Consider the following 72,089-nt stretch of genomic DNA (forward strand, 5'->3'; position numbering starts at 1 on the left):
TATCCTAATAGTTGAACCAACCATATCCTTCCACTTTGCATAGCTATTATGATTTCTAAATTTGCAGTCAAAAGGGTCATGATAGATAATGGATCGACTTCAAATCTATGTACTATAAAATTCATCAAACAAGTAGGATACACTAAGCACATATCCTTAATGATGTCATTACCATCAAAGCATATGACAACTTGAAGCACACCATTAAATGAACCATCTTGCTACCTATTAGGGTTGGTGAGCTACTGAAGAAATAGTTTGTCACATAGTTGATCTTAACCTTCTGTACAACATCCTCCTTGGTTGACCATGGATTCATGCCATAAAAGTTGTTCCATCCACATATCATTAGTGCATCAAGTTTCCATGTAATGGCACTGAGATAACCATCCATGTAGATCCTAAACCATTTGCTTATTGCAATGTAGTCAAAGTTTCATACACTAACCATTGTCCTCGAATTAGAATCAGCCACACCATGGCTAGTTCCTTTGGAAACTACCATGATCTAGATGCCAATTTAACTTCCACCCTTTCCATGGTTAAGATGAACTATCAAGGTTGTGGAGAATATAGTCTTACAATTGATTTTTTTGTTGGTGCTTTACCACTTGATACACATACTCAAGGACACCTGACACATCAGGGACCAAGGCTAGATTAAACCCCTTAACTCAGACAACTAGGCCCTACCACATTTATTGCCAAAGGTATCCTCGATGGAGAAGAAAATGCTCTAGACATTAGTACATGTCTATACAAAGAGCCACCTCCAAAAAGTGAAGAAATTATCAAACACATCAAACAAAAATACCCCTGTTCACATCACCTTGCTACTGGGCAATGGGATTATCAAGGAGGTGGCCTAAGTTATTTGGAGTTAGGTATTAAGCAGCCTGTTGAAGCATACAAAGAATAGAAAAAGAAAGGCTTAGGTTACCAACTTCTTGTCACTAGGGGCACCACAAAAGAAGGCCATGCCTTCACAATATCCATAATAGTCTCATTGAGATTGAAGACATTCCTAAGGAAGTAGAAAACAAAGCCTATGATGATATCTTCCTTGATGAAATTATCCTTAAAGCTTTCATGCTCTACCAATTATCCCTAAATCTTATCCTAAATCTCATAGACCTACCACTCACTCATCCTAAACTCATTGATTGGGACCAACCAAGTGTTCTCCATGTTAATGAAGTCTCCACAGAGCACACACTCCTTCAATTCATGGGGGCAGAAACACCACATAAATGGCTACCACTGCCATCAACATATGTCTATAAATTGGATCCAACAGGTTACTTTGGGGAGGAGGAAATCTTTAGTCACAAAATTGAACTAAAAAATGAAATAAAAAAAGAAAAAATAAAAGCAAATCCATCTTCTAGTGAAAACTCCCTTGGAGCACCATTAGATGACCCAAAAAGTAAAAGAAAATAAAGGATGCATCCGATCTAAAAACCTCTTGGAAGCATTCAAAGATGGAGATTTCATCCTTCCCCCATAGGATCACATGCTTGTCATTTCGTCAATCTTATCTAACTGACATACCATAGATCACATGCATTGTAAAATCTATACCATCTAAACAGACATAACTTCTCATTGAGGTCCTCCATGAAAATGTTGGTCGCTTTGCATGGTCCTATTAAGACATGTCAGGGTTGGACCCCAAACTTGTGGTACACCATTTGGTCATGGATCTAAAGGCTAAACTTGTCAAACAAAAGCTTCATAAGATGCACCCCAAAGTTTCTTTACTGGTTAAAGCAGAGTTAGAAAAATTGCTAGAGGCAAAGATCATTTTCTTGATTGACTATTCAGAATGGATCTCCAACATGGTACCTATCACAAAGCCTTCGGGTGATTTTAGGATTTGCACAGACTAGGGATCTTAGCAAGGCTTGTCCAAAGGATGACTTCCCATTACCAAACATAGACATGATTGTTCATCTCACCACATGCCATGAGCTCTTATCACTCATGGATAGTTTCTTCAGATATAATTAGATTCAGATAGCAGAGGGAAACCAACATAAGACAACATTTACCACCCCTTGGGGGACATTCTATTTCAACATGATGCCATTTGGATTAAAGAACACTGAGCAAATATATCAGCATGCCATGACAATCATCTTCCATGACCTCATCCATAAAACTCTTGAGGATTACATGGATGATATTTTAGTCAAATATCTTAATGCCCTTGATTACTTGTCTCATCTCAAGGAAGTGTTTGATTGATTGACTAAATATTGTCTCATGCTCAATCCTAAGAAATGTGTCTTCAACGCTACCTCATGAAATCTTCTAGGTTTCATTGTATCACAACATGGTATTGAGATTGATCCTAAGAAGCTCAAGGCCATCATGGATATGACTCCTCCTAAAAAACTCAATCAACTTTTCTCTCTTCAGGGGAAACTACAATCAATCAGACGATTCATCTCCCAACTCGCTGACAAGTGCCAACCGTTCACACATTTACTCAAAAAAGATAAGAATTTTAGGTGTGACTCCATTTGCCAACACAACTTTGAACTAATCAAGAAGTATTTGGCTAATCCACCTATATTGGTTCCTCTAGTTGCTGACCCTCCACAAATCTTATACATCACAACTACCCCAATAGCACTAGGTGCACTTGCACAATTTTATGATATACACAAAGAAATGGCTATTTACTACATCAATCATACTCTAGTTGGATATGAGCTCAATTACACACCAATGGAAAAAGCTTGCTTAGTCATGGTATTTTCCACTTAGAAGTTGCGTCACTATATGTTAAGCCACATTGTGCAACTAATATCCAAAATTGATCCATTAAAGTATATGTTGTCACGCATAGTGCTCACAGGGTGCTTGGCTAAATGGGTTATGCTTCTTGGTGAATTCGATATTCAGTATGTTGACTGGAAGGCTATCAAAGGCCAGGCTATAGTAGATCAGTTGGCAGATGCACCTTTCATTGTAGATCACCCTCTCATTATGGAATTTCTAGATGAGTACCTTTTCTTAATAGAAGAACAAACATCCTAGAAGTTATACTTTGATGGATCTTACACATCCCACGACTCTAGATCTAGCATACTCCTGGTCACACCTCGAGGAGATTACATTCCTAAATCTTTTAAACTATAGTTCCAGTATACCAACAACATCTCAGAGTATGAGGCCTTTATTGCAAGGCTTAGAATAGTAGTTGAGTGGAACATCACAGAGCTATAGGTCTTCGCAGATTCACAACTTATCATCAAGTAGGTACTCTGAGTAGCAGACTAAAGATGACAAGTTGCATCCTTACAAGGATTTGGTAGCTTAGCTGAAGGAACATTTTACTTAGATTCAGTTCATACAGATACCTAGATTGCAAAACAAAGCCATGGATGCCATGGCCACTATTGGCTCACTTCTGGAGATCCCTCGAGAGGTTACGTAGTATGAATTCTTAGTAGAGCAACTACACGAGCCCGCATACAAGAATGATGAATCAACACAGGTATGCATTTTGGTTGGTCCTCAATCCCCATGGTACCACAAAATTCACACTTACCTAAAAAATGGTATCATATCTCCCCATCTCACATGAACCCAATGCCAAAACCTTATTCTTAGAGTATCTTGTTATACTATCATAGCTCAAACCCTATATCCTAATGGCTATCATGATACTCTCTCTCAATGTTTAGAACAAAACAAGGTTGCAATGGCTCTCAAAGAGGTGCATGCCAGACTTTGTGGTGCTCACACAAGTGGAATAGTTCTAGCTAAGAAAATAATTTGAGTTGGATATTATTGGCCTACTCTAGAGCATGATGCACACGACTTTGTGAAAAGGTGCCTACCCTGTCAACAACATGCTAACCTAATCCAAGCCTTAGCTCAAGATTTGTAGCCTATTGCATTGCCAAAACCATTTCCATGTTGGGGGTTTGACGTTGTTTTTGTTATAGCACCTCTTTCTTCAGAAGGGCACAAGTGGATAATCACCACCATTGATTATTTCACTAAGTGGGTAGAGGCAATCCCTCTTGTTACTACCACAGGAGTTCAAGTATCTAAATTTATCCTCTATCATATCATATGTCACTTTGGCATCCCAGGTACCATTTTTACAGACCATGAAGGTAATTTTGAAAATCTCAATATGGAGGAATTGTGCACTTCCCTTCATATCCATCACCATTTTTCTAGCCCATACTTCCCACAAGGTAACGGTCAGGCAGAGGCAACTAATAAAACCCTATTCAAAATCCTAAAGAAAGTTGTCAATGATTCTGGTTGTGATTGGCATTTATGAATAAAGCTTGCCCTATGGGCCTACTGTACCTCATTCCATACATCCACAGGCACAACCCCATACTCCCAGGTCTATGGTGCTGAAGTAGTACTACCTATTAAGGTTGAACTCCCATCCTTGTGCATTTCTTTGCAGAGCCAGATATTAGATGAGGATTATCAAGTGGCTAGACTTACATAGTTAGATTTACTTGATGAAAAAAGGAAACATGCCTATGACCACCTCATGGTCTACCATAATTTCCTCAAGCAAAACTTCAATAGGAAGGTCCATCTATGCCAATTTCAAGAAGGAGACATGGTCGTCAAAGAAAACATGAAAGTCCAAGTAGACTGAGAAAAGAAAGGCAAGTTCGAGCCCACATGGCTTGGTCCTTATGTGGTCATAACCTCTTTCAGTTCTCGGGCATATCAGCTATCCACACTTGAAGGTGAAGTCCTGAATGATCCCACCAACATCATTCATCTAAGAAATTATATGCCTAAAAATCATCGGTGTATCCTACTCCCTCAAAAAAATAAAAAAGTGTCCAATGGTGAAAAATTGGCAATTCAAGCACCTTGGATAGGTACCCTAGTGAAAACCTAGCAATTAGGTGCTAGGTATGCTTAGCCTTTTTATTATCTATCAATAACCTACATCTCCTCCCTCATCCCCTCACACCTCATTGCCCATCTTCCCATTTTTCAAAGTGTTCCAAGAATTCCATCCTCATACTCCATGACATCACAACATTTCTTTTCTATGTCCATTGGTTTGGAAAGCCTCCATAGATCATGTATTCTACCATGGTTAGCGTATTTGTCCCATCCTTGTACCTTACCACATGTACCATATCAGATGTAGTTTTATCCTTGTACCCTACCATGTGTATGTTATTTTATTCTTTTGTATCATGTCTATGTATCATACCCTTGTAACAACAACAATATTTTATGTATCATAGTCTTGTAACAATAGCAATATTCTATGTACCATACGCTTGTAACAAAAACAAACTTTATATATCATACCCATGTAACAACAAATGTAATGCATCGATGCTATCTTCATATCCTAAGCTTTTCCCCATCATACACGCACCCACTACTATATTCTATCATAAGTTGCTGAGTCATCCTTCCCTTGTATAGTCCTTATACATTTTTGAGTATTATAGTGAAACCCCACATCACTAGTCAATTGTCTATAAGAGGTTCGGTTGCCAATTTTGTCCTCATCCCAAACATATTGTCTCTAGGTCTTTACAAGATGCATCCTTCCTTGTACTTTACCTTAGCTTGTCAGTATCTAGTCATCCCAATCTCTTTGGAAAAAAGTTAATGTATCATGGATTTATTCTTTTTTTTTTATGTTGGATTTTTTGTGTATTTTATCCAAGTAGGTCATTTCTAGGAGATTTAGTTATTCCCTCCTCATGGTCACCATGGCCTTTTTATATCATAGTGTGCTTTGATTGGGGAAACTTGAAAGCATGGCTTTGACCAAGGTCTTTTTCTGCCTGTGAGTCAGTCAAATATCACCCTTGCATATTCTAAACATGTTTTCATTCATGATCACATGATGAAGTTGGGAAATATCATTTTCTTGTGGATCACCCAACATAGTTTCCATGCTAATTTCTTCGGGATTCATGTGTGATGTTGGGGCAGTCCTTGCGTGCTTGTTCAAGTTAGTCCTATGTAATATTGGGGAAAAGGCCTTGATGTTCCAAGTAACCTTGGCATGCCCCCGATATTCCTATATCAAATAAAGTTCTCACACTACATGGTAGTACTTCTTTATGAAGTACCCCATCCTCAAGATTCTAGTATATCCCCCCACTCTCACCATTTTGTCCGATGCAAAAAATTCTTGTTTATACCATCCTTACACATATCTACTCTAACCTCCTCCTACACCTTCTCTTCCTACATCACACCCACCCTCTATACCCCCACTCCCTCACAAGCTATTATGTACCATGTTCTCCCTTTCCCTATCATCCCAACCTCCCACCCAATCCCATCCCCCTATACCTTCTACACACATGTTTAAAGGTTGTCCATATTGTTCCTCCCACCTAACCACGATCATGACCAATCAATGATATGTTGCAGCCTCCTCTTGCACCCCACATATGTTTCCCTATCACCCTACTTACCTTTCATATTGTCCTTACTTATCTTCCCTACATTCCCTTAAATCCCCTCTCCAATTTTTTCTTGCCGAGGCCACATTCTTTCTTCACATCACCCATCTTTTTCACCCTTTTTCACCCCCTTGAATCCTTTCATCATGAAAATCTCTTGATTAATTTCCCTTATCCTCAAACCTTCAGCTTATCTTCATTATCATACTCTTCCAAATCATAATCCCTAGGCTACAGTTTCACCATCACCCATTGCATCTCTATCTTATTTCACCATCTTAGGATTAAAATCATATCTCCTATATCTTACCCTTATAGCTAGAGTTCTTTTGAAATCATTTTCAATCCTCATACTCTAAAGTACATCTATCATCAATTGAGTTTGTTTATCATATTCCATCTTTATAGTTTTTAAATTTTATTTTCCCATCATAGATTGTGTCTACTTTTCATATCCACCATCATAGCATTACATTTATTTGCCGTATTGTATCATCATAGATTGTGTTCATTTATCCTTATCATAGTTTGGATTTATCTTATCATATTTCCCTATCATTAATTCAATTCATACATCATATGTTGGATGGATTTATCATATTTCATCATCCTAATATTTAGATTCGCTTATCATATGTTATTATCAATAACCCTTTAGTTCATTTATCATATTTTCTCATCACAGTTAACATTCTTTTTAATTATGCTCCATCATCATGAAACTCACATTCATTTTATCATAGTTTGAGTTCATTTTTAGTCACTATCATAGTTTATGTTCTTTTTATCATCTTTTATCATAGTTTAAAAGTTTATTTTTTAGCATAATCATCATCATAAGGATGCATCCACTTTTATCCCATTTTTTATCATTTTCCTTTCTCAGGTCATGTGTGTATTATTATTTTATATTATAAACATTCATTTTTCAAATAGTCAACATGCATCACATCCATCTCTTAGGTTCATCTTTTTATTAGTTATTAGAAACATCATCATAAATGCAATTTTTAAATTTTTTTTAAAAAAAAAGAGCATATCACATCCTACATCACCAAGATATCAGTACTATCCAATCAAATCACATCATAAGCATCACATCCTGCATCACAAACATATCAGTCCTATCCAAATCAAAACACATCATAAACATCACATTCTGCATCACAAACATATCAGTACTATCCATTTAAAGCACAACATAAACATCACATCCTGCATCACAAACATATCAGTACTATCCAATCAAATCATATCATAAACAACATATCCTACATCACAAACTCTCTGTAACATCATACATCTCATAAACATCACATCTTGCATAAAATCAAATTGGTCTCTCGTCAGCATCTAATCATTTATAGGCATCCACCTCGTACACAAAATCATGCCATCCTAAATCCATACATCCATATTCCCCCAAAGAATGAGCTGATCTATATATATTTATCTCTTAGCCACAAAGAATAAAGAATAAATCCCCTTCATACAAAAATGCCGAAGTTTATCATAGTCCATGTTGTGGTGTCCACAACACATGCCCCATTCCTCACTAGGAATGGTGACCCCTTACCTTTTTTTTCAAACACCTAGACTCACAGTTCGAGAGTCGGGAGAAAATTGTTAGAATTAAACTATTAGAGTTGTCAAAAAATTTAAAAACACAAAAAATTAGAAAATTTGGAAAAAAAAAAGATTTTTTTTTTGGGAAAATTAGAAAAAATTATTATAAAAAACTCCCAACGTGCATGCGCATGCGTGGGGGCCGAACACGCATCACATGCCGATACGTGCACCAAGGCACACAGGGGTTATAAAACCCCAAGTTTTTCCAACACTTTGCATTTTTTTTGAAGAGTTCATCAATGCTATCAAGGTAAGAGCAACACCCACCGCGCGCCCATGGTGGTATTAACATAGGTAGTGCTGACTTGCGCGCTTGCACCCACGGTGACGCTTAATCAAACCCTCACCCATGGCGATATTAACATAGGCAATGCTCACTTGCATGCCCCGCTCGCAACAATGCTAGAAACACATGCATATAGTGGTGCTTAACCAAACACTCACCTACAGTGGCATTAACAAAGGCAGTGCTCACTTGCACGCTTGCTCCCGTGGTGGCGCTAGCAGCGTGCGCCAGTGGTGGCACTTAACCAAACACTTGTCCATCATGGAATTAAAAAAGGTAGTGCACACTTGCACGCCCACACCCATGGCAACACTTAATCAAACACTTGCCTGCAGTGGCATTAACATAGGCAACGCTCACTTTCGCGCTTGCGCCTGCAGTGGTGCTAGCATCGCGCGCCCGTGGTAGCACCAAAACTCCACCCCACCCATGGTGGTGCAAATATTGTGCAATGATGGTGGTGCCAATGAAAACACCTGTGAAGCCCACACTCGTAGCCTCCCATCACCATGCATCATGTGACCCTTGGGCCACAACGCGCCTTCCAAAACAACTCCCCCTTGCCCCCCTCATACATTTTTAAAAATTGTTTTAGTTTTAATTTTAAAAAATATATATTAAAAAAAATAACAATAATAATAATAAAATAATAAATAATAAAATAAAATAAAATAAGAAAATAATCAAAATGCCCAAATGGGGCATTTTTTTTTCTTTTTGGTTATTTCAATTTATAGTTGGTTTCTATGTTTTATCTTTTGATTAATAAATGTTTTTTTCTCATGACGCACAGGTGATTAAATGGTGTCCACAGCCAGAGTAGCACCCAAACCTATCATGTTCAAGTTCCAAGGTGTACCCTCAAAGTTGAGATTCCATGATGACCACATAGAAATCCAAGATACTGACCTCAAACACATGGATCTAGGAGATTTTCTCAGAATTTGCAACAAACCAACAAAAAGATCAGCCTTGGTACCCATGTTGATCCATTCTAGATTGGTAAATGCAATGTCTCACCTTGTGTTAGTTCAATAAGCTGAACTAATCATGGCCCTGTCACAACATTTTGTTCCCGATGAAAGAGTGGTTAAGAGCGTCACATGGGATGTTGTGTTGGATCTTCAACCCGACAACATTGAAAGGGTCTTTCATCTTCCTAGAGCAGACTAGTTCATCTGAATTTCCTATAAAATAGTTGAAAGATGGTATAGGGAACATCAACAAGAGGAAATTGACATCATACATTCTTCATACCTCATTGAGAAGCTTCTGAGGTGAATGATAACAGGCAAAGTGGATATGACCCAAGGATACATGAAGGAGGATATTGGGTACTCTATTATTCTCCTAAGCAGAGTCATGGGCTTACCCATAGTGGGCCACCTCAGTACTTTCATGGTCAACTTCATTGAGACCATCAGATAGGCAAATATACCATTGGATTGGGCTACCACACTAAGTAAGAACTTGTGTGAGCAACTAAGGATGATGAAGGACAAGAAGAAGTTTTACATGACTTCTTACATGGTGTACCTACTTGCAGAAAGGGTAATGAACTATCCCAATTTGTACAGTAGATGCAATATGCAGGACCCCAATGCCTGGCCATACATAGTCTATCCTCAGCTAGTTAAGAAGAAGCTATTAGGGCAGAGAAAAGAATATAGAATTGTGAATGATGCGTTCATCTTTGTGATCATTTGATTCATTGAGGGAGACTATGGGAAGAGATTATCTAATGAAGCCAAAGCACAAATTGCAGCTCTCGGAGCCTACTTCATCTAGTTCAAAATGTTCACTTATCTACAGGTAGCTAGTGCATCCATCAATCCTAAAAAGCTCCCTAGATATCCTAGTGACAAACTGGTACTACTAGAGATTTCCTAGCAAATTGAGTTGGCCTATGAGAAAATAAAGAGACAACGAAGACCTTGTTGGGCATGGCCATTGGTCATTGGACCTTATCATGTGAAGAGGAAATAGGATATTTCGTCCTTTGAATGGGAGTGAGAGAACTATCCTCTTGAAGAATACAACTCTCCCCGGCCATATTTTGACAATGTTAGGAAAGTGGAGAGTTTGGTAGGAAAAGACTTCCATCATGAGGATGTTGTTGAAGATCACTGGATGAATGCCACAAATGACTACGATGTCTGCATTAGGGACTATTGTAGGATGACTTTGTATCTAGCAAAAAAGGCTCTCTAGTTGAACATCACAGATGAGATAAAGCAGCAGGATTCTAAGGAGTTACTAGACCCCCTATTCAACGGTGACAAAATTGGTGAAAGGCCTATTTTGAACGTAGAGGTTGACAGGGAAGAAGGGGATGATATTAATCATTGAGTAGGGAATGTTATCTAAATGATGAAGGATTGGATCAAGAAATCTTTTCCACTTGATCCAATTCTTGACACAATGATCTTCCACGCACATGCTCGCCTAGAAAGAGGTAGAGGAAGGAAAGTAACAATTCCTACCTTTGCAACTTAGTCTCCTATCAGGCTATAAACAATGTACTAGCTTGATCGCTTGGTTGGATATTATCACCCTCCTAAAAGGAAGGGAAAGAACAAAATAAAGACAACCTCTCCTCAGAGGATTCAATCAGAACAGGTGCTTCCCCAGTAGCAGGAATAGAGTCCACAAGGGTCTCAAGATACTGGAGCTACCCAAGTCCAGGATGAACCACAGTTGCCTCCTATTGTGTCTAGCCAACCAGAAGAGGGAGAGATTCCACAAGTCTCCATTCCTCCTACACAGGAAGAGCTAGCTTCTCCTTCTACCTCCAATAAATAGAAGAAAATGATTAAGATTTAGATGAAGAAAAGGCAAAGGATCAGTAGAAGATTAGTGCCTAATCCATCTATTCCTGAAAGTATTCTAGAAGGATATGAAGAGGAGCAAGAAGAAGAATCAGAAGAGGAAGAGGAACAAGTGCCCCTATAGGGAAGAACTCGGCTAGCTAGAGCTATAGAGTTACAAAGGAGAAAGAGTGCCACAGGTTCCCCGTCATCCACTCAAGCAGAACCATTAGAGCTCTCTTCATTGGAAGATGAAGTACAGTAGTGGGTAGATGAGTAGAGTGAAGAGAGTGATGATGTTTTCTCAATATCAAATTTTGATTTCATGCCCGTAGGTACAGAGTTGATCAGAGATAAGATCAGGGACAACCCTACAGGTGAAATTCAATAGGAAGACTACACGCAGATGTCGCCAGATACATAGGGTCCAGATCTTACTCCTCCATCTCCACCATGAGTTACAGTGGTAGAACAGGGCTCAGTGACCCCTCCATCATAGAGTTCAGAGGAAGAGCATATTTAGAAGGAACCAATATCTGAGGAGAGACCAGAACAAATGGTGACTAATGAAGTGTGAGAAGGACAAATGGTGGAATATTCTCAACCACTTTCCCATGACATCGAGGTTTGGGCTACAGGGTCTATTAAGATTGAGGCTACAGAAGGGGAGCCCTCACAAAAGGATACAACTCCCAACAAGAGTGACAAAGGGAAGGAAGTTGCAGAACATAATCCTTCATCATCAAGAGCTAGGTCCTCAATAGGACATATTCCTAGATGGATTCAAAAGGAAATAATGAGGAGTACTGAGCCTCAATTTTGTGCTTTAGAGGAAGACATTTGTGACATTGTAGAGATCTTGAACAAACCTGAATCTCCATCACATGAGGCAGCACCATTGGCATTTGTCACCACCATACAAAACTAGGATTTATTTGCATAAGTGGCTCTCCCTCCTGAAGGTACAGATGCGAAAGGCCTTGTTCTCAAAGATTATGAATTAAAGGATGTTATGTTGGGAAGGCCTACATGGGATTTAGCCCAACAAATGATGACTATGGGAGTCAAAGAGGTACTCAAGTACATAGAACAAGAGGATATTAAACTCCATACACTTCGAAGGCAAGTTGAGATCCTAAAGGGATATCTAGCTAAGGTCATTGGTCCTCTTGATCCTGAACACCCTAAACATACTTTGAACACTATACTTAGAGAAGGGGGAGGTGTACAATTAGACCCATTTTTGAAGGCTTGTCAACAATGACGAGAAATTTTTGAGGAGAAAGGTATTACCATTATCATAAGAAATTTGAAGTTATTGCATGCTACACATGAGAACATAAATAAGATTGTAGCAATTTTGAAGCAGGACTTCAGTATCATGGATGAGGTACATACCTGGAGTAAGGATTTGCAAACTCTACAAGCCATAAAGGGGCAAAGATATCAGGTTTTGATATACAGGAGAAGAATTAGACATGATTGATGATTGGATAAAGAAAATAGTGGATAGCAATAAAGTAATGGAGACATCACATGAGGAGATCCATCGGCTCAAAGACCAAACCCGAGAGCAAATTTTGGAAGCACAAAGACACTACAGTGATGCATTCTTGGATATTTTTGAAGATGAGGAATGAGAAAGGTTGTTACCTATAGAGATAGTAGTGAAAAATTTTAGGAGGATTTTTGTGGAGGTTGCTGATGATGAAGACATCCGAAAAGCCTTCAAGACAGAAGAAGCCCTGTTAGAGTTAGATACCAAACTCAGAGATTTTGCAGAGACTCAAATTGAGGTGGACAACTACAAATAGAAGGTCAAGGATAAATATAAGGCTTTAGATCTTCCAGATGTGGCTAAGATTACTGAGATGATAGAGAAATTCAAGGGCAACCATCCAAACATAGCTTTGCGATGAAGAAGAACAAAACATAGATGCCAGAATTTCAATTTTGACACTTGGTAAAATTTTGAGATTTTGACCCAGTCGAGTTCCGTAGGTGTGTAGGTATGCAGGTCCGCAGCTCCACAATTCAAAGGTGCGCTGACAGTTAATTGCTTCTTCCAAAAATAGCACTTTCCATGCAATGCAAATGTATTCTGATGGTAGTTTAACTTTGACACATGCCAAGTGAAGGACCAACTTCTATTTTTGGCACCTCCAAATGCTCCTACTTCGACTGAAGGCTTCTTCCTACTTTCTCTCCCATGCTTTCTTTGTTTTTGACATGTAAAGGGCTCATGCATCCAATTCATGAATAAAATATGGACGGAGTCGCTCTAAACACCAAATTAATTGTTAGTTTGTATATATTTAGTTTGTTTTAATGTTTTAAAAGCATTTTATTGCATGAAGATATCTCTCACTCTCAACTCAAATTGAGGAGACAATTTCTTATAAATACCCCACTATAAAATGTAACAAGGGCCGCCATTATTATGCAATAAAATTATTCTTTTGGTGCTCGCATTTGGAGTGTAGTCATTCTTGCTTGAATGTGTCATTGTTTTGTGAATTTTGTTCATGAGATTGTGATTGAGCCAAAGGTTTATTGCGTTGTTTCTGGTTGTGCGATCTTTTAGTTCTAGTGTTTGCTACAAATTTACAAATTTTGCTGACATATTGAGCTTGAGAAGAGATCATCAAATTGTGCCTGCATAGCCTTTTGTCTCACATGAGCACACTTTTTGTGGCCTTGTGATTTGATGAAAGGTGAAATATCATATGATTGTTAAAGTTTCTCACCGACGATTGCATCAGTGGATTCTAGGAAGCATTGCTCCTATTTTCATTGGTTTCCTACCGATTTCTTTGAAAGTTTAACTCATAGCGTGTTGTTTTTTGTAGCTTATGTCCATTTAGGATTTCAATTTAAATTTATTTCAATTCCATGTTATTTGATTTCAATTTTGTTATTTTCTTTGCTAACCCCTTGTTAGAATAGGAACTCATTTTAGTTGCACTGTTAGAATTGCATTCATTAAAAAATTAGAAAATAAAAAAATATTGTTCTTTTGTGTGTTATTTTGAGATAGAAAATAGATTTACTTCATTCCAAGATCATAATAGAACTAGCAAAGGCCTCCTCATAAACAATCACATTTATCTTTAACTGAGCGGATTTTAGTACGTCGCAAGACAAATACTGAACCTTGGAGTTGATCCCAAAAGATTAGCTTTTCAAGAGAGGAATTGTGCAATGGATTCTTGTCATTGGCCTCGTGTAAAACAATCGCCCAATAGTCCAGATATCTAGTATCTATATCATACAAAAAATCATAAATACATCAGGTCTATACCTACAAAAATACATCCAACGGTAGATCCAAAAATAATATATCAAAACCAACATATAATTGATCTCCCTCATCTACCACCTCCTCATCATGGGACTCATAGGTGTCCCTCTCTACCCCTAGCGCTACTAGTGGTGGAGGTGGTGGCCTCATCCGTACTCCTCCTGTACCTGAGCTCTCTGCCTCATCCTCCTCCCACTCATCCCCCTTTCTCACCTCTAGCTCTGCCCTGTCCTATACATTGAGACCCACCTACCCTCTGCGAGCCCCCAATGCTCCATCCACTCTCCACCCCCCCCTTTGCATACCACTGTGGGTCCTAACTGTACCTAACCTTGTCAGTTGTCTATAGTACTCTATTTGGTCTACTAGAACTGTTGCATGATACCTCCCCCATAAAATCCTACCCTCTCCTTCAACTCTTCCACCTCCCCCTGCAACCTCCTTAGCTCATCCATCCCTCCACCCACTGCCATATGTGCCCTTAGGGTTACCAACTCCACCACCAACCTATCCCTCTCCACCTGGATGGTGTCTATCAGTGCCTGTAATGCCTATCTCTCCAAAGTCACTACCTCCAACCTCCCCTCCAACCACCTGCCCTCCACCTGTAGTGTCCTCACCTTTATCCCTGCCTTGTCCACTTGTCCCTATGCCACATCTTGCTCATAACACAGTTGATCACACTATATCATGAGCTGATCTCTCTCCTATTGGGTGTCTCATAGCAATTGGCTAGTAGCCTCTTGTATTTTCTATAGGGATGCGTATCAGCTAGCCAGTCCATCATCCCCTCCCCCTGACGATGAGCTCCCTCCACCACTCCCTCCTCCCCCTACTGGCCCCTATGGCCTCTGCTCCTCCTCCCCCTGTAGTCTCCTCTCCATCATTGGCCTCTCCTCTACCCATCTCCGGTTGTGCCTCTCTCTCCTCCTCTTGCCTCTCCTCTCTCCTCTATCTCTGCTTCGCTGGCCCCTCCTCCTATACCATAGCCTCTTCCTGCTATTGTAGTCCTCTCGCTATATATCAACCATGTCTGGCTACTTGAGCTATCTCTCCTACCACCACTGCAACTCTTGTCACCTATGTTGGGCCTACTAGCCTTATCCACTTGAACTGATCTTGGTACTCCTGTGTAGAGCCTGCATCTACTGCTCTGCTGAACCAATCCCATATCGTGGTGCTACCTCTCACCAGGCTTGTAATAACCCCTCTCTCTAGAGCGCTAGCCCAAACATTGATATTAGCTCACATGTGACTCGTTGTACCAATTCAACTCCCCTAGAGCCAATTGCACCCATCCAAAATATCGCAATGCCCTATCTGGCCAATACTACTCTGCTATATACTCCCACCACCCAAAAATGAAACATGGTGATATGGTGTATGGGAGATGTTGTCCCTCCTCTGCCCATGGCCCCAAACCCATATATGGTCTCCATACCACTACCATGATCTCATCTAATTGGACTCGCTAGTAGTCCACCTCCTCTATATGATGGTATGTTAAAGGCTCCCCTTAGCTATAAGCCACTAGCTCCTCTACCTGCCTATCTCTCCATCCAATCGATATGAATGCCACGATATGCTCCCATGCCCATACCTGTAGCAATGTTAGGAACCCTATGCTCCTCCCCTATTTTCCTACCCCTTGATACATTATCTGGTGCAGATCTTGATACAGCTCTGCTAATATCAATGAACCCTAGGCCGCAGGGACTCCAGCATCCATTATCTGCATAATGGTTAGAATCAATGCCAATGTAACTTCTATCCCACCTGTATCTAGGGAAATGTACCTTGATACTAGCTCGCATACATAAAAATATATCCACCTCTTCGCGGCTACTCGATCTAAATGCTCATCTAATGAAAACTGCCCCCCCTAGATCCAGTATGCTACTCCTAGCCCCACTAGACCCTATATTGCTACCTCTTCGGTCATCTCTCTTGTTGCCATCACTGGCGTCCCTCGCACTAGCAATCTAAATATCCTATATACATCCTCCAATGTCATGGTCATCTCCCCTATCAGCAAGTGGAATGTGCCTGTCTTGCTATACCACCGCTCACACAAGGCCATCACCATCGCCATATACGTATGTGTATGGGGAAATCTCGCCAAGTACCTTAGGCCAATGTCATCAATCCTCTTCCAGTCTACCTTTATAAGTTGCTCTTCGGCCCGTAGCATGGCTACCCGTTGCTCACGTGACACCAAAGTGTCCAAAAACCACTGCACACAAACCAATCACATGTTAGTTTTCCTTTTCATATTTGCATTACCTAACTTCTACCCCCCACCCACCATCCCTCTACCAAATCCCTCCTTTGCTTGTGTACTTTTCCCTTTTTTTTCTTTTTTCTTGCATTCCTGCCATCACATTCCTATGAACCCTTGAAACTCGCAATCCTTCTGACACGAGTTCTTGTGGGATCACTCTTTGACACTTTGACCCCTCAAACCCTAACTTGTATTCCCACAGGCGTGTTCCTATGTGATCTAAAACCTAGCAATCCCGCTGACTCTGCTTATTGCAGGATTGCGCTTGAACTTTACCCTCTTGATCAACCCCTATCTTGTTCCCATAGTGACCCTACCCATTGTTGTGAAATCATGTTTCTGCTATGTGAAGCGAGTTTATTCTCGCGAGATTGCTTTCCCACTACCCTACCTTTAATCCCTAAAGCTCTGAATGCCCAAATTTGAGATCTCACGAAAAGTGTTTTGTTAGCCTTTTTTACCCTTCTCCCTAGCCTTTCTTGTGGGATTGCGATCCCACCGATCCTTGTAGCGATCCCGTTGGACCCGTGTTCATGGGATTGTGTTTTCTACATTATGGGAATGCTAAAAGTGCTATAAAATAAAAACATAAAAAATGTTTTTCAACCCTACCGATCGATCTAGTGTCTGCTGCACTTATACTCATTGTACCACATTTTCCCGATGCTCTGGTCGTCCAAGTGCAACCATCGTATCATCCCAATCAGAGCTCCTAGTAGCAATATCTCATTGTCTGTTTGAAAGCAAATAACCCTTTCTAGCCCTCCTCTAGCCCCTTATAGCCCTCCTTTGGTGTCCTCTTTTCCTCTATGACTCCTACAACAACATCTTTTTCCCTCAACCTTTTTTATTTTTTCCATTTTATTAAATCATTTTCACTCTATTTTAATCCATCCGTGTCCTTCTACTCGCCCTGACTTACTACAACTTTTCAAGAAGTTGTCAAGCCTCATGTTCTTTCCCCGCTACCTTCGTAAGGAGGCATCACATAGTCCATTCTCTCCTCTTCTACTCAAAACTAGGGTAATCATGTTGCTTTAAAAGTCTTCTTCACGTCATTTATATTCAAACTTCTTTGAAATAATTTTGTTCCAACACTATGTCAAAGAGAGGCAAAATGTAGACACCTAAATTTGATTACATCACTAAGTAATCTTATTTAGTCATCTCCTAGGACATTATTAATTAAATATTTATTATTTAATTAATTAATCATTATATCGTAGTTAATGAATTAATTTAATTAACTGTAGTCCAATTGATAAAATTGAATGATAACCTAAAATCAATTTATCAATTAAATCCCTATTCCTCTATTAAATTATATAAAACCTCAAACCTATTTAATTTAATCCTAAATCTCCCATTTTATTAAATAAATCATTTAATAAAATATCCAAACCCCTGAAAACATCCCTAAACCCAACCTTTACCCCTAATCCAATCCATTCACCCATACTAACCTCACTTAGCCACCTAACTAAACCATCCCATCAAAGCTAACTCACTTGCCCCCTAACCCCCTTTCTAAGCTAAGTCTAATCCCCCTCCTAAACATGTGCACAATTTTAAGCAAGGGTTAAGACTTGCTAACCCAAGCCAAAGTCAAAAATTCTCCCTTATCCTCTTCCATCCTTATCCAAGAGCATTTATGCCTCTTACATGTTATTAAAAGCCTCTTACATCCCTCTTACACACTCATCTTCCCTCATTACTTCCTTTGACCAACCATTTTCCCATCCCCTCACACTCATCCTTCTTGTGACAAGTGTCACTCCCCTATTGGCTCCAAACAAGCATAATCCATGTGCTTCCCTTTCAAAGCATCTTAGCCCTCCCCCACCATTCTTCCATCCTTGCATCCTGACCATCCATCTCTGTACCCCTTGGCCTATAAATAAAGCCCTTCCCTCTCACAATCCATAATCCACTTTTTATGCAAACTTATAATGCCTCATTGACCACTACATCATAGCCATTTTGTATCATCACCATGCTGAAATACATCCACACCTCCATTGTTAAAACCTTCACCCATCTACACCCTTGGTAAAAACACCTATCCATTGGAAGCTGTAGCACAACGTGAGGATACATCCCCTCGATATCCATTAGGGACATAGCTTCTTCATCGTAGGTTATGCCTAAGGAGCTTATCATTCTTGGTTTGCCTTCCTTTTGGTGATAGCCTCGTCCTATCATAAGTGTTAGCTTATTTAGTTTTGTGAATGCTTTATTAATTAGTATTCCTTTCTTACACTTCTAGGCTAGGTGATACAGTATCATTTATATTAGTGTAGTTATTTATATTGATCTCTTTTGTCGAGTGAATATGTGAGGAGTGATTTTGTATGCGTATTTATATGTTAACCTATCATGCTTGGACACATGAAGCATACATTAAAGGAGCTTTATGTTTCAAAGAAATTAATGGAGACTATACGAGTTTATTGTAATGCCTTTTTTTCTTAATAGCATATTGTGTGTGGATTCTTTTAGAGGATATGATTTATCCTCTCAAGGGCTTTCCCATAAAAAAAAAATTATTACTAACAGGCCTAGAATTTGACGGTCGCCCTTGCCTGTCATATGATTTTTTAATGACGACTAAATTTTTTTCTTGCCTTTCATTTTACATTTTAAGGAAAAAATCGATTGTCAATTTTTTGAGTTTTAAGATAATTTAAAAGATCATTTTAAATTTAAATATTTTATAAATGAGAATAATAAATATTAATTAATAATATGTGCAAAATTCTTAATGAATAACTTAAAATTATAAATTAGTAATATATACAAAAATCTCAAATAGAAGAAGTTTCTAAATTAGTAATATAAAAATACATAAAAATAAGTTTTTAAAATTTATTATATTCTTATTTCAACAAAGATTTTGAATTAATATAAATACATAATCATCAAAATAGAAATATATCTAAATAAAAACAAACAAAAAATAGAAACATATATAAAATTTAAAATGATACATATTTATCATGCATATATATTATACATATTATACAATCATATTTTTGTATATTATTAAATAATATACAATGTTGCGTATAACAAGTATTGACAATTTACTAATAAATTTATTTGTATTAATGTATCAGACTTAAGTCTTATATTATACTTAATCACTGTTCAAGATTAGAATATAATAATGGACTAAATATGGTATAAAATGTTTCTTGTGCTATAATATCCTAGAAGTTGATATTCAAAATTATCTTGCTATACAATAACTTGAAGGCTTATTATATTTCTGTGTTCCTTGTATTGTAAAGCAGAGGAGATTGAAATATATATGTGGGCGGTATATAGAGAAGTCACGACTGATAGCAGTGACTCATATTTGAGTCACGTCTATTAGGTGTAACTATTAATTTATGACATAACTTAGCGCAGTTGATATTAGTGATACATACGCCTGATAACATATGCAAATGCCCAATAACATATATCGAGATTAATACAAACTGACGCTCAATAATGATAAGTCAAATTTATATTTAATATTGATGTGAACCTCTAATCTAATGTGAATAGATATATAATCGAGACTTATGTCTTTAGTTTATATTTAGAATAACAGTGTGTATATATATATATATATATATATAGAAAATGACATAAGTATAATTATAAGAGTTATGAATAACTCTCCAACTAATCTATACATTAACACTCCCTCTTAGATTAGTAGGGTAAACATGTATAAGAGGTCTTTGATCAGAAGAATTCTTTTATCCAATGTCAAATATAAAACATTGTAACATGTGAGAGTTTGGCCTATCAAAATATTAATTTTATGATATTCACCAATCTCTAAAAAGCAATGGCCTATCAGAAACATCAACTTATTGATGATCACCAAATGCTTAGTGTGGTAATGGCCTATCAAAATATCAGGGCATGATATACACCAAGTACCAAAAATATATCTATACAAACAACTTGGAGATGATCAAATTAATGACATCAACTGCCTAGTTGTTGATTTACAAGATAAAGCCCTTACATGAAACACTTTCAAAAATGAATCATGCTACAAGTTATTGTAAGGGTGTCACTTTACAACAACTTCTCCTGATACAAGTGAAATCCCTTTTGAAGTCGTCACTTCTTAAGGATTAACACAGGTTTTTATTTATTTTAAATTTACAATATTAAAAAAAAAAAGTACAATAATCAATTTCTCTGAGACATGTCCTCAGATTTTACAATCATACCAAGTTCTTTGCAAAAAAGTTCCACCTTTGGCTTAGCAAGTGGTTTGGTAAGAATGTTTGCAATTTGATCCTCTGTACTTATATATTCCAACTTGATTACATCCTTCTCAACCATGTCTCGAACATAGTGGTAAGGTATCTCGATGTGTTTTGATCTGTTATGAAACACAAGATTAAGAGATATCTTGATGCAGCTCTGGTTGTCACAATAAATAGTAGTAGGTGGAAGTGGCTTCCCAAATAATCCAAATAGAAGTTTCCTCAACCATACAACTTCTCTTGCTCCCATAGATGCAGCTATGTACTCGGCTTCTATAGAACTCTGTGCTACTGAAGATTGCTTCCAACTAAACCAAGATATCATTGCTGAGCCCAAAGTAAAACAACATCCTGAAGTGCTCTTACGATTCTTTGAATTTTCTACCCAATTAGAATCCGTATATCCCTTCAAATTTAATTCAATTTTAGAGTATTTGAGACCATATCCAATAGTACCACTGAGATATCTAAGAATGTGCTTTGCTGCCACCAAATGAGTTTGTTTAGGTTTGCACATGAACTGACTAAGAACATTTACAACATAATAAATGTCAGGTATTGTGTTCACCAAATACATTAAAGAACCAATTATCTGTTTATATAGAGTAGGATCTGTTGGGTGATGCGACGCGCTCCCCTGCCCACAGGTGGTTAATTATGTGGTGTTCCATGTTCACTAACAGTCATGGCTTTTGGTGCAATGGTAAATGGGCCCTACAATTGGTATCAGAGCTTGGTTTTGGCTTGGTTATGGGTTCAAATCTCCCCGGTGCCTTCCCGACCCGCGTAAGCACCTGGTATGCGCGTCGAGGGGGAGATTGTTGGGTGATGCGACGCGCTCCCCTACCCACAGGTGGTTAATTATGTGGTGTTCCATGTTCACTAACAGTCATGGCTTTTGGTGCAACGGTAAATGGGCCCTACAGGATCAACACTTTCAAAATCTTTAGTTGCTTCTTTTAGTTTCAGGAGATTTGTTTCCATAGCAGTTTTCATTGCCTTGCTATCCAGCATGCCAAATTTGTTAAGTAGATCCAGAGTGTACTTGCCTTGATTTAGGAAGATCCCTTTTGAATGCTGCCATACTTCTACTCCTAAGAAATAGTGTAGTATTCCTAGATCTTTCATTTCAAATTCAGATATGAGAGCTTGTTTACATTTTTCGATTAGATGATCTTCTCCTATAATCAAAAGATCATCAACATATAAAACCACGATTAACATATTTCCCTATATTACTTTGTAATATAAATTTGGATCTACAATGTTTTTAGAGAAGTCAAGTTTAGTTAGATTCTGATCTATCCATTCATACCAAGCTCGGGGAGCTTGTTTCTATCCATATAAAGCCTTTTTCAGTTTGCATACATGAGTTTGTTTATTGTATACTCCAAATCCTTCTAGTTGTTCAAGATAAACTTCCTCTTCTATAACACCATTCAAAAATGTAGTCTTTACATCCATTTGATGAATTTCCCATCCCTTGGATGTAGCAATGGCTAAAATAGTTCTGACTGGGGTATATCTGGCTACTGGAGAAAAAGTTTCATCATAGTCTATTCCTTCCTTTTGAGAGAATCCTCTAGCAACAAACTTTGCTTTGTATTTTTCAATACTTCCATCTGCAACATGTTTAGTTTTAAATAGCCATTTGGAGGAGACAACTGATTTATTTTTCGGTCTAGGAACAATATCCCAAACATCATTCTTAAGTATAGAGTTATATTCTTCTTTCATGGCATCTTTCCAATGTTGATGTTTTATGGTTTCTTTTACATTAGACGGTTCAAATTTGGAGATTTTAGTCATTAATGCAATGTAACTTGAGTATATATTAGGACATTTCCTCTCCTTAATGAAATCTGAAGGAATGGAATTATTTTCTTCAATTAGCTTTCTAGCCCATAAAGGTCTTTTCTTTTCCTTGGAGGTGTGAGTAATGTCCATAGGTTCAATTTTTTTATCTTCCTCCATTAGAGACTCCCTCTCATTATCAGGGTTTTGTTCTTCTAGAGTTTCTTTTGAATTTGATTCATCTTTTGATCTTTTGTAGGCCAAATCTTCATCAAATATTACATCTTGACTTAGTTCAATATTCCTTTGTCCAGGGATATAGATGCGATATGCTTTTGAGGTTTCACTATAACCTACAAAGATTCCTTTCTTTCCTGAGGGCTTTAATTTGGTTCTCTTTTCTTTAGGAATATGTACATAGACAGGACAACAAAAATTCTTAAGTGTTTAAGATCAGGTTTCTTCCCGGTAAATACTTGTTTAGGGGTCTTAAATTCAAGATAAGAGTGGGGACATCTATTTTGAAGGTAGACAACAATATTTGAAGCTTCACCCCAAAGAAAAGTTTCAAGACTTTGATCATGAAGCATTGCTTTAGCAGAATGAACTATAGATCTATTTTTTCTCTTAGCTATTCCATTTTGTTGCGGATTGTAAGGAACAAAACACTCCCTCTTGATCCCAACAATTTTACAATAATCTATAAAGATATCAGAAATGTGCTCTTTACCATTGTCTGTTCTTAATACTTTTATTTTGTTTCCAGAAAGGTTTTCTACAATGGCTTTAAACTCTTTAAATTAGGAAAGGATTTCCTTAGATTCTTTACTTTTAAGAAAATAGATCCATGTCTTCCTAGAGAAATCATCCACAAATATGATGTAGTATAGAGACCCTCCTAGAGATGGAACTGACATATGACCACATAAGTCTGAATGAATAAGTTCTAGAATTTCTTTGGATTTGTTTTGACTATTATGGAATGTAGTTTTGATATTCTTCTCTAGAGCACAACCTTTACAAATTCCTTCATGATATGGATTAAGCTTAGATATACCTGTTACCATTTTTCCTATAGAAGATAATCCTCAAAAATGAAGATGACCTAATCTCCTGTCCCAGATTTCATTTTCTTTGAAGGAATCATGAATTAGAGCTGAATGAGAGACAGAGTTAATCTGATAAAGACATCCATGTCTTGAGCCAATTTTGTATGCTTTTTTTATCTTAGAGTTCTTAGGCCAAGCTAAAACCTTTCCTTCCATAAATGTAATCCTGAGTCCTTCATCTTCAAGAGTTGAGATAGAAAGCAAGTTTCTTTTTTATGCTAGGTACATATAGTACCTTAGTAAGTTCAATTGTTTTCCTTGATTTCAGATGAATGGTACATGTTCCTATTCCCATTATGGGGTAGCTTGTATTATTTCCAATGGTTACTTCATCAACATAGTCTTCTTGTAGAGAGTCTAATTGGCCTTTAAAACTTGTGATATGTCGAGAGGATCCACTATCAATTACCCAAGTGCTTGATCTGGTTGGTGCTTCACTGGAGAGTGCTAAATAGAAGGCACTATGTTCAGAATTTCCATTAGAGTTTTGAGTGGTTGCAAATGAGGCTTGAGTCTTAACTCTATCAGGACATCTAGATGCTGGATGTCCAAATTTATCACACCTATAATACTGCATTTTGGAGAAATCAGTGTGCTTTTCCTTCCTTTGAATTTTCTTTTCTTCTTTTTTACTTGAGTGGATAGAGCGTGTACTTCTTCTTTTGAAGAGGAAACATTTTGACCTCGAGCTACTTGCATACACTCTTCTTGTATATAGTCAGCTTTTAGTCTTTCAAATATAGGTAACTTAGACTGAGAGCATACCCCTTGTTTGAAGATATCCCATGATGATGGAAGACCTTTTAGAGCCATTATTGTTAACTCCTTTCCATCACAGATGTGTCCTATGGAAGAAAGTTGATTTTGAAGATCGGTTATTCTCATAAAGTAAGAGGAAATTTTCTCTCCTTTATTCATTTTAATATTTGACATTCTATCCTTTAATGTAATGATCTGAATAGTATTGTTTATCTCAAACATATTTTCAAGAGCATTGTACATTTCATGTGCAGTGTCTAGTTCTGAGATTACAAGGAGTAGATGAGTTTTAACACCGTCCACAATAATTTTCATACCTTTATTGTTATCGCTTTCCCAGTTTTCTATTTCATCATTTCCTTTAAGTGATGGGTTAGATTTATCAATAAACTTATTTAAACCATGTTCTTTAAGTATAAGTTTCAGACGTAGCTTCCACCCTGCAAAATCTAAATCACCTTCTAGCCTGTCTTCAAGTCTCATACCATTCACCATTTTATTAATAATATCTGATGCTTCTATAACCTAGAAAATTATAGTCTGATATCAGGATACTTCTTTTAAGCCTGCTCTGATACCATGTTAATGTATCAAACTTAAGTCTTATATTATTCTTAATCACTATTCAAGATCAGAATATGATAATGGACTGAATATGTTATAAAATGTTTCCTATGCTATAATATCTTGGAAGTCGATATTCAGAATTCTCCTGCTATACAATAACTTGAAGATTTATTATATTTCTATGTTCCTTGTATTGTAAAGTAGAGGGGATCGAAATATATATGTGGGTGCTATATAGAGAAGTCACGACTGATAGCCGTGACTCATATTTGAGTCACGTCTATCAGGCGTAACTATTAATTTATGACATAACTTAGCGCAGTTGATATTAGTGATACATATGCTTGATAACATATGCAAACGCCCGATAACATATATCGAGATTAATAAAAACTGACGCCCGATAATGATAAGTCAAATTTATATTTAATATTGATGTGAACCTCTAATCTAATGTGAATAGATATATAATCGAAACTTATGTCTTTGGTTTATATTTAGAATAACAGTATATATATATATATATATATATATATATATATAATGACATAAGTATAATTATAAGAGTTATGAATAACTCTCCAATTAATCTATACATTAACAATTTGTCATATTGACTGTTCTCTAAAATTGTAGGCTATCAGCCTGTCATATATGGTTAAAAAGTGCAAAAACAACCAATATGGCCATCAAATTCCAGGCTTGATTCCTAATACTAAGAACATGTACAATTTTCAAAAGAACAATTAAATAACGATATGATTCCTTACCTTTTATTGATTTTGTCTATTTTTAGTCTATCTAAATTATCTAGATTCTTTGAAATTTGTGTTCCATGAGTCTATTTAAAATAACTAAAACTACTATATAATCAATTATTATTTTAATATTTTAATAGCTTTATTTTAAATAATATGGTTGAACTAAAATAAAATAACCCTTACTTAAATAAAACAAGTTAAACTACATTAATTTTTAAATACATTCATTTCAATTCTATAATACATCTATGTAAAAAATAATTATTATTTTGAAAACCATATACCATTCAAAACAAGACATCAAATTACACAATTATTAATAAATAAAAAATATATCCAATAATTCATCCTATCAACATTAAGATGTAATTCCTACTATAATATTTTCAGGATTGGCGTGAAGTGAGCTGATCATTCACTGACCAACCGAAAAAATATGGTTGGAAACAAGAATCAGTAGCGACTATCTTTCAAAGAGTAGATATACATAGGCACCCCTAATGGATAAAATGACCTTTCGTGAATTTGAAAGGCCGCTTATTCCAGCTTTCATTCTCTTATCTCAGCCACGTGAAAAGCACTGTTTTTTTTATTGTCATTGAATCTACGAAGATTGCCACCACCTCTTTCAAATCTGAGAAAATGGATGAGCAATAAATAATCGTATCAGGTAGCAAAATATATGATTGAAAGAAAGTTCACTCTGGGTTTATATTGTCTGATACACTGGCTAATGGTTACCACTGTTTTTCATTCCACAACATATAGCTGTTCTGTTCAAAATTCAGAAGCAATGGATGAAAAGGATGCTGAAGGTGAGAAACTATCAGAAATGGAAATTGGGTTAAAAATGCCTCTTCTCAGAAGACGAGAAGCTGGAATTGGATTGATTCCAAATTCTACTTCTCAGATGGCTCTTGTGGGTTCTCAAGTTTCTCCATTGGAGAGCTTAGATTATGAGTAAGAATTAAAACACCATGATCTTCTAAATCCTTTCACCCATTTGCTTTTTAGATGCCATTAAACATGTTTACTTTAGGCTCTATTTCATTCAATTGGTTTAAGATCTGTATGTACAAGTTAATGATTGCACTTAATATAAAGATTAAGAGGAAACACGTTTCAAATTTTACTCTAAAGTTCATTTCTCTGTTTCGTTGCCATTGAGGATGTGGATTAGAATGATAGATTTTATATTGGTTTTGATTATTGTTTGCATTGTGAATATGATTGCAGAGTGCTAGAAAATGATCTTTTCAAGCAGGACTGGAGATCAAGGACAAAGGTTGAAATATTTCAATATATAGTCCTCAAATGGACGATGGTCTTTTTGGTTGGTTTGCTCGTTGGGCTTATTGCAGCCTTTATCAATCTAGCTGTAGAGAACATTGCAGGGATGAAGCTACTTATTACTTCTAAGCTGGTGTTGCAACAAAGGTAAATAACTTCATATTAAAAATCCACTGAACTGCTTAGGTTCCATTAGTCTCAACACAGCGGTAATAAGGATTGTCACGTTGATTAATGGTACTATTGTCAAATTCAATGAAGCATTGCATAGTTTGACTATGAAACGCAACGTTTTGTGAAGGGCAGGTATCTGTTAGCATTTTCGATATTAACTGGTACGAATCTAGTGCTGGTTTTATGTGCGGCAGGGCTTACTGCTTATGTTGCACCAACAGCAGCAGGGGCGGGTGTGCCAGAGATTAAGGCTTATCTCAATGGTGTGGATCTCCCAGGATTCCTGGGTCTTAGTACACTTTTTGTTAAGGTAACTTAAATGGCTAATCATGAAATTGGAAATGATTCCTGAGTTGTGTCTATTAGCTAGAAATTTGTAAAGTGGAATACAGTCCATCACAAATAAATGATCTAATGGAGCTGTACCTCAATCTACGAATGAGCCTTTTTTCTTTAAAATTGAGCATAGATTAGAAAGCCACATCATTTGTATAGATTTTAAGAGTAGAATGAATGACACCATTAGTGGGGGGTTACTTGAATTTACTTCAATTCATTCTTTTGAGGGTTTTGGGGGATATTTAAGTTGTGGCTTGGTAAAAGCTTTATCCAATGGAACTGTCCAAAAATCTATAAATGTGGCTTTTGGATGTAGATCATAAGACTAGATCATGTGCGCAAGTTTTCTCAAATCGATGTGGGAATTTTCGAAGGCTGGGTAGATTGTTTTTGGATTGAACTCAAAGAAAGGTGCCTGATGAAATGGTTACTGTAATTTACTTCAATAAATTCTTTTGAGGGATAATTTAACTGTTTAAACTGCGGCCATGTAAAAGATTTATCTAATGGAACTGTCTATGGATCTAAAAAAATTATAGATGTGATTTTTGAAAGTCATAAGACTACATCAAATTGTCTCAAATATGCACCATTGACGTGGGCTATTTTTAAGAATAGGTTAGTTTCTTCTGAGTTGAGCTCAGCAGGGTGGTAAAGGAGACTGTCTCTGATCAAAAGTTTATCATTGAAGGGAATTGATGTATGTCATATTGGTGATATGAGCAGGTGTTTGGTAGTATTTGTGCCACGTCTGCAGGATTGGATTTGGGAAAGGAAGGGCCTCTGATCCACACTGGGTCTTGCATAGCATTCCTGATGGGACAGGGGGGTTCAAGACGTTATCACCTCACATGGAGATGGCTGAGGTTCTTCAAAAATGATAGAGACAGAAGAGATCTTATAACATGTGGCGCTGCTGCAGGTGTGGCTGCAGCCTTCCGTGCACCCATTGGTGGTGTGCTCTTTGCGCTCGAGGAAATAGCAACATGGTGTGTAAGAACTCCATTTCAGATCGTTTTTGTGCATTTTCTGTAACTGATTAGAGAGTGTAACATCAAAATTTAGTTGCTTTATAATTTGATCAAGAGGAGAAATCCAGTGGGCAATACACTAAATTGTAGAATTCAAGAAGCAATTGAGAGGGAAATACGCTAAATTGTATAATTCCATATGGTCTAGGTCTGATGAGCAATCCAGGAGGCAATACACTAAGCCAAGTTACTTACGCCTTGTCACATTATTCAATGTGTTATGAACTATTGCAAATCTCTATACATGCCTTATTTCCAGAGCCCAAATGTGTTATGAGCATATTTCAAGTTACAAACGCACTTCTTAATCGTGCTACTGAATCTATCCAATCCATGTTATTTTGCAGTTTTGAAGGTTTTCAACATGACAAAATAAGTGAGAGCAGTAGAATAAGTGATTTAACTTCTCATGATACATTGAATCCAGGAATTGTTGTTCCCAGAATTTTCTAGGAATTTGCATTGTGCAATCGTAGGGATCTCTGAGGTGTTATAGAACCTAAATTGAAATAAATGAGAGCAGTAGAATATGTATATGTGACTGAACTCCTCCTCTCGATACATTGAATCCTGGAATGTTGTTCCTAGATTGTTCTGGGAATTTGCATTGTGCAATCGCAGGGATCTCTGAGGTGTCAGCATAGAACCTGAATTGATGGGTGTCAAAAAGTTTTCTAACTGTAGATACAAGCATATTTTGAAAAGAAAGGAATGATATCTGACAATTTTTTTCTGCATCCCTTTGCAGGTGGCGAAGTGCTCTTCTTTGGAGGACATTTTTCACAACTGCAGTGGTTGCTGTAGTTCTACGAGCATTCATTGATTATTGCGGAAGCGGAAACTGTGGGCTTTTTGGAGGTGGGGGACTGATAATGTTTGACGTGAGCTCAGTGACAATAACATATAGACCTATTGATCTACTTCCAGTAGTGATACTGGGGGTCGTTGGAGGAGTAGTGGGAGCAGTATACAACTACCTTCTCGAGCACACCCTTAGAATATATGCCTTAATCAATCAGTAAGTTCTCCCAGGCACAAAAACAATACTTTGTATTAAATTGTGGCGAAGGCAATGAAAATTTGTATGTTCCCCTGTTCTCCGTTTTTCTCTGTGGCATCCTTCCCTCTGAATAATACATGTGGATTTCTTTACTTTCTTCTTTGAGGTTGTAGCCTGTAGATCCTATGCAATCAAGAAGCTTCCTTTAGCTAATAGAAGGAATTAGACTGTTATCAAATAGTACTGTTTACCACAATACCTATTAAGTGTACATAAACCTGATTTAGGAATTGCAAAGTCTTTTAACATAATCAGATTTCCACAATCCATTTCAATGCACAAATTGGTTTCTGGATTTGATTTTGTGTGTTTTTTTTATCATCAACATTTCTGATCACATGCTGTGATCCATCATCAGGATGAGAGAGCCAAGGATATGAAAAGAAAGAAATATCCATCATGCATGTGAGCCTCCCGATGATGGATATTTCTTTCTTTTCATATCCTTGGCTCTCTCATCCTGATGATGGATCACAGCATGTGATCCGAAATGTTGATGATAAAAAAACAGACACACAGTCAAATCCAGATATTTCTTTCTTTTCATATCGTTGGCTCTCTCATCATGATGATGGATCACAGTGTATGATCCGAAAGATTGATGATAAAAAAAATACACAATTGAATCCAGAAACCAATTTGTGCATACCAAAGCCTTGTTAATTTTTTGCAGAACACAGCAATGGCTGACATGGTTGTATGTTACTGACACAGGAGAGGGCCAGTATCCAAAATACTTCTTTCATGCGCGGTGGCACTGTATACGTCCTGTTGCATATTCGGACTTCCGTGGCTTGTAGCATGTACACCTTGTCCAGAAGAAAAGATGCTCAACCATGAATGTCCCAATGTTCGCAGAACAGGGAACTTCAAGCAATTCCATTGCCCTGCAGGCCACTACAATGACCTTGCAACTCTTCTTTTCAACACAAATGACGCTGCTGTTAGAAATATATTCAGCTCTGGCACTGGAAATGAGTTTCATTTGACATCACTGATGATCTACTTTGTTGCAATTTTCATATTGGGACTAGTAACATATGGACTTGCACTTCCATCAGGTCTCTTCATACCCGTGATCTTAATAGGCTCTACGTATGGCAGAGCACTCGGTGAGTTGATGGGATCATTTGCAAACATTGATCAGGGACTTTTTGCTGTGCTTGGTGCAGCCTCTCTTCTAGGGGGCTCAATGAGAATGACAGTTTCACTTTGTGTAATCCTTTTGGAGCTAACAAACAACTTATCCTTGCTCCCTTTGATTATGATAGAACTGTTGATTTCAAAGACAATAGCTGATTCCTTTAACAGCAGTATCTATGACAAAATTGTGCACTTGAAGGGGCTTCCATTTTTGGAGGCACACCCTGAACCATTTATGAGCCAACTCACTGCAGGGGACGCTGTCATAGGTCCACTGGTAACCCTTCAAAGAATAGAGAAGGTTCGAAACATTCTACAGATTTTGACAAACACTAAGCACAATGCCTTCCCAGTCATAGATAAACCCCTTAACTCAGAAACACCAGTCTTGTGTGGCCTTGTCCTTAGGTTACATCTTTTAGTCCTAATGAAGAAAAAGGACTTCTATATTTCTCAGCAGAATGCAGTTGTTTCTGCAGGGTTGAACCAAAATATTTCTTCAGAAGACTTTGCGAAGCCGGGCTCAGGAAAAGGTCTCAAGATTGAAGAGATTGAAGTAAGTGCAGAGGAAGAGGAAATGTATATGAATTTGCATACGGTCATTAATACCTCGCCATACACTGTAGTGGAAACCATGTCATTAGCGAAGGCACTTATACTATTTCGGCATCTCGGCTTGCGCCATCTATGTGTGGTGCCCAAAGAAACTGAGGTAAACATCTACTACCATAATCCCTAACATAAATTTCAGATTTTTCTTATGAGGCATGAACGCTACCGAGGGCTTTGCAAATCCTGAACTTTAGGGTTTGGATTCAAGTCCCATGATTGATATTTACCATGCTTCCATCTCTGTCATGTTAATATGATCGGAGGTTTCTGAGTCATGCTCTGGGTGGGTGACCAGTAAAAACCCTTCTCCTTGTGTAGAATAAGCAATTTTCTTAATTTCTCTAGCTTATTTGTTAATTTTTTTGAGTTGATTTAGGAATTTCATCTATAATTTTAATCAATTTCCTTGCCTGTGCAGAGAGCTCCAATTGTTGGAATACTAACGAGACATGATTTTATGCCTGCTCATATTCTTGTTCGCCATCCTCACCTGCAAGAAAGAAAAACAAAAAGATTGGGAATTTAGCCAGCCTTCTTGAAATGAGAGAGAAGTTCAACGTCTTCCAAGATTCCAACTCAGAACTGTTCCGCTCGTGTATTCCGGAAGCAATTTTTATAATAGCTGTATTTTTCCCAACTGTGAGTTATAATTAGTGTCAGTGTTCTATTATTATTAGTCCCCGCCTGTATAGGCGAGGACTAATGTTTTCGCAATTAATCATACCTTGAGAATCGTGCCAGCTGATACATGCAACTTTTATGGCAAAGTTTGGACAGATTCAAAAAAAATTTATTGAATTTTTCTCATTTTCCTTTTTTGTCTGATTGGTCAATATGTAAATTAGGAAAAAAATTTAAACCAATGAGAAAAGAGCTAGTAAATTATTTTTCTAATGTGATTATGTTGCCACCTAGTTTTGCACACCCAATATTTGATACCTTTATTCTAATCAAATTATTGTTTAAATAAATTTTATTTCTTTTCTAAAATTTTCAAAACTTTTTGTTTTGTATTTTAATAATTTAATAATTTATTTATTTTAAGTAAATGTATATTTTAAATAAATATTTTTTTTAAAATGAAGGTCGTAAACAAGTCTTAGGTACTCGATATGGGTTCACACGTGTCTAAAACCTCTTTGGGTAAGAGCTATGGACTAAATTCGCCCAAGGCATGATCCCGACCTTCATCTCTTATGACGTTTATGAAAAAATTCTCTTAAAAAAGTACATCCATGAGACCAATATAATTTGGATTCATGTAAAATGAACAAATGCCACATAGTGGCTAGCTTAGTACTTGCTTTTAGCTTTTATATAAATATAGTTTTAATTTAATAAATTTATTATAGTTTATAAAATGTTTTTGTACATGCAACAAGTGTGCTGATAGGAGATGGGATTTACAATAAAAATGTAGAATGAACATTAAATAATGTAAGTTTTTTAAAAAAGAAAATACAAAAATAAAGAAGTTGAAGATTAAAATATATATATATATATATATATATATATATATATAATTTATAATTTATAAGAAATTTGAATATTGCTTAAGAAATGTGTTGAATAATTTTAAGATTTTACAATTAAATTCAATTTATCAAATATGACAAAAAAAAAAAAAAAATCATCAAAAAATTTATTATGAAAAATTAATAAGAGAAATACAAAAAAGAAAAAAGAAAAATAATGACATCTCTAACAAATATTCTATTACTAAATAAATTATAGAAACTGAAAAAATAATATTTAAATAAAATATTTTTTCTAATATTAAATTTTTTTTTATAGTAATATAAAAACTAAAACCTAAATCAATTTAAAAAATCAAAAGTTTAATAAATAGAGATCGCAACATAATCTAATGTGAAGATCACAAGTAATTATGTTTTAAATAAATAAGAAAAGAAAAACAATAGTTATAAGTAGATATTTAAAATATAATCGTGAACAAATTAGATTATTAATAATTTTTAATTTAAATAACACAATATTTACTAAAATATTTTAAATAGATTAATAAATATTACTTATTTAAATTAAATTTATCAAATATGAAAAAAATAATCATTTAAAAAAACCCATCAAAAAATCTATTATGAAAAAATAAAAATAAAAATACAATAAAAATATGTATAACAAATATTCTATTGACTAAATAAATTATAGAAACTAAGAAATAATATTTAAAGAAAAAATTAAACTAATATAACAAAAAATAAATTAAAATAATTTAAAAACTAAAATCTAAATCAATTTTAAAAATCAAAAGTTAAATGAATCACAACTAATAAATAGAAAAAGAAAAACAATAGTTAAAAGTGGAGATAACAACTAATAAATATAAAAAAAAGAGTTAAAAGTGGAGGAGAAAAATTGGCCAGTAAATATTAATGGGAAGGATTTTCAATTTTTCGGCCAAACTGACAACTTTCCCGGCCAACTTGCAAATTTTTCGTCAAAACTTTAATTTCCGGGAACAAAGTTCTCACAAATAGCCTATCGGCTAAATTAGTAAAAATATAGATAATTATAATTTTCTATAATGATATTAATTATAATTTAACTTTAAATTTTATTTATAAATATAATTATGGATATATATGTTATATTGTATATATTTCATGTGATAATATTATATTATAAACATATTAAACTATGAAAATAATAATATTTTTATAATAATAATATATAATATCATTTTTTAAAATATTATATAATACATGAAAGATATCTTTTAGTATTTTTAATTGAATGTTAAATATTATATTATTAAAAAAATACAATATTAAAATATAAAATATTAAAACCAAATTATTTACATTAAAAAATATTAAACATTAACGAGTACCTTAATAAAAACTAACTCTTAAAAATTATTTGTTTTACAATCCACCCATCTAATATAAGAACTAAATGAACTCAACCAATCAAATCTTAGAAAAATAATTTCTTAAAATTGTAATGTTAACAATTTTTTTTTATCACTAGTTAAAGCATAAATCTAAAAAGTATCACAATAGTACTTAGCCTAACCAAGTACTAACAAAAGTGTATACAAAGTAAACATATTATCTTTAAATATTACTAGTTTAATGTAAAATTATGTAATTTATATATTAATGAAAAACAAAGAATGCTTGTTATTATTATTGCATATTGACAAACTATTTTTAATTTGAAATTATTTTTTTATTAAGTATTTAATAATAAATATAACATTTTAATAAATAGTAATTTTTTTTATAGATAGTAGAAAATATTTTATTGACAAGTAAATGCTTACTATCTAATTACAAAAAAACATCCTACTTCAATTCAATGTGATTATATATTTAGTCATACTTTTCCTTATAAGATATATATTTCCTTGCATGTTGATTGCACATCGACCTCTTGGATATATGTCTTATATGTATTTGTAATAATTTATATTTATCTTTTTAATATTTTAAATATAATTCATTTATATTACAAATATTTGTCAATAATAAATATTGTTCTTACATTTTGTGAATTTTGTATTATGCATGATATTATTCAAAATGTATATTACTATTGTCATGACCTTTCCACCATCTTTTGGTACAAAAGCTAGTTTAAATTTATCATAAATTGTTGTTGTTTATTTAAGTTTATTATTTGTTAATTTAATAATAATTTGAATCAATAATATAATCTTAGATAGTTAGTGGATGTAATTTAAATGATGAATCTATTATAGATACATTATATAAAAACTTCTAATGAATATAGATTATATTGTTCTCACTTGATTATTAAGAGTCATCTTATTGGAAAAGTGGATTTGTGAAAATAGTATCAAATACATCGTGATGCTTTGAAATGATGAAGCATGAAGAACCAAACTATCTCTAACTTCATCTAGCCTCAAAGAAAATGAGTAACTTCACTATTCTTAACATATAAAAATTTGTTCGAAAAAGTATTAAGATCTTCTTACTTTCAAGGAACAAAAGAAAAATCAATTGGGATTGTAATGAACCTATCAACAAAAAACAAAAAAGTCTTCCTTTATGTAGTTGCAAGCCATGGAGGAGTCCAAATTCCCTAAAATAGACCCTGATTTAACCTAACTGCATTTGACAATTTCTAATTTGGGTAGCCCATGTATAATGACTAGCATTAACTATAACCATAAATTTCCCTTCAAGGAAGAGGTTTTTTGTAATGTCTCAAGTCAAAATAATGATGCAAATCCACTTTTTAACCCTCCAAAAATAGATGTTATTTAAATAACATTATCCTTCTTAACATTAATTTAGATCTTAGATAACGTTACCAAGCCTTGTGCAATGAACTTTTCAAGCCTTTTTTTATAGAATTTGATTACAAATCCCTAAGAAGTGAAAAAAAAGAATGTAAGCAAACATTTCAAGAGTTTAGTCATGATGTATTTTCTATTATTTCATTCATGATCTTTGATACATTCATATTTCTCCTAATCTTCATTAGAGATCTAATCCTTTAATTGAGCATACAACAAACAATTTCTCAAACTATAATTGAGTAATACAATTGCCACTAGGAAAGTAAACTTGAAAATAATGAACCGTAATTTTGACATTAGCTTATACACATACTTCTATAGAATAATTGATCCACCTTAGTGGACATACTTTCAACATTTGCAAGTCTTCTATTTTTGCATATAGCGGGGACTTTAGTGCAACACAACTCTTGTTGTTGATTGGATTAATTGATAAATTAAGGACTAATTAATTGTGAAGCTCATGAAGATTTTGATTTATTAGACTATGTTCTATTTATTAATATTTGAAGTAGTAAGATTAGGGTTTTTTTTTAATGCAACTATTTAGGAGAAAGGGACTACTATAATTATCTACTATATTAATCAATATAGTATTTAAAGTATTTAAATATGGCCATTAGACGTATATTAGAAAATATAGAAACCATCAGTATAAGAGACAATAATCCTCAAATCAAAAATAAAGTTTAGAACAAAGCCATAAGAGCCACTCACAACATCAAAATAAATTAAAAAGAGAGGCCAAATCCATAAGCTTCCTTTTGCTTGCATCACTTGTTAAGCATTAGCATTGCCTAATCCTCAATGAGAAATTTGTAGAGCTCCCTATAGGTTTTCCTCCTTCCCAAGTGCACTCTTCTACAACAAGCATGAAAATATGGTTGAGTCATGCATGACTTTTAATGCAAAATGGGAGACATTTTGAATCTTCTTGTCAATTTCTGCAATCTTTAGGGTGGCACCAGCTTAGCCAAAATCTTTTACACACAACTTTCACCTCAAGACCACAAATACATATTTCCAAACCCTAATCCAACCTTTTCTAGAATTGCATGATTGCCTAGTTTGAATTGAACATCAATTCAACAAAAATATTTGGTCATTTTCACTTTTTCCAATGAACATGCATAACTTAAAGAAATTTGATCACAAAGACCAATGTCTGATCAAATTCCTCATAATCCATTAATGTAACATCATTGCCATATCATCATATATATATATATATATATATATATATATATATATATATATATATATATATATATATATATATATGTTTTTTTCTTTGTTCCTTTATCTACAATACTGATGTACATTACTATAATACATTTAACTAACTTCACTAACCACTTTAATTCCTTCTAGCCAAAATATTATTTGAAATTATAACATAATGTCTTAATAACCAAATGTAGAAAATTCAATGGAGATACACACATTTTCTTTCAGAATAGTTTTAGAAACAAAATATAACAACTTTACTCATTTCTATCTACTATAGAATAGTGCATGACATTTAAATTTCTTTAATCACTTAATCATTGAATGTAGCAACATATTAACAAGTACAGTCCACTTATACAATTTCCAACTTACAAGCTGTCATATAACACAAGACTGGGGGTTACCCAAGCGTGACTCTCCCTAATACAATAAGAATTCACTTGGAAGTATTCTTTTGTTGGACATGAAAATAAGACAACATCCCTCTTCTCTTCAAGTCTTCAAATCCATAGAAAACAACCTGCAATAAAACACACACCAAGAAGCCCATGGTACTCTCCTCCCAACCTTAGGCCTTTTCAAGGCCATCCCCGAGCTGGGAGAACTTTGACTAGGTGGACACACATTACTAACAATTGTTTACAACAAAATGCTCACATTACAAAACTGTTCACACATTTTACAGTTCACAAATAAGACCACAAAAATTCCCAACCATGGTAGACCACTTAGGATCACATGTAGATTCATCTCAAGGGGTAATGGTGGAAAATGAATGCTGGGGAGACTCCACCTACAACTATTCCTTCACTAGGCTATACATTTTATACACATGCCTTCACAAGGCAACCCAACAACACATACATACCCTCACATGGCATCCTTACAACACTTATAACTCTAGCAAGGTGCCATATGGGGCCCATAACACCCATATGGCATCCCTCTCCTACACAAGGAGAGACTCTCACCCAACACATTCTCTATGCACCCCTTACCCTCACAAGGCTCTCTTTCCCTCCCAAGGGATGAGACTCACCTTATCACACCCAAAACAAAAAACTGCAACAAGAACACATGAATTCACAACACAAAGTAAATCACAATACACCCATACACCAAAACTAAAACATGATCCCTCAACCTTACATAGCACAACATTACAACACACCATATTACAACTACATTACAAAAAACTCACATGCACAAAACAATAAAAATAACATACTTGACAACAAGCTTTCATAGCAAGGGTACATAAGGTTACCAACCTAGTTTCCAAACTAATTTGAGCTCCCTCTCTTTTACCAGCAATCCTCCTCCTAAGTTGTCTTCTTCTCCTTGTTTTTCCCTTTCCCAAAATAACCCCCACTTAGATTTTTAGATCTCCCAAAACTCTACCCCCCTAGAATGTTTTCTTTTTCATGCTCAAGTTTCCAAATTCGGCCAACTTGGGAATCCACAATTTTGGGTGCTCTTTTCAATGCCTAGGGAAACTTATAATACTTAAAAATGCCTCTACCCCCTAGGTATATCAGATGGGCTTTAAAATAAGGCCTCAAATTACCCCTAGGGATGGTGTAAACCTCCTAGAAATTCACAAAAGGTGTGAATTCGACCTAGCATGGAAAACATCCCTCTTGGACCCATAAAAAACCTAGGGAAAAAAAATCCCACCAAACCACTCCTTGGTTCACTCAACCACCCACCATCCCACTAAGCATGCTACAAAAGAGAAGGCGATGTCTATCTAGCAGAAAATATGCACTTGATGTGACTGTTTCTGCATTTTATTGTAAGGAAACTCAGGTGCAAAAATAGCTTCCTACACTAATCTCATAAGGAAAGTATGGTGCAAATCCTTTTAAAATCTTCTACACTTACAGATTTAATATCATGTAAACAACAATATTGCAGCCAACCATGCATACAGAAAATAGATAGAGAAAGAAACACATAACACAAAGATTTGCCAGTGGGGAAAAACCTTTCGGTAAAACAACCCCACCCCTCCAAAACCTGCACAATGTATTATCTTCAACACATGATTACAATACACTTGCAATGCAAGTTCAACATCAACAATAGAAGACTCCAGCAGTACCTCAGTACCTGCAAACTTTCATCTATCACACTATTGCATTACAACATGCAATACCCATTTTATGAACATCTTAAGACCCAACAAAATGCCCATAATGGAGTTGGGCATTTTTCATGGCTCAACCACCAAGAAACATGCACAATGCCACATGTACATCCAATACCAAGAAAAGGGTGTCCATCCCTTGAATAAACAATGACAGCTTGTCATAGAATCTGCCAAAAATAGCAGTCACAAGAGAAGTGTAAGGGAATCCGTCATACCAACGTATTTTTGGCATATTCTCTTACACACACCAACCACTCATTCTTGGGTGCCCAAATAGGCCTCATGTCATAAGATGCTCTTACACCTATCATAGCTCATTCCTTAAATAGCTCTTACACGTCATAGGAATCCATCATAACCATTTCAGCCATGATCTCCTTCACACACTTCAAGATGCCGACACATGTAAGTGATCAACATGCCAACTAGACATGTACACTCACATTTACATATTATTTGCAAAAATACATTTTACAGAAAAAATAATAATAAGAATAAGAATTATACAAGGTTGAGACACCTTATTCCTAACATTCTCCCACTTGTCGAACACCTTGTAAGAGCAATTAGGAATATAACAGGAACTAACCGCTATAGGCCAAAAGGCCCATAGATTCCGAACACCATCTGAACTTCTCAGTGCCCACTAGTTTCATTAATGCATCTGCAACATTCTTCACAATATCTACCTTCTCCAAATTTACCTTTCCATCTTCCACCATATCTCTCACAAAGTGAAACTGCACATCAATGTGCTTCGTTCTGGCATGAAAAGTTGGATTCTTCGCAAGGCAAATAGCACTCCGACTGTCACACCAAATAGTAATCTGTTCTACATCAACACCAACATCAGAACACAATCTCTTAAGCCAAATGGCTTCCTTACAAGCATGAGTATCAGCCATGTACTCAGCTTCTGTAGTGGACAAAGCAATCGTAGGTTGTCACTTACTCATCCAACTGATGGCACTACCAAACATAGTGAACACATAACCACTGGTGGATCTCCTGCGATCAATATCACCTGCCCAATCTGAATCCACAAACCCATGAATACAAATTGAATGCGGAGATCCAGAAGAGTTACCATGATAACATATGGAGTAATCTAATGTACCCCTCAAATATCTGAATACTCGCTTAACTGCATCCCAATGTATCCGTCCAAGATTAGCCATAAACCGACTTAGGACTCCCACTACTTGGGCAATGTCTAGTCTAGTACAGACCATAGCATACATAAGATTGCCAACTGCACTAGCATAAGGTACTCTACTCATGTCCTCCACCTCACTAGGAGATTTTGGACAATCATCTACAGATAAATTTGTTCCCATAGAAATAGGAACACATAGTGGTCTACAATCTGCCATGCTGAACCTGTCCAACACAAACTTCACATACTTACTCTGACTCAACCAAAGTTTTCTGTTAGACCTGTCTCTACTGATTTCCATACCCAAGATGTACTTAGCTACCCCAAGATCTTTCATCTCAAACTGTGCTGACAACTGAGATTTAAAATCAGAAATCATACCCTTACCCTTCCCAAACAACAACATATCATCAACATATAATGCAACAATAAGAAGGCAATCATTTTCAACTCTGAAATAAACACAATGATTTGATTTCAATCTTACAAATCCAATTGACAACACAAAGGCATCAAACTTAAGGTACCACATCCTAGGAGATTTCTTCAAACCATATAGAGATTTCTTCAATCTACAAACAAAGGATTCTTTACCTTTAACAATGTAGTGCTCAGGCTGTGACATATAAATCTCTTTCTCCAAATCACCATGAAGGAAAGCTGTCTTCACATCCATCTGTTCTATCTCTAAATCATATGATGCAACAAGAGATAATAGAAATCTAATGGATGTCAACTTTGCAACAGGAGAGAATATTTCACCATAATCTATTCCCTCTACCTGTGAATAACCCTTTGCAACCAATCTAGCTTTGTACCTTTCAACACTACCATCTGCATAGAATTTCTTCTTGAACACCTATTTACAGCCAACAAGTTTTCTCCCTTTAGGAAAAGGTACAAGGTCCCATGTTTTTTTTTTCTCTAATGAATCCATCTCATCATCCATAGCCTCAATCTAGGAACCTGCATCTTCCATGCCCAAAGCCTCTTTCACAGATCTAGGCTCATCAGTGTTAGTAATCAAAGCAAAAGCACAACTGGAATCTAACATAGAATAACCAAACCTTTCTGGTTGCTTTCTTTCTCTCGTGGATCTCCTCAAGGGCTGAGGTTGAGGTTGTTCTTCCTCTTCTTCTGAACTATCAGAGTTGCTAGAGCTCTCCTCATCATTAGACCCAACATGGTCTCTCTGTTCAGTCTTCTCAGGGGTAGGAGGCAACTGAACAACATCTTTTTCCTTTTCTTTTTCATTTGGTTGTAGCACAATAGGAGAAGATGTTAGCTCTCTAAAAATAACATTTCTGCTATACAACACCTTACTAGTCACAGGATCCCAAAGCTTGTATCCTTTCACACCAGCACTGTACCCGATGAAAATACATTTAACAACTTTGTTTTCCAACTTAGATCTTTTCTCCTTTGGAACATATGCATAAGCTTCACAACCAAAAACATGAAGATGTCTAATTGAAGGCTTCTTACCAGACCACACCTCCATGGGTGTCTTACCAACAAGGGCTAATGTAGGAGATCTGTTAACCAGATAGCAAGTAGTGGCCACAACTTCGGCCCAAAATCTTTGTTCTAAACTAGCTCCACTAAGCATACTCCTAGCCTTCTCCATCAGTGTCCTATTCATTCTCTCTACAACTCCATTTTGCTCCAAGGTATAAGGAGTTGTCTTATGCCTCTCGATACCTTGTTCTTTACAGAACTGTTCAAACTCTGCTGAGCAAAACTCACCACCATTGTCAGTTCTCACACACTTAATCTTCTTACTAGTCTAATTCTCTACAAGGGCTTTAAATTCCTTGAATCGACTAAAGACTTGTGTCTTACTTTTAAGGAAATAAATCCATGTCCTTCTACTATAATCATCTATGAAATATACAAAAAAATATAGACTTGGAGATCGAAGAAACTTTTACAGGACCAAATATATCAGAATGAATAAGATCCAAAATATCAGAAGATTTGTGAGAACTAGAGTAAAAATGAACACGATTTTGTTTACCATATACACAGTGTTCATAGAAGTCAAACTCGAGATTGCAATCATTTAACCCCTCAACAAATTTTTCTTTTTCAGGGTTTTGAGACCCTTCTCACCAATGTGGCCAAGTCTCATATGCCACAACATTGTCTTTTCTGTAGGAAGCTTTCCTTCCAAAGTGTTTGCATTGCCATTAGAACCAATAACCATAGAATTCTTCACTACTTGTTCAGATGGTGAGGATGAAGAACTGTTACATAGAGGAATACATGCATCTAGTTGAAACAAAGTACCTCTCCTAGTACCCTTAGCAAGCACCATTGATCCTCTAATCATCTTACATCCTTCTTTTGAAAAAACAACTTGCACATCTACATCATTCAACATACTTACAGATAATAGGTTTCGTGCCAAACCTAGAATGTGCATAACTCCATTGATTCCCTTTACTCGTCCATCAGGAAATTTGATATTGACCCTTCCGTGTCCAACTATCTTTAGGTGAGAATCATCACCCAAGTACACCTTTCCACCATCGAACTCTTCATATCTTGAGAACCAGTTTCGATGAGAGGTCATGTGAAAAGATGCACCCGAGTCAACCAACCACACATCATTAGATGCATGGGCTGCCAAAGCTATGATGAATGCATCGCCATCTTCTTGAGATTTTTCAGAACCAGAATCTGAGGCTTTCTTCTTCTTCTTAGGCTCTTTACAGTCTTTATGGAAGTGCCCAGTCTTTTCACAGTTCCAACATTATGCCTTGGACTTATTGGAAGTCTTTGACTTCCCACAGGATTTGGATCTACCCTTATTGTCAGACTTATTGTCATTTTTCTTTCCTCTTTCCGTGGATCTCCCACGAACAGCAAGGGATTATTTTTTCAAAACAAAAGCCTTTCTCCGCATCTCCTCTGATAGAAGCGAAGACACCACATCATCCATTTTGAAGGTGACTAATGTGCTTCCGAGAGCCATCACAAGATGGTCCCATGAATCTGGTAAAGAACACAAAAGTGTGTAACAACGATCCTCCTCCTCTAACTTGACACCAACAGATGTCAACTATGCAGCCAACAGATTAAATGCATTTAAATGATCCATTAAGGATCCACCTTCCTCCATTCGCAGAGAATACAAATTCTTCCTCAGGAACAACTTGTTCACCAGAGATTTGGCCTGATACACGGCCCCAAGTCTCTTCCACAAACTATATGTGGTTTTCTCATCTAGAACATTCAGAAGGACTGCATCGGTTAAACAGAGTCTTATGAGACCCTTAGCTTTACGATCTTTGATATCCCAATCTGCTTGAGTTATAGTTTCTGGTCTTGTAGCACTTGTAGTCGCTTCCCATAGGTCATGATCTTCCAACATGTCTTCCATCTTGAGTTTCCACAACTCAAAATTAGTGCCATTAAATTTCTCCACCTCCATTCTTCCATATGATGAACTCGCCATCTTAATCTGCAAATAAGATTCAGGATGCTCTGCACAAGACTCCCATTCAACTTGAGATTAGCTCAAAAAACCCTACCCAACAACTAAGATCAAAAGTTGATCAAGCTCTGATACCACTTGTAAGGAAACTCAGGTGTGAAAACAACTTCCTACACTAATCTCATAAGGAAAGTATGGTGCAAATCCTTGTAAAATCTTCTACACTTACAGATTTAATATCATGTAAACAACAATATTGCAGCCAACCATGCATACAGAAAATAGATAGAGAAAGAAACACATAACACAAAGATTTTCCAGTGGGGAAAAACCTTTCGGTAAAACAACCCCACCCCTCCAGAACCTGCACAATGTATTATCTTCAACACATGATTACAATACACTTGCAATGCAAGTTCAACATCAACAATAGAAGACTCCAGTAGCACCTCAGTACCTGCAAACTTTCATCTATCACACTATTGCATTACAACATGCAATACCCATTTTATGAACATCTTAAGACCCAACAAAATGCCCATAATGGAGTTGGGAATTTTTCATGGCTCAACCACCAAGAAACATGCACAATGCCACATGTACATCCAATACCAAGAAAAGGGTGTCCATCCCTTGAATAGACAATGACAGCTTGTCATAGAATTCGCCAAAAATAGCGGTCACAAGAGAAGTGTAAGGGAATCCGTCATACCAACCTATTTTTGGTATATTCTCTTACAGACACCAACCACTCATTCTTGGGCGCCCAAATAGGCCTCATGTTATAAGATGCTCTTACACCTGTCATAGCTCATTCCTTAAATAGCTCTTACACATCATAGGAATCCGTCATAACCATTTCAGCCATGATCTCCTTCACACACTTCAAGATGCTGACACATGTAAGTGATCAACATGCCAACTAGACATGTACACTCACATTTACATATTATTTGCAAAAATACATTTTACAGAACAAATAATAATAAGAATAGGAATTATACAAGGTTGAGACACCTTATTCCTAACATTTATTAATTAATTTAAAAATCACATAATTAAATGCACCTGTAGTTAGGTGATTTTTGAATTAATTAATAAAATGCAGAAACAGTCACATCAGGTGCATATTTTTTGTTGTTTAGCCATGGGCAAAAGAGAACATGTATCAAGTGACATCACAACACACACAACACACTTGACAAGCCATCAAAAAAATAAATTTACTTTTATAAAATCACAATAATACACGCAAACTGGTTTTACAAATAAAATACAAGGGTAAAAAGGTTAAACCCTCCTTAGGGTTAACCTTGGTTTTTCAAACACCTAGCAAGGTTCTCCATAAATCCATGGGCTTCTTTCCTGCACACTTATTGCAAATATCTGTAGTCCAAAAATAAGGTGATAAAATGATAACATAAATATAAATCACATAGATTCTATCATCCATGAAGAACATAACTAATATGAAATATGTATTTCAATTCATATCACATTATACACTTCACATTTGTAGCAATTCTCTAGTCTAGATAGTAAAACATTATGATCATTTATTCTTAAAGAAAGTTATGGAATTAATCTACATTAAGCAATGCATCAAATATAATATAAGTATACAGTTCTAGTTTATTCCTATAAATGAGACATTAATTCTTAATGTTACTCTCAATATGCTAAGACATGATAATCTAGCACCATATGGAAACCACAATTCAAAAATCAAACATTCACTTGAATATAACATAAGCCTTAATCATGACATATGGATCATCAAGAAGGTAAGTAAGCATATCTAAATAACATCATGAAAAATAATTAGAATATTAGTGTCCTAATAACATCATAAGGAATCATCATATAGCCTAATGATATAGGTATCAATGTCCCAATAACATAACATGAAATCAAATAGTCTAAGGATCAAAATATCAATATCCATAAGAGGTAATAATGTGTCATCCAGAGTCTAACTATCATAGTCCGAAAGAAACAAAATGTTAGTAGTGCTATGATGGTCAGGGTGGGACATGACAATTATTGAGCATAGATCATAAATCCTAAATTACAGTATCTGAATTATCATATAGATTTGATAGACCAATCAAATCATTTACTATCTATCACTAACTATTCAACATGATTGACATGTCACACTTAATTGTATCATAACTCTTAACCAACTTATTTTCATCTTGTGCAATAGTAGACAATGTATCATGAGACATCCCTTAGTCATCCATAGCTACTACACACCTTAGTTCCTATTGTACAACCACTTTCAAGCTAATTTCTACTCTTCACATATTAAAATAATGCTTGTAGAAAATAATCAACCACCAACCTTCAAGTTGACATCTGTAGTGTCTGCCCCTAGTTTATGTTTTATTATTATTGCCCAACTCTTTTAGGCTAGTTTATGCTTGATGATTAGTAGCATTATCTTTCAGATTATCATATATTATTTTCAAACTTGGTTGATTATGATGAGACTACTTGGTACTATTTACTTCATGCATGCATAATTGTATAGTGATGATGATTATTATAGTGATTTCAATTATTTGATGATGATTAGTTAGATGGATTATTATATGCGTTTTCTTATGGATACTTACCCCATAGTGCATTTGTATGGTGTACATTTCTGATGTGGTTAAGGAAGGGAGTCATAGTCACCTGCTAGTCAGGATCTACATGATGCACCACTTCTTGCCATTGCCTATTTAATTTAGTATATATGTGTTTTAACATGCATGGATTTTATGCAGATTATAGGTATCAGGTATCGACTTTCCTAAATTGCCAGGATGAGTGCACCCTATCACAATATCTCAATGGTAAGAGAGGAGAGATAAATTCTTGAGCCCAAATCCTAACCTTTAAACCATTTGTCCTAGGAAATTAGGATAGGTATCTGTGATGATTACCCTTTCGAATTCATTATATAATGTAGATTCATGATTATAACCCTTGAGTTTGATCTTGTATGTGCTATTTTATGATGGGTTTTCATATTTTGTCTTGTAGGTCTTTTGTGATTTTTTTGTTAATTAAGTCAAATTAAAAGATTAATTAATGATTTAATTTAATAAAAATTATTATGATAATTTCAATATTTAATTATATTTAATTAATTGGTAAATTATTTTTAAAGAAAAAGCGGTAAAAATTTATTCAATCAAAGCCAAAATTACAGAAGGCCTTAGGCCCAAAGGAACCAGACTCAAACACAAGAACTATTAAATTATATCATTATCCACTAACTACTCAAAAGTCCCAATATACTTAGTAGGGAGTCCATCTCTTCCCAAAATATCCCAACCATCTCCTTTCTCTGATGCCCATTTTGCCATGACATCAGCCACTCCATTCCATTCCCTAGGAATATGACAAAAAGAGATCCAATACAAAAGGCTACTCAGATAAAGAATCTCTCTAATGATAGAAGCTAGTTTCCAGTTAACATCATCCACTCTCTGGTTATTAATCATATCCACAATAATCTGAGAATCTGACTCAAACACCATCTTCCTCCAACCCAAAGAGCATCCTTACTCAATAGCTATCTTAATGGCCAAGGCCTCCATCATGTTATTGGAATGAACACCTTTATAAATAGAGGACAAAAAGATAACATTACCATCTTTACCTCTTCCAATCCCCCCCACACCTTCCTGCATAGGGTTCCCACAAGAAGATCCATTAGTGTTTATTTTAAGAATATCCATTGGTGTCAGTCTCCATCTCCCCACCCTAAAAACCTTTCTCTTGAGCAACTAAGATCTCTGACCACTTGTGCATCTCAATCCTTTGTCCACCAGTCCCAAATTCCTGACTATACTGTAGTCACCAAGGTCCACAGGTTTAGTCATATCACACTTGGCATAGATAGTTTCCTAGAGTCTACTTAGAATCATTTGTCATAGTTTAGTGACTCCCAAACTAGAGTTACAAAAAATCTTGTGATTACGTTCCAACCAAAGGTTCCATAGAATAAATGTAGGCCTAACAACCCAAGCCACCTGGAGGAATGTTGTTTTCGCTTGAGGTTGCCAATGCTATCCCAAAATTCAATAAGAGACTCCGCATGAATGCACCCATGACACCACACCTCCCACCACTTATGCCAAATTTCTCTAGCAAGAGGACATAAGAAGAATAAGTGAGCAACACTCTCTCCATTCAACATACAAAGGGAGCAAAGAGAAGGGCCCTGGAATCCTCTTCTCTGAACATTATCCCAAGTAAGACATTTCTTCTGAGCCACCAACCATAAGACAAAATTAAACTTTGGCCAACAGAATTTATTCTAGACCTTCTTCCACTAGGGAACTTCAATAATTCCATGACATTTATTATCCAACCTAGCATAACCTTGGGCCACACTGAAATTTCCTTTAGGACATGGACCCCAAGCAAGGATATCCTTGTCCTTAGAGGAGTTGCACAACCTATCAGAGAGGATACTAGCCAGAGTAGCCCAATTCTCCAAGGAACCCCCCATAGGCCACTCACTTGGATCCTTCCAGCAAGCCACATCCACTGATCCAAACCATTTTATAGTCATGTAGTGAGCCACCTTGGTCCATCCTACAATAATTAAAATTTGACAAAGAGGTTGGAAATCGGGGTAACTGGTAAGAATTGGAGGATGGCCATCCCAAGAGTCCTGCCATAATAACACACATGATCCCTTATTACATATCTAGAAAAGGCCTTCCTTGATAAGAGGAGCTCCCTTTTTAAGAGTATCCCAAATAAAGGAACCCTTCCCATCAAGAGCCAATCTAGGAATATCCAGATACTCCACTCCTAGAAAGTACTTCTAGGCTAGAATCTTAGCCCAATCCTGATCCTAATTATTGCACCACCTCTAGTATAACTTAGCAACTAAAGCCTTGATGCCAAGAGCCATACATTTAAGGCCCATACCCCCAAAAAACTTCAGAAAGAAAACTATGTCCCAATTGACTAAGATCCACTTAGAAGAGAGAAGATTACCTAACCAAAGAAATTGTCAAGACAGAGCATCAAATTCTTTCATAACCCCAATAGGAGGAGCTTGCACAAGACATCTATAAATTGGAAGAGCCTGAATAATAGTCTTGAGGAGGATAACTCTCCCAGTGAAGGAGAACCACTGATGAGTCCAATGGCTCACCCTGCTATGAAGTTTGTCCAAAAGACCTTGCTAATATTCCTTCAGCTGAGTCCCTAAAGCTAAGGGGACTCCAAGATAAATCAAAGGAAGAGAGTCAATTTGAAACCTGAGAATCTTGTCAATCCTGAGCTAGATAGGCTATGGAGTATTAAAGAAATAAATAGATGACTTACCTTCATTAATTTTCTATCTAGAAGATTTCAAATAAGTGTCTAGAATCATTCTAAAATTTCTTGCCTCATTTATAGTAGCCAAGCCCATTAGTCCAATATCATCCACAAATTGGAGGTGCATGTATGCTAGAATATTATTGTTTCTCTTCCACCCATGGACAAGCCCCTGCTCGGCTTGAAATTTTATAAATCTACCTAAGCCCTTTACCATAATAATAAAGAGATATGGAGATAGAGGATCCCCCTATCGAAGTCCCCGAGAAGCAGAGGATAGCTCAGTAGGTTCTCCATTAATAAGAATAAAAAAGCATGGAGAAGTCACACAACTAAGAATCCAATCAACCCATTCCATATTAAATCTAAAAGCTAGAAGCACATGACCCAAGAACTACTAGCTAATTCAGTTGTAGGCTTTTACTAAATCCAACTTAATAAACATAGCCTTTTCCTTAGACGTGGCCATGGAATGGATAGTCTCTGAAGCAATAACCACCCTGTCAAGAATCTATCTACCACCAACAAAGCCCCCCTATTCCTCAAATATCAAAGTAGCCAAATAAGGCTTGAGCCTTTCATAAATCAATTTGGTGATAATTTTGTAAGTGACATTGCATAAAGCAATAGGTCTAAACTGATCCAAACTATTAGCCTTGTCAATCTTGGGAATGAGAGCTAGGAAAGTAGCATTCAAAGACTTGAGCATTTGTTTGTTCTGATGTGATTCTTGGACTACTTCAAGAAGATCAAATTTAATAATCTCCCAAACTTATTGAAAAAATTCAATGGGAAAACCATCTGGGCCTGAGGCTTTACCTTTCTTCATATCAAAAACCACCTTCTCTAGCTCTTCAAGTAGAATAGGCCTTAATAGATTCTTGTTCATATCTCTAGAAACAAGTTGGGGAATACAATCTAAAATAGTCCTTGTCTTTGCTATTGAACAAGGTTCCTCCTTAGAGAAGAGTTGGGAAAAGTATCTAATGGCGTCCATAAAAATTTCCTCTGTGGAAGAGAGTTGATCTCTAGAAGCAGAAACAAGAGAAGAGATAGAATTACCAGACCTGCAAGCTTTAACCATGTTATGAAAGAAAGCAATGTTTTTGTCTCCCTCTTGCATCTAATCCACACAAGACTTTTTCTTCCAAAAGATTTCCTCTCGAAGCTCCCATTCCTCAACTATCCTTAGAGTTGGAGCCTCTTCAAAGCTTAAATCCCCAATCATTCCTTGGTCCCTGATCTATTGAGTGACACTATCCAGTCTAGCTTGGGCCGCTTGCAATTGGTCTTGAAGATTCCCAAAGCACTGATTGTTCCATTTTTAAGCCTGAATTTCACATGCTGAAGCATCTTCTCAAAGGAGAACATGGAGGTTCCATGAGGAGGCTTGCCCTCATGCCACCAAGCTATCATAAGATCCTGCAGAGAGGGATCCCTCAACCACATCAGCTAAAACTTGAAAGAGGGATTTTTAGAAGCCTTAAAAGGAGTGACATAAAGCTTAATATGCCAATGGTCAGAGCCCCGTCAATAAAGAACTTCTGATCTGGTAGACCATCTGATATCCATCCAAAAACAAGAAACTAGGAACCTATCCAGGCTTTCTGAAATGGCCTCCATCCTGCTCCTTCTGTTATTCCAGGTGAATGTACCAAGGCTAGGTTTAACATCAATGAGGTTCAAAGAACCAATATTATTACTAAGCATACTTGAAGAAGGGCCCAATCGAGAAATCCCACCTCTCTTTTCCTCTAAACTAGTAACAACATTAAAGTCTCCTGCTAAAATTCAAGGGAGGAAAGGATCTAAAGAGAAAACATAGGTGATATGTGACCACATAAGTGATTTACCAACCAAGTCATTAGGAGCATAAATATTGGAGAACATGCACCTTTCTCCCATCTCAAAGTGAGAATCCATCAAAGAGATAGAGGACCTACTCAAAATCAACCATAGAGGAGTCATCTTCCTAGGATTCTAGAGACAGGTGAGTCCACCCGAGCTACCTTGAGCATACACTCCCTACCAACTACCATGGGGCCACAACTTTGGCCCACAACTATCCAAATCATCAACTATAAGATTAGTTTCTTGAATGAACACAATATCTAGAGAATGAGAATCTATCAATCTACGAACAACCTTTTGTCTATGGATACTATTCAACCCCCTCATGTTCCAGGAGAGAATAATTGTTTGGAAGATTGCGAGGAGTGAAAATCGATGGGCTTCACAAACCTTGCCTCAACTAAGGTCTCTCCCATCATATTAACCTTCTCCTAATCAATCTTCCTTCCACTCTTAGCAGATTTCTCTGAGGGCCCTTTTTTAAAGAGCTTTTGCTGTAAGCCTAAAGAAGGTGCAGCTTTAGTACCTTTTGTGATGTCAAGCATCCCTTTCTGGCCAGGGATTGTAGAAGCAGTGATATTTGGTGTGCCCCTAGGTTATGACCCTCAGGGAACTTCACACAAATTTTCTCCTGATCCAAAGCATCCAAAGAAACAGGTTGACTTTGTTCCTCTTCTAGACCTTGGGCAAGAATGCTTACCTCCCTCGCCTAGGGTCCCTGAAGAGAACCATCTCCTGAGGGCATCTCAACTAGTATGCCTTCCTCTTGTACCAAATTATCTAGAACATGAAACCTATTGAAAGTGGCATCATTTTGTTTGTCCATCCAGGTTCTCTTCTTCCCTTTTCCTTTATTGTATAGCTTAACTAGGGTAAAACCCTCCTTGTCTATAGACCCTTTTGGCATATGGGCCTTACCCTTATCATTCTTAGGGGCTCACTCAGTAGAAACCATTGGTTGAGAAAAATTATTTCGGGGACACTTACATTGTAAGTGCCCATACTCACGACATATCTTGCATCTAAAAGGTAAAGTCTCATAGTCCAACTATTGAATCCATGAGGTAGGGCCCAAGAAAATTTCCATAGAATCAAGTAGTGGATTATTAAGATCAACCTCTACACAAATTTTGGCATATGAAATTACCTTAGAATCTTCAGTTTGTGTGGCCAACCCTACCAATTTTCCAAGAAAAATTGAGATCAAATGAAGAATATCCTCTCTCCAAAATTCTAGAGGAAGCCATGGAAGACTAACCCACACTGGGACCCAAGAGGGAATCTCCTCAGCAGAATTAAACTCGATGTGCTGGGGTTTGATAAAAAGCCCAACTTGGTTAAAGAAATATGGGCCACCTTCAAACACCTTATTCTTGTCTGTCATATTTGAAAAAATAACCATAAAATAGTTGTTGGCTGCCAGAAGAATCTCCATATCCCCTTTAGGATTCCAAATCCAATGCACCCACGATTCCAACATAGGAAGAGATAGACAAAGACCTAAAAACTTACAGATGAGTGCATGCTTGCCCTAATATTCTACATCCTCTTAAATCTGCTCTAGTTGAATAACCAATATTGGTTGATTGTTAGATCGCTCCAAAAACCCATTCATCTTCTTAATATAGACAAAACCCTTCGACAACGAAGTGTTCACCCTAGATGGGAGATTGTCATTCTGGCGCTTAGCCCCTACCCACAATAGTAAGGAGGAATCAACCATCTCCAAATCAATGGACAAAGGCTTAGACACCAAAACCTCTAATTGCCCCATATTAATAATCACCAAAAACTCTATCCCCAATCCGAGAACAACTTACCTTCAGGCACTAGCCAAAACCAAGCACAAAGCTCAAACAGAAAAAATAGGCCACAGACTCAAAAAAAACCCCAACCGACCCTAAACCCATGCTTCAACAGAACCTCCAAATACCCCCACACCACTGGCAAACACCCTAACCTCCCACATAACAAACAAAACCCCGACAGTAGCAAGGGAGGCACGATCTTGAGTAGGAGATCAACAGTAGTGAAGAGGAGCCAACATCAGGCACAGACCCTAGCCGCACCAATCATGACCGTCAGGAGCCATCCAATTAATTGGTAAATTAATTAAATAAAAAAATTAAATTTAAAAGAGAAAATTATAGTCTATTTTGAGAGTTTAATAATGTTTAATTAATTTAATAATAATATATTTAGAAGATCATTTTTGAATAAATGCTAAATATTATTATTACTTAAGTAAATAAATATTATATTAGAAAATGCTTTGAAAATTAATAAGAAAGAGTAAGCAATTATTTAATAAAGTTTATTTTAATTAAATTGCATAAAGCTTATGCATGAGATTAAAATATAATAAATTAATTAAAAAGAGAAAGCAAATAAATTTAATAAAGATGTTTAAAATTGCATAAAGTATGCATGAAGTTTCGAAAAAGATAATAAAGAGTTAAAAAGTTATGATCAAGGAGATCCCTCAGGTGATTGCACAATCAGTGCCCCAAATTTAGGAGAGAACTCCTTATCAATATTTGAGGGTCCATTTTTGAGGGACAAAAAATTTTGGAGAAGAAAATTTTCAGAGAAGGTTTTGAGAGAGAAAAGATTTCTCTCACAATCTTTGGGTGTTGTGAATTTAGCATCAAAACCAAGTAGATCCTTATGTTTTGATTACCTAGTTAATTATGTTATTTATTATTCCTATCTTCTTCGTGATTGTTGAAATTTGTTTTCCAAACTTCGTTGTATGAATCTTTAAATCTTTCATTCTGAATCTTTTGATCGTATTGAATTCCATCTATATATTAGGATTGAAAAAGCAATTAGAAACCCTTGTTTTGTAGATTAAAGAAAATTACTATTTTAATTAGGAAGAGTTTGTAATGAAATCGAGAATTTAGAATATAAATTTGATGAGTTGGCCCTATTTTCCCCATTAGAGTAAATTTGTAAGTTTGTAAAAAAAAATTATATTTTAAAATAATGTTAAATGGGGGGGGGGGAGGGGGGGACTTGTTTTGTTTTTAATAACAAATTTTTAAAAATAATAAAATAATTATTGAGGTGGGGGTAGGGCCAATAATTCCACACACCCTAATCCTACTAGGCTTCAACCATTAAAGCCTGTGTACCGTAGGTGGTACTGTGGCCTATGGCAGTAGTAACACTTGCAGCCACAAGGGGTCAAATGTTGGTGGGCCTTTTTAAATAAACGAGTTTTGTATTATTTATTTGTTATTCGATTGTTTTAAATTAAATTATTTAAAAGTTTTAATTTGTTATAATAATAAATTTATTAAAATTTTAATATAATTAAAATTTACTTTAGTTTAAAAGTGATTTAATTAAAAGTTATTAATATGGTTTTATTAATATAGTTATTAATGAATTTTTAAATATATTTAAATATGGTTAATTTTAATTAATGAATTTATTAATAGTTTTATTAATTAATAATAAGTAATAATTAATATGATATTAATATAGTTGTTATTTTATAATTTATAATTAATTTAATTATAACTAGTATAATTAAGTTTGATTAATGATGAATATTGTTTAATCGAGTTTTAAATTTATTTTATTTGAAAATCAATAATTATTATTTTAATAATTTAATAAATAATTACCCTTAAATTATGTTGGAATAATGGACTTAAAATCGAATAGGGGTAATTGTGCATTTGATTCAAATATAAGAATGGGTTAAATTGTAAGGGTAAACTGTGAATCTCATCTACTTGAAACATACATTGAAACGAAAACTTTACCTTACTATTAACTGAAAACTATGTGCTTTCAAAATCAAACCAAACTACGAACTACATTATTATCTATATGTTTGTTTGTGCTTTAGGTTTGGGTTGACTAGAGTGTTGACCAATTTTAGGATGTCTACCAAAGGCTTGGGAGTTCTGTGATTGTGGTATTATGATGATTTGATCTTTGATCTTTTAAACTCAACCATGGTAATGTGTTGGTATGCTCTATGATGATTTTGGTTATATTGTTTATTATTGCTTTTAGTGTCTTCATGTGATTACAAGATGAATGTTATGACATACTTAACCTTTTTTGAGTCATCAATCAATTATTTTTGGGATGCTTTCCAGTTGCTTGTAAAGAATTGAGGGGTTATTGTGAATTATGTTTTGATGGTTTCTAGTCACTTGTACTGGACTTAGGGAAATACTATGATTCTTTGATTTGTGATTTTATGAGCTTAGGGTAGGTTATCTATATGTAATGTCGGGAAGTGGCTTGCAATGGAGGTCGGGGCCCTAAGTGGTTGCCAAGGTAACCCATTGTAATTTGTTTGATAAGTGAAAAAACTACACTAAATGAGAGTAAAATGAACCTAATAAAAGTCTTTGTATGTTCTTGCTCATACCTTGAGTGCTAGTACAGACTAGGATGGGAGTAGAGAGAATGCATGGTTGCAACCATGCATCATTAATATGCCTTGTCAGTACGAAAGGATACTAGTGCCACATAGAGTCACTAGGGGGTCGGGGTCAGGTTAGACTACCAAAGTAACTCTAGCATTGATTCATGCGCTGACACTTGCCCTCTTACATAGTGGATTCTCTACATGTCTTAGTTTGCCTCTAGGTCTAGATGTTGATTTATCTTGGAACCTTTGAGTTAGGTTACTTCTAGGGTTTCCTTGACATAGATATTTCTTTTGATTTTGGGATTGATATCCTATTTGGGACTTGAGATTATATCCTTAGTGCAGTGAGAGAGGACCTTTTTGGGTTACCATGAGGTCGGGTGGTAGTGCTTTTTACTCTTACCTTTGAGATCTATCCGTTGATGCCATGGGTGGAGTTCCTTGTCTGCATTTCCTTTCATTCTATTTTTGTGTATTATGATGGATGGTTATATTTTTATGATGGATGATTTCACTTATTTTATTGTACTTTATTTCATAGATCCGAAAGGGATGATGTAACCTATTTTTATAAATGTATATTCTTTTAGCCATTCATACCTTGTGACATGTACAATGGATGATCATGCATTCTAAATTTTATTACCGTGGCATTTAGAACAAATGCATATTATTTAAGTGGTTTGGACTTGTAGTTGTACTTGCATATGGATGTGTTATTTATTAGACTTAGTATTATTTAAATTTAAATGTGATTTAGCATCTTGGGATCCTTAGGGAATGCAATCTGTTATGTTTTCGTATGTGTGATTGTATGTTTTGCTTCCACTACTTTATGATTGATGTGTATGTAGTTCTTTTTAAAAAAAAATGTTTGGAAAACTTAGTAAAACTTTAGGTTAATTCTTTTGGATCCCTTGGTGGAACATTACAACATCAATGAGCACACTAATTGATCAATTGAATATCAAACATACATTGAAATATCTCTTCAATACAATCTCCATTAGTTATACCAACATGGTTTTCTCCAGGAATGTAAATCTCTACTTGATTTGGTGTTAACATACTTGTTGGAACTTACTATACTTTGAAAAGGGGAAAGAATTTTGTAATTACATACTACTAGAGTTTAGGAAGACTAAAGAAAAAAATAATAATTCTCAATTTTTTTTTTATTGTTGTAACAAACTTTTCCCTTTAATATATAGATCTATACTTGATTTGATGTTAGGATGCTTGTTTGAACTTACTAGAACTTTAAAATGAGAATGAAATTTTTATTTATATGTATTACGGTTTAAGAAGACTGAAGCAACAAACATTATGCAAAATGAAAAGTGAAAAAATGATAATTCACAATAACATGGATATTAAGTGATTCACCTAATAATTATTTTTGATTGGTAAGAGGTCGAAGCCAAGAAGCATTATTATGTGTTTTCATTAATTATTATTATTTATTTATAATTTGAGTAGATTTGAACCCAAGACCTCCTAGATAAGAGTCTCACAATTTACCATTGTGTTGTAGGCTCTTGCCTAGTCATTCACCCAATATTGTAGATTACATCCATGGAGAAATGATTATCCACAATCTTTTATTATCCAATAAAGAGAATATCAGAATGTAATTATATTTACAAATCATGGCCAATTATTTATCAAGCCTTTGTGGTAGTTTATAAAGGTTGATTTACATTCCAAAATAATAACCACCATTTTTATTAAATTATGGACATTTTTACTAATTTCTTGCATTATCATAATTCCCCATCAAGTGGTACCCTAAGGAGTCCTACCATAGGCCCATCCCCTAGATCCCTATTAGGTTGATAGTCCCCAAGGCCCTAGACAATAGGGGAAAAGTAATAGTTCTAAAATAGTGTACATTAAAAGAAAAGTATGTCACAATAAGAAAATGCCTCAATTATAGGAAATTTAGGGCGATTCCATATAGAAACAAGAATATACAAGAGAACATAGGAGAAAATATTTAGGGTCAATGTTTCCTATAAAATAAATAATACATGAATATGATTATTTTAACCTTATCCTTAAATATAGTCGAACTATGAGTCCAAGTGAGAAATAACACATAACAAGGAATAAAGGGATTTTCTACCAACATAGAAGAGACCTAAAATGCCTCAATACTTTGAATCATCCCTACAAGACAACATAAGTACATATAAAAAGAAACAATAACCAAAATAACATATTTGTGATAGAGAGAAGAATGAAAATACTAATAAAGAATGTCTCAATAGGGTCGGTTGGTTTGTATCCTTGTTCGAACAAAGTCTCAATATCATCCAAAGAGGAGATGAACCCACAACGTGATAGTAAACCTCATGAGCCTCACAAGTGTGAGGTCTTTGGTTTGAGCCTTGATGACCCCTACATTTTGTTGGGTAGTTTATTGCCAATGTTTTTTGATGCTAACATGGAGTATGGAGAGCTTGCTACTATTGATCGTGCTTATGTGGAGTTGGATGGACCTGATATGCTCATGGATTATTTGGTGCTTCAGATTTTCAAGTGGGTTGTTGACCCATCGGTCCTTGATGTTTTCTATTACCTACTCCTATTGCATCCCAATTGATCCAGTAGTCATTGTGCTTACATAACGCTTCAACTCATATTTTAGAGAGATAAGGTGTAGAGAGATATGGTTTAGGTGAGATGAAAAGGTGTAGAAAAATAAGGAGAATGAAGTGATGAAAAATATGATGTGCAATGATAAGGAGAACATAGAGATAAGGAAAATCAAAATGATAAGGAAAATAAAGAGATAAGGAAAATCATAGTGATAAGGAGAACAAAGAGATAAGGAAAAATAGAGTGATACGGAGAATATAAGGATAAGGGAAAAAATAGAGTAATAAGAAGACTAGAGTGATAAGGAGAATGGAGTGAGATGGACATGGAGAGATAAGGATAATAAAGTGAGATATCTAGTGGCACATATCTTGGGCTACATATATAAAAGATTGTAATAAATGATCAAGGTGATGGGGTCACCCAAATGTGACCCCATTGGTTCAAAGCTCTAGTCAAAAGCAATATTATCGACCAAAAAAAAAAATCACCAAAGAGCATTTAACATACACATGACATGTTTAAACACATCATGAAAAATCATATTACTCTACAAACTATAGGGAAATAGGAGACTTGGCTTAAAGAAATAAACTAAGAAATTGCATGATTGCTATTGTTGCTTTTCTTAGTAATCACAAAGAGTTAATAGAATCAACTCATAATCATTAAATAATCAACTAGATACTATATGTAATTGTTCTACTTTTTGTTTATTGGTTTGAACTAAAGATTTAATAACTAAGTAAAATGCTAAAGAATTGACAAATTTAGTATAAATAGAAAGTTACAAAATAGATATGAAAATTATTAAGACAATATGAGCAGAGGGTTAAAAAAGGAACTTATGCCTGTATTCCAAACCTAAGAAAATCAACTAACATTAATATGAACCACTAACTTAAAGGTGATTGATACAAATTTCATAAATAAATTCCACACCAAGATTCCTTATATATAATCCTTCCAAAATTTTGGGAAAAAAAGCACTGGTCATTATTAGTACCTATATAGACTTCCCATTTTTAAAAAATAATTCCGAAGTAAGATTGCTTCACTTGCATGTCATGTTTTAGCAAACATATCCTTTCTAATTCACATACTAAGTTCAAACATTCAAAGGAAAGAATTGAACTCCTTTGGACTTGGTTCAAATTGGTTAAAAGAGGTTTGAAAGGTTCAATATGGTATGATATAGTTCAAGTAATCTCAAACTAGTTCAGGAAAGTACAGTTGAGTTCACACATGTGTGAACTAGTTCAAAATAGTACAAACAAATTCAAGGATGTCAACAGGTTTGAAAAAGTTCATCTTGGGTCAAATGTTTGATAGGTTCAGACTATTAAACCAAGTTCAAGTTTGCAGATTTAAAATTAGAATGGAGAAAGAGATAAGAGAAATAGAAGCTCAAAATCTGGGACTTAGAGAAATAGAAGGGGGAGTGCTTCTTGAAGATGCCATCACAAATAATGGTGAAGAGCCTAGGGATGTGAAGATCGCTATAATACATTATAGATCCACCAAATGTGTTGGCACTCAAAATTGTAGCCCAAATTTTGAGCACTATTGAGAAAATTGAGCCCTATAAATGCTTTTTTGATGCACATGTACTTGGTTGTCAAGTTGAGGCCTAAGAGGTGTTCAATGTTTCTAGCACCTTCCTTTCAGCGTGCCTACATGTTCCATAAAGTTAAACTGACATTTCGAGCTATTTCGTGAAGTCGTTTTTTTTTGCATTTGTCAAATCTACATTTTTCACCTAGTGTCAAATAGTGATAGGAGGCCATGTTTGCATCTGAATATCTTGCACCCAAAAACGTTTTCTGATTTGCCACTTTGGAAATGTCTAGTTTCCATACCTGAGAACCTATGTTTCAGATTTTGAGTCATTTTGAATCCGTTTGACTAAGTTTTGAATCCTTCAAAGTTGGTCAGTTACTGTTTTCATGCTTTTGCAATTTGCACATAATTTTGGAAAGCCCTGTTTGATGAGTTATAACTTTTGACCAGTTGACCAAAATGCTAAATTTCTTTTTGCGTTTTATTTTAGACATTAGAGACTTGTTATGTTTCAAGTTTCAGCTTTTGATGAATCCATTTGATTAGTTTTCAAACGCGATTCCAAACGCAATTTCTAAAGTTTTACTAGTGTCATAAGATGCAAATTTGTCGGAAGCCCTGTTCATGACGTTATAACTTGATATCCATGATTGTCTAGATCGAATGGATTGTACCACTATATTGTCCTCTAAAAATAATTTAAGTGTGCCAGTTTTCACATCTTGATGAATCCATTTGCACACTTTTTCAGGTCAATTCTATTCGCAAAAATCACTTTTTTGTCATTGTTTCCAGTTTGTAAAATCTGAGTAGCCCACTTTGACCACTCACCATTTGCGTCCTGTTATTCATCATGAGCCAAAATCCTAGACTTATACTCTCCTCGTGACAATGAACCAATGTCCTAGTTTTTGTCTTCCCAAGTGTCCATCTGCCCAGTTTTCAAAGCCAAATCCAAATGCAAGTTAGTGTTTTCTGACATGTTTTCTTGCAGACAGTTTTGAGAGGTCAACTTTGATAGTGAATATCTTTTGATCCCGAATTCCTCATGAGACGAGATCTGACAAGGTGAAAGTATGTGGAACAAAGATAAAGTGTGCCAGTTTTTAGAGCCCAATCAGAGGTTCAAAATAGTTTTTAAGGCTAGTCAAAGGACCTCCTGATGCAAAATTGACGATCTGCAAGAAGGTGATGAAATGAGTTTTAAATGATTAGTCAGGAATCAAATTTGATTTTGATCAATTAGAAATGATCAATAAGTCAGTTTTGTAGTTTAGTCATTTGGAAACGAATTTTTTTTTAGCCAGACCCACTTTGGGGCTCGGCTAAATTCGTCAGATTTGTGACATTTGTGAGGATTAAGGATGTTTCAAAACAATTGATTATAATGACATCAAATTTATGCGGTCCTGATGAATATATATTGTCATGCGGAGTTAGATGGATAGTGAAGGAAGTCAAACTTTCTTTATGTTCTTGAAGTAAATTAAAAGAGTGTTATGAGAATCCGCTATTTTAATATATATATATATATATATATATATATATATAAGCCAGAACAGGGTGCCTAATGAAAGTAAGGGGAGTAGCAAGAAACATGATTAGAGTTGCCAATGAATTTGATGATAAAATGTTGATTATAAAAGGTTTGATCCATAAAGACTTCATTGCTATGATTGAGGAGCTCTCTAGTCTAGTTTATCTTTTCTAAGGGTTTATAAAATTTGGCTCTTATGTAGTTTGTAAAAGATGTGGCTCTTGGTTGGAATGACACAAGTACAATGTTATACAGATGAAAATCATTTTAGTGTACAAGTTATAGTAAAGATGAGCGAAATTGAGGAGGTTATAAAGTGTAATGGAGGCATTGGCAGGAGGTTTGAATATCTACTTTGGGCACATTTTAACGGAGATAGAATACATTGTAAAAGAGCTCCAATTCCCCTCTGTCCCTTGTCAAAGATATTGTTTACCAATGATCTCAAATTCACTTTAATTCTATTGATGTTCTCTTAAGATTTGATCTGATTTGTTGAGCATTGAGAGCATAAGATCACAAGAACCTCGAGGCCTAATGCCATTACTTGAGTTAGTGGTCAACATGAATAATTGGGCCCTTGTTTAGCTAAGTCTTTCGAGCCTCTGGTGTATTCTAAGCCGCAGAGACAAGGAAATTTGTAGCAACAAATCAAAAAGGTGGCAGCAAGCAGACAAGGGGACTATACATGGCAGGTTGGGGATATTAAGCGCAGGCAGGGCTTCTCAATAGAAATACATGTAAAAAAGGAAAGAAAGCACTGAACGTAAGTAGCCATCCACGCCAAACAAAGAGGAGGCATGCATTAAAAGGGAAAAGCTCACGCATAGCCACATAAGGAATTTGCTAATCAACAAGTAAATGAACCCATGTCATGGCATATTAAGAAAGTACACACGCATATAAAAGGAGCCAATACAGATGAAAAAGGAGGCTCAGTGTTTGTGGAAAGAAGACCCAGCCTCACGCAATGTGCAGGGAGCAGAGCATGTTAAAAAGGAGGCCAAAGCCGCTATGAAAGAATGGGATTTTCCCACGTAGAGAGGATTCTCCACACATCAAAATTTGAAAACATGCATTGAAAATGGCTTGCAAAAGATAGAGGCAGCGGTATATGAAAGAACAAGCCAATTGAAAAGGAGTTGCAGTCAAAGTATGGGCAGAGGCCATGCAAATAGAGCAATCTCTAGCACATGAAAAAGAGCCTCACCTCCACGTTGAAAAGGAAGTATGTGCATATGAAGGAAGCCCACGCACCAAAGGGAAAACCCCACACCAAACATTCAATGCATAGGGAAGACACAAAACCACCAAGCAACCCATGGCAGATGTGAAGACCACGCTAAAACATGGAGATGTCCACACATAAAAGGAGGAAGACCACGTTGGGGAGGCAGGTTTGTAGCTTTATATCCCACATTGGTGGCAATGTGGGTATTTTATTTGCTTAAGTATGATTACACACAATAAGCTTGCTGTCTTTAAGATAATGCTTTATGAAAGCCAACACTCATGTTGTGGGTCCCAATTGGCCAATGTGGAGGTGCAACACATTAATTTTGAATGAATATTCCCAATAACCCGGTGATGACATCACATTTCAAGGTCACCGAAAAGTTGAGAAATTTGGCTAGTCACTATGACGCTAGCCATAAAATCTCGGATTTTTGGCTAGCGACATAGCGAGTCACCGAAAAACCTCAAAGTCTGACATAGTTTCAATGTGTGTCCTGCTCAGGTGTCAACAACCAATCACAAGGTGCCATGTGGCACAAATTCCAAGGTAGATTGTGATGTGGTGGTAGATATCTCAGGGGCATGAGATCATGACATGTGGCGAATCAAATGGTTCTCGCTATGTTGCTAAAGAAAAGATGCAAGAAGGTTAGTATAGCGACATAGCGAGTGCCTATGTGGTAGGACCAACTAGCGATGATGTGGTGCCCAGGTGATAGGGTCTGATGATGAAGCAACAATGAGCCAATCAAAATGCTCCACGTGTCACCAATGGTCAAACCAAGTTTGACCTGGATGGAAGATTGAAGGAAATTTCAAAGTCATAAAATTAATTTTTATTTTGTCTCTGTGCATGTATATGCTCATTTTAAATAAAGTTTGAACTTATAACATAGTTTAGACTTTATAATGTGTCAAAAATTTTGAAATTTTGAAATGCAATGGAAGCCAAGAATGAAGACCTAATTTTCAAAAGGGCATAACCTAGGCGATTTTTATCGAAAATGGGCATTTCAATATACTACCGAAACAAGAATGAGACAAACTTTCCAAATATGAAGTCAATTTGTGCATAGGTATTCACCAGTTCATGCTACAGGTCAATTTGTAAAATCTAGGCATTGGCAACAGAACATGTAAATTTGATCATTAATCATTAGATTTTGTTAGAGGACAGATTTGATGACTTTTTGGAGCCTAAATGTGGTAAAAATAAGCTAGGAAAGATTATATTATATTCTAAAGGCCATATTCAACTGATTTTTCACTTTTACCATGAGTTCAACTTTAGCATCAGAAATTAGTTATGATGGTGAATCAAATATCTAAGATATTTTTACCTTGTAGAGGCCAAATGATGGGATTCGATATGCAATTGAAGAAGAGAGGGTAGAAAGAGGTTTTTTCATTTTCTTGGGAAGGAATTTTGAGTGGACACTTGTTAGTTGCAGAGTAGACCCGAGAATTCCTTCTTCCTATATATCTCTCATTTTTTTCTCATTGTAGAAGTTCCAGTCTTTGGAGAAAAACCAGTCACTACTAAGATACCAGGTTTTAGATCTAGTTTTGATGTGTTCCCATACTGTGATACCATATATTTTTTCAACAATTTATCTTGTATGAATAGCAGTAGTGAAGTTAATTCAGCTAGTTCCATATCTGTTAGGTGTTTGTGTTTTTAAATTTCATGCATTTGAATGTATAATTTCAAGGAAATAAATACAAGTGAGCCAGAATTTCTTTAGTTTCATTCTGATTCTCATCTCCTATCTCAGTAATTTGCAGTCTTATGTGGTGTAGGAACAAAGAGCTGAGACCCATTTGCATCCCTTTAAAGTTGTATGTCACATATGTTTTGTTGTTGGAACAAAGGGCCAAGTAAATTCTTGATGTGTTTGACAGGGTTGCTGGTTATTTTGAGAAGGATATTTCATAAGAATGAGGTCTTAATGAACATTGATGTCTAAATCACAAAGTGATAGGATGGATCTGATATCCTGGTGTATGAAATATGTCCCAGATAACCCAGATGTATGTATTCAATTCATGGAATTGCCTAATGGATTAGGTACTGATCATTTGTAGAATCAATTTGTTCTTATTGTTGCATGTTTGAGGATTTGTTGAAAATCAACATCAATAATCAATTGTATTTCCCTTTCATGTTGAAGAACCTAAATGTGATGCCCTCACTCAGCTTGTGAATATCATAGAGTTGCAATTTGCTATTGTAGATCTATGTTATTACATGAGTCATTAGGAGAAACAAGGGTAAAATCTGCTTAATAGATTCAAGGATATGTTTTTGCACTAGTATGGTATCATTTGAATTTGAGGTCTACCTGCCTAGGTTTAGCAGAGCCTGAAGTAGAAGAAGGGTCATGCCTTATAGTTGGCTCTATGTCTAAAATGATATGTTGAGAATGGGAGTTAGCTGCCCCTAGATATGTCATATTCTCATGGGGATAATTGAAAACCCTCCAGTGTTTTCAAACACCAACAAAATGAATACAAACAAAGATGGAAAATAAAAGGCTAGTACTAGCACCTTTATAATTTTGATTTTATGACAATCATATAGACCCTTACATAGTGGCCTCTAACTTTTGATTTGTGCATAATTTCTCAAATCGCTTCGGTGGTGACACAAAAAATTATCCAAAAATTAGCAAGATCCCATGGTGTGATAAGGAGTTCTACCCCCCATACCTAGACCTATTTTTACTATCAGAATTTTTTTTTTCAAATCCGTCCAACATCATGAATATTTTATTTTAGACTTAACCATTCATATGCTAGTTGTCCAAATATGATTTAATATGCTGAAATATATCCTTATAAACTTGTAAACCAATAGTTGATAAAGATATCAAAATATAAATGTGGCAATATTATCGAGGGATAACAAGAAATACATAGATTAAATTTAGTTATAAAATTGAATAACCATCTGATAAAACTATATTATTGTAAAATAGCTGATAAAAAGAGGTTCCAGTTGGAGTTTTTTCAGGAGACTTTGTGCTACAGAGGAATTTTGGCTAGGAATTACAAGGTGATAGGGGAATGATTTTTAGAACTCCATTGTAAAGAAAAGGGAGAGAGTGAAATGTCTTTATCTTGCAAGAAATTTGTTTAGTCAGTTTTATTCTTTGTAGTTACAACTGAGTATTGGAGTAAATGAGAGTATTTTCTAAAACTTTGTGTTCATGCATTCTTCTTTAGATTGGATAGAACATTGAGTATTTGTAATTGTCTTCAATATGGTTCTATTCACAATTAGAGTTATCATGTAAAGCTTTCAATTTCCATGTGAATGTGCTCTTGGAAGTGATTTATTTAATTCAATCATCTTTTTGTCGCAATGGAGAAGTTAGAAGGATTTACTTTGTGTGGTCTTTTCTTTTCTTTTTCTTTTCTCATTTTTTCTCTCTATCTAGTTTATCAATTTAATGCCAACATCTACGTTATAGCCATGAGTAGATTCCAATTCACCTTTCTTGCTTTCAGGTTAAAAACATCACAATTTGTAGTTTAGGAAAATTCATTGCAAATCTTGTACAGGGAGCTATACCTGAATAATTTAGAGGGCACTTACGTATTCCAATAGAAAAGTGATCCAACCATTAGTGCAGATTGAGTCTTCTTGTTTGGATGTTCTAGGGTCAATTTGTAAGTGTTTTCTTAGAAGACAAATATGTTCAGTAACAGATTTTTGGTGATTCTGCTTGGGATTTAGAATCGAAGATTAGTGTTTTATATATATATATATATTTGCTTAGACGTTCTTGAAATATCTACATATGTGCAAGATTGGCAACTCTACTATTTTAATTTGTAAAATCCTTTTATTGAAGAATCTTGGTTGCATGCTATGGCTTTGGTTGCAGGCCATCCATGGGGAGATCATATTGGGCCCTTTTCTTTGTCTCAATATTCATCCTTACCCAAAGGGTTGAGACAAATCCTTCCTAAGTTTGTTGGAGATAAAAAAACATGATCTAGATGACCACATTAGAGAAGTTACAGTTGCCTATGGAATTCTTGGTGTGCAAGAAGAATATGTCTTTGTAAGATTGTTTACTAGAAGCCTCATTGAAAATGTTGTTGATTGGTTCCAAAATATAAAATATGGCTATATTACTTGATAGAATGATTTGGAGATAAAATTTCTTGAAAGATTTAAGCCTATTGTTGATGTTGGTAAGTTGTTGTTAAACTTCTTTCAAATCCAAATAAAAGAGAATCAATTTATGAGGGATTTTGTTGATAGATTCAATAGATGCGATAAAATTCCTACGACCTATCAACCCAACGAAAGTAATCAGCTATGCATTTTTATTTCTGTTATGGAAAATGAAATAAGATTTATATTAAAGTGTTTAAAAGTATAAAGGCTAGAAAATGCATAGAAGGAGGCTATTAGGATAGATGATGATTTGATCCTCAATGGGTTAAAGTCTATGGAAAATATACAAACAAAATCTTGTCTTTATGAACAATAATGTCACTGTGAGACAAAACCTACAGAGGAGAAGTTTATTCTCAAAGCAATAAAACTGACACCCCCAACTTTTTTATAAAAACTTAATAGTCTTTAATGACGAATATTTTCAAGTGCCTCATGTGATTGAAATAAACTCTCGTCACATAACAAGAGCTTATCATTTACATGTTGAGTATGATGATGAACATGTCTCTCAATTGGCTGATTTGACAACTTGCTTTGATACAACTCATTTTGAGAAAATATAAGAAAAAATAAATGAAAAGTTTCTATCACATGTCTCTTCTTTATGGCTAAATTATTTTACTTCTAATGTGGATGCAACTAATAATTTTGTTAAGGAAAGAAGTAAAGATAATCTTAAACAAGAGATGTTTGTTTTAGCAAAGACACTAGAAGAAAAATTAAAAAATAAACAAATGACATCTCTAGATTTCTTTGTCATTGGAGAAAAGAAAATTATACTAGAAATGATACAAACATTAGCACCTTGGGATCACAATCAACAACAGAGGGAAAGCCCACACCAAGCTGAACATGAAAGTTTTGGACCTCCTTTATCTTGTGTGAAAGTTAGACAAAGAAAGGAGATGAATATAAAAGAAGGTTTTCTACTTAGTGCTGATAATGGTATGAATAACTCATATTTTCAGCCTTCATGTTTATTAAATGGAAATTTTGGTTGTATTAGAAATGAAGTAATACTTCCTTCAAATTTTGATCCAATTGGGATAAAAATTAATATCCAAAAATCATTACTTTGAGCCATACATCATGAAGATAATCTATCTTACAGGTTGCAAGAGGAATTTGTGAATTTTGATTTCTCTTTTGTATGTCAAGAAGGGAATATAAATAATATTGCAGCAGCCAAGAAACAATCTAAAAAATTTGATAGTAAAAGTAATTGGGGCAATATGAACACATTATATTTACCTACATGATTTAGTGAAGATTTTAAAATCAATGATAATCCCCTTTTTCAATTTCATGATCATCAACCAACCAATAAGAGTGCATCCCTTATTTATGATGGATCTGAAATAAAAGAACATGTTCTTCAAAGTGATAACTACAAAAAGTAATGATGGAAATTTTTATTCTCAAAAGAGTGGTATGGACAATTAGTGCAAATTGATTTATTGAAAAGTTTTTATGGTGGAGTGAAATTTCAGCCTCATGAAATACATCCTTCTCCATTCAGAACCTTGCAAGATATTTAGAAGGGACTTGGTGATAATAATACAAATGAAATTTTGTTATTAGCTAGTCCTTTTCTAGAATTTGATCCCTTTGCATTTGAAGTTTCTAAGGAAATTTCAGCTATTGATGTTAATTTGAAAAGCTTGATGGATCAATACAAACAAAAAGGAATTAGGAGTGAGAAGATAAAATAAGTTCTTCATTTTGATAAGCATGTGGAATCTGAGACTTCTCTATTTGATTTCTCATCATATACAAATGCTGATATGGAAGTATTACATGTTGGATATGAGGATGACTTAGTTACTAGTTATCTGGTGTTAGAGATATTTGATTTTAGAGAGGAACTTGGTGACGTTTTTGTTGAGGAAAAACTTTCAGCAAACCTAACTCCATATTTTAAAGAAGATACTCTAGCAATGCATCTTCCCAACCATTCTCTAGTCAAAGGCATAATTGATTTTTATGAGATAGAAGATATTGGAGTTCATGACATAAAATAGTTCACCCAAGATAATGCAAGAATATTGCAACCATAATTTTATAATGCAAAGTGGCTCTTTGAGGCAAACATGTTGTTACTAAAGTTTTTGCAACACATTGTTGTTGAATCGCTTCTTAGAGATGTCACAAGATATTTTCTTGGAATGGTGCATCTTACATATCAACCACTTTTTCACATCGAGAGATACTTCTCCCAACTAGTTAATGGTTTTGCATGAGCACTCGGTGCATGAGCACTTGGGTGCATTCTTCAAGGTGTGGGCTACTCACCTTATTCTTTTGTAGATAAAGTTTTGTTGTGTTTTAGGTGTAGTTTGGTGGTTAGTTTTCTTTGCTTTTAATTTTGGCTTCTAGTTGTAGACACCTAAATCCTTTAGAAAATAAAGTATTTTTATTTTCTGAAAAAACTCCTGATGACATCATCATTAATTAATTAATTAATTAATTAATTTATTTATTTTTATGCCATTAAATCCCTTTATCTTAATTAAAGATATTTAATTAAGGAATCCCTCCCAAAAATGTTTAAATCTTATTTAAACATTATTTCTTTATTTATTAATTATTTAATTAATAAATTGACCAAAAAATCCAAAATAAATAAAAAATTTATTTTTTGCCCAAAACTTGGCGAATTTCATAAAGACCACTAACCTCTTCCAAAATATTCTAATCCTTCTTTAATTTTGATTAAAGGCTAATCCCATCATTTCCTACCTCTAATCCCAACTCAAAATATTTAATTAAGATTAAATATTAATCCTCATGTTTATTAATTTTTTTTTAATAAATATCTCCTCAACCCAAACCCTTGAAATAAATAAAACTTTATTTATTTCCTAAAATCTAATTTATCCTCATCCTAAGAAGTTGTAGACTCTTCTAGAAAGTCTTCATCCTCATCCTAGGAAGTTCTAGACTATTCTAGAAAGTCTTTATCCTCATCCAAAGTCTAGACTCTTCTAGAAGATGTCTTTAAACCTAATCCTAATCCCCTCCTAACCTTGTCACATTCCCTAAACATGGGTTAAGACTTACTAACCCAAGCCAAAGTTAACAAATATCTCCTCCTTCACCCAACTTCATTAAATGCCATCCACTTGCCTATCCCTAAGCTAATCCTAAACCATCCTAATCCATCCTCTAATCATTTGCACAACCCTAAGCAAGCTTAAAACCTTCCTAATCAAGCCCAAGTCGAAATTTCTCTCATCTCCCTCAAAATATCCCAACCATAAAACTTTATGAAGCCCACTAGGCCATAAATGACTCTTCCAAGCCCTTTCATTGCTCTTACAAGCCATTATGAGGGTCTTTATGAAGATTTTATCCCTTGAGCTTCCTTTGTTAACTCATCCTTCCCCTTTCCTCCATCCTCTCACCCTATGACATGTGTCACTCCCTGATTGGCTATAAGAAAGTACAATCCATGTGCTCTCCTCTCATGCAATCTGAGCCCTCCATGAGCTTTTCCCCATCCTTGCATCTTAGCCCTCAATCCCTCAAGCCTCTTGCCTATAAATTAGATCCTTCCCCTTTGCAAAACAACACAATCCATGAAGTAAAGTCATAATGCCATTTTAAGAAGCCATTTTACATCAAAACCATACACTCACACCCAAATTCCAACTCCATTTGAAGCCCTTTTTGAAGCATAAGCTTGAGCATGCATCCTATCTATTTAGACAAAGCCACTCAACAAGAGAGCTTCTCATTGAGAGAGCCCATTAATGGCTCATATTCTCAATTGAGAGTTCATTTTATTCTATCTTGAAGTTTATGAATTTTGTTTAGTTTATTTAAATTTGGTTTCTATTAGCATACTAACATTGCTCATATACATTTTGGCACACCCGGTGGGACCCCACATGGGTCATCTTCATTAGCTTTTTTAGTCAAGTTTTGTATGTCATTTGCTAATTTTGGCTAATTTTGCTTATTTTTGTGATTGGTAGGATTGTATAAATTGGTTTTGTAGGTCCACATGAGCATGAAAAAGACAAAAGAACTCATAGTCTATCTCATAGTGTTTGCAGATTTTTCAAGCTTATAGGTGGACAAAGCACTTGGAATTCTTCTTCCTCTTCTTGTTTATATTCTTCTTATTTCATCTACTTCTTCTTCTTCTTCTTCTTGTGGGAGATCTTGGGCATTTTATTTTAAGAAAGAAAAATCATACACACTTCTTTTTAGTGCTTAAAATGAACGCCCAAATCATACTTAAATCCATTAAAAACTAAAAATTTGCAAAAAAGAATAAAATGTTTTAACAAGTGAAACTAAACCAATCCAATCATTTGCATCCTTGCAACATCAAGGTTTTAGATGCATTCATGCAAAGTTAGGAACACTTCATTTTTGGAAATTTAAAAAGAACTTCAAGTTTCCATTTCAAAAGGTTCAAAATCAACACTAAGTGCACACTAAAATCTAAATCAAACTCAAAGCATCAATCAAGGATAAAATGAACCTCATTTGCAAATATTTTAAAGTTCTTTTAAAAATCTCATGAAAACTAAGAGTCCTAAATGGTTGCCAAAATTGTCCTAAAAGCTTTGTTATTTGTTCCAAACAAATGTCTTGTTGCAAAATCTTGAATGTTTCTTAAGTTTTTCATGCATCAAAACAATCTAGGAATATCATTTTTAGGCTTAAACATGCAAACTAGAACACAAAATCTTGAATGAAAAGAAAAGTCCAAAGAGTCATTTTCACTTTTGAGTCCAAAACAATCTTGAATGATCTAAGGTTAAAACAAAGCACTTCAAAGTTCTTAAAACAACACAAAAAATCTCAATCTTGAATTCTCAAACGAAAAAAGCTTGAATGTTTAATCACTTGTCTTTGAATGCATGTTGCTAAAATCACTCTTGAGTGCCATGGATTAAAATCAAGTTTGTTTTTTTTATGAATGCATGATTAAAACAATAAATCCAATCTTGAATGCCATAGATCAAATAATCATCTTTTGGGGCATAAAAAGAATCTACATTCTAGAAACTTCCTAAATTATAAAAACCAAATAAAGAAGCTTTAAGTGAGTTTGTAGTTGGACTCACCCTCTTTAATCACCCATCAATTTAACCATTGGTTGCAATCTCAGCGCCATCTATGGGGATGGGTCCACCTAAGAGGGTGTTAAGTGCTCCACAAAGATCAAACTTCACTTACTTTTGTTTTTATTAGTTTTTCTAACTTAGAAAATTCCTTGAATGCACATTAGGATCGCTAACACTTCTTTTGGGCATTAAAATTTGAACAAATCTTGACGTGGAGGGACTTCAGGCATGCACTTGAAATTGAATTTCACACATCTTTGTTTTGGGCTTAAAACAAAATCACACCAACTCTTGAATGCCTTAAAAGAAATTAATCGATACTTGATGTGGAGGGCCTTCGGGTGCGCGGGTTTACTTTTTTGTTGACCCTAAC

At 35.4% G+C, this 72,089-nt stretch overlaps 1 protein-coding gene across 1 annotated transcript; it reads left to right on the forward strand.

The window, feature by feature from the left end:
• Positions 1–26,605: 26,605 nt before the first annotated feature.
• On the forward strand, positions 26,606–32,461 carry LOC149533333 (chloride channel protein CLC-c-like). The gene is made up of 7 exons (XM_089805678.1): positions 26,606–26,965; positions 27,242–27,442; positions 27,602–27,779; positions 28,535–28,797; positions 29,588–29,857; positions 30,614–31,754; positions 32,073–32,461. The coding sequence occupies exons 1-7, from the start codon at positions 26,688–26,690 to the stop codon at positions 32,178–32,180; spliced, it is 2,439 nt and encodes an 812-aa protein (XP_089661804.1). The 5' UTR covers positions 26,606–26,687; the 3' UTR covers positions 32,181–32,461.
• Positions 32,462–72,089: the final 39,628 nt, after the last annotated feature.

This window comes from Cupressus sempervirens, chromosome 10, assembly GCF_028749045.1.
Source record: "Cupressus sempervirens isolate cs-2001-9-10 chromosome 10, ASM2874904v1, whole genome shotgun sequence".
Classification (NCBI taxonomy): Eukaryota; Viridiplantae; Streptophyta; class Pinopsida; order Cupressales; family Cupressaceae; genus Cupressus; species Cupressus sempervirens.

Coding starts and splice junctions, on each gene's coding strand:
- LOC149533333 (XM_089805678.1), top strand. CDS start 26,688: ATGATTGAAAGAAAGTTCACTCTGGGTTTATATTGTCTGATACACTGG. Junction 26,966..27,241: donor TTGGAGAGCTTAGATTATGA/GTAAGAATTAAA, acceptor ATATGATTGCAG/AGTGCTAGAAAATGATCTTT. Junction 31,755..32,072: donor TGGTGCCCAAAGAAACTGAG/GTAAACATCTAC, acceptor TTGCCTGTGCAG/AGAGCTCCAATTGTTGGAAT.